The 60948-nt window shown below is 46.2% G+C and overlaps 1 long non-coding RNA gene and 1 pseudogene across 1 annotated transcript in view; one reads left to right on the top strand and one right to left on the bottom strand.

The window, feature by feature from the left end:
• Positions 1-2171: 2171 nt before the first annotated feature.
• LOC137545266 (ubiquitin carboxyl-terminal hydrolase 16-like) lies at positions 2172-42650 on the bottom strand (annotated as a pseudogene).
• A 12583-nt stretch (positions 42651-55233) lies between these two features.
• The window catches only part of LOC137545033 (uncharacterized), an 8648-nt gene continuing 2933 nt past the window's right edge, over positions 55234-60948 (top strand). The window contains exons 1-3 of the long non-coding RNA XR_011025975.1: positions 55234-55457; positions 56690-56713; positions 58351-58413. This is a non-coding gene — a long non-coding RNA (uncharacterized lncRNA). The remainder of the gene's footprint in view (positions 55458-56689; positions 56714-58350; positions 58414-60948) is intronic.

Raw genomic sequence — 60948 nt, 5'->3', positions numbered from 1 at the left:
TTCCTTTTAAAATAATACCAGTTGCCTGGCTGTCCTGCTGATCCTGTGTCTCTAATACTTTTAGCCACAGCCCCTCAACAAGCATGCAGATTAGGTGCTCTGACTGAAATCAGACTGGATTAGCTGCATGCTTGTTTCAGGTGTGTGATTCAGCCACTACTGCAGCTAAAGAGATCAGGAAGGCTGCCAGGCAACTGGTATTATTTTAAAAGGAAAAATCCATTTCCTCCTCAGTTAAGGTTCCAGTTAAAGGAGAACTCCGCAAAGTGTAGATGAATAAGGCATTCACAAAAAATAACTCTCCTTGAGAGTTTACTTTGAAGTGTGTTGCTACCTTTGGTGAAAAATTCACAGGTCCCCTCAGAGGCCTCCATTATAGTAGTAGAGATATTATCTCCTCAGCTGCCTTCCTCACACACTAATTACCGTGTGGCCAGGCACGTGTACAGCAGTTCAGTACCTCCAACAGCAGTTTGGGTGTTTATTACATCCATATAGATTACACACACCTAATTACACAGCAGATGGACAGGTATCCAGGCACTTCATAGGCCGCATGCATTCATTTTTCGGGAAGGTGATGCAGAGGGAACATCTTTACTATTTTGAAGGAAGATGTTTTTAAAGCGAACCTGAACTCTTGCACAGGAGAAGGGAAACACAGAGAAATCTGTGTGCGTTTAAAGAGAAGATCCTGTCTGATTCTCCCTTCTCAGCAAGTAATGAGCTAGTGTAATTTGAGCTGTCGGCTCTCTGCCAACTGTGCTAACACCAGAGGTTAACCCTTTCTGTGCTCCCAGCAAACCAGGAAGCAACCACTCTGCAGAATATCAGTAGGAGTTCTAAGCTGTAACAAGGATATGTTTTTCTGTAAAGTTTATGACGTTGCTGCTTCTTTGTTAGAGCAGAAATTTCTATCTGTAAATTTTCTACCAAAGGTTGTAAAACACTAAGTGGAACCAAAGTTTCCCAACAAAACTAACACCGCAAAGAGACCCTCTCTATTCTGTGTCAAAAAGCCAATAGCATTGATGTTTGAATTCAGCATATTGAATTCAGAACACACAAATACTGCCGACTGCCACACTTCAGCACCATTTCAGTACTTCACTGCTTCCTCCTTCTCAAGCCGGGAGGAGGAAGTATTGGAGTTACATGAAACACATTGTGAAGTGCGAGTAGTATCCTCCCCCTGACCCTGCCTACTTGTTCCTTACTTTAGCAATACTGGAGCATGGTGATCGGCAGTGCTCATGTATTCTGAATTCATTATGTCAAATTTGAACACCAACATTAAAAGCCATTATATATTTTTTACTTGCAGCATAATAGATTTTTTTTTCTTTTGGAAAAAGTTGTAGGAAAAGTTGTGCTTGTTGTCTAGTTTGCAGTCTTTGGCAGCCAGGATTGGACAGGGATGGGGAGGGGCTCCCAGTGCAGGAAGTACACAGGAGAGTGAAGCAATGTGTGTTGTCTACTCTTACACCAGCATTATGGCCAGCTCACACTAGCGGGGGTGCCAAGTAGTGCACACTGCTACGTAAAGCTTTCATACCGCCACTGGCCAGGCTTTCCTATAGAATAAGCACACCCATTCTAAAGCTGAACTGTGGACAGATGCAAATCTCTTACCCTTCATCTGATAACCTAGATTGTTTTAATGACTTTAGAAAAGTCTTAATTTAAAGAGTAACGTAATTAGAAAAACAAGAACAGTTTAACTTACCTGGGGCTTCTTGCAGCCGCCCTGCAGTCATCCTGTGCCCGCGCCATCGTTCCGTAACCCTCCAGCCAGCAGTGGCGACCCCCTCAAAGCTGGTCGATCGCAGCCAGTCGCTGGCTACTGCGCATGCACAGCCCCTGAGCTGCACACACCCTGACTGTGCTGCCGTTGCTGGGAGTGTTCTGCGCATGCTCAGTAGAAATGAGAAGGCGCGTGGCCGGCCAGCTTTGCACAGGTCGCCACTGCTGGCTGGAGGGTTGTGGAAGGCGGTGCATGCACAGGATGTCTGGAGGGGGTTGCAAGAAGCTCCAGGTAAGTTAAACTGCATTTTTTTACTTAAGATTTCCAATATTTTCTATTGCATTGAACTTTCCTACAAATTCTGGAAAAAAGGCAGCTTCTGCCCTTCCCAAGCCACCCTCTTTACAGCATGAAATGACAGGTGCACTTTGGAAGTTTAACGAAAATAAATATTATTCCTTGGCAATGGAGATTGTGGCGGATAGGAGTCTCCTCCAGTTACAGTATCCTCTCATAAAACAGGAGGTAGGCCTGGGCATTGAGGACTTTAGTGACTGGCACGGCTTGTACATGGCTGTCGCTGATGTAGAACCAGTGGCCCTTCATAGGCTCTGAACTCGGTGCTGCAAAGACAGAAAATGTGAATTAATGTGAGTACTGATGGAGTGATGGGAGAGTACATGGAGCTATCGCTGAACTTGTCTCACCCTCGGGAAGCGCTCCCCGCAGCACAAGGTCACACAGACGAGGGTTCGGGACTCGTGACTTCACGTAGGTGGTGTAGTGTCCAGAGCGCATGGTGCCGCTGTGCTCAATCACACCATATAAGGAGTATAGCAAGCTGGACTCTCCATCACAGATGTTCTGCAAGAAGAACAAGGACAAGGATTATCCTGTAAAACTGAACTCTATCTAAACTACTGGGCTTGTTCTTCTACAGGGAAATGACACTTTCAAAAATGTCTGCAGTTCAGTTCTATATATTACAGGGTTAAAAAGTACCACAGGTCAAAATGATAGAGCTTGTCATGATAGAGATGGAGTTAAATACTTACCTGTTCTGGCACCAACCCTTCAAGGCAGGTGGCTGATTTGCCCCTCTTGGAGATGTGGCCCTGGTCATTTTCTTTCACAATTGCTGTAGAGTCTACGGCCACTCCCATCTGCATTATTGCGGCCTGACCCAGCTTGGCAGCCACTGCCTGACTGGTAGCTGCTGAGCTGGGGGTGGGCTGCAGCAACGCAAGCGGAGGTGTCCCTAGAGCTTTGGCAGTCTGCAAAAACATGGCCACGACTGCGTTCCCGTGGAGGAGGGTGGAGAGTCACCTGTGACCTGATGACGTTGGATTAGGTAATTATTTAAACCTGAGAACCCCCCGATGCACCATCATTAACACAGAGCCAAGTCATGACAGGCTCTGTCATTTTTAATTGCAATACGGCAATCCAAACTCAGTTCACACCCACTGGCCTGCCACTCCGCTCATCCCTTCCAGAGGCACCTACAGCAGAGGAGTACCTATTATTGTCACGTTGCATCAGCTAGGAGTAAAATATTGGCTAACCAATTCTAACCTTAATCCTCCCATTAAGGTGGCTAACCTTAAATACCCCCCTTCCCCCCGGTAGTACCTAGCCTAAGCCCCCTCACCTAATGCCTAACCTTAACCCCTCTAAAAAGGTGCCTAACACTAATTAGTGTTGGGCGCCAAAAGTACTGATAGTGGTACAGCCATTAAATTCTATAGTTACATAGTTATTTTGGTTGAAAAAAGACATACGTCCATCGAGTTCAACCAGTTCTATGTAGTAGCCAATAGGCTACTACACACATGGGGCTCCCAAATGACCGGCTAGGCGCCCGATTGCAGATATTTCAGTCCTGGAGCCGAATTGATCCGATTCGCAGGACAGGGCTTGAGGGTAATCTTGGCTCCAACTGGAGGGTGGTGGACCAAGGTAATTCGTGGACCGATAAAACACAAGGGAGACAAAAACCAGAAGCCAATAGTGCAATCTGTAGATACCAGGATATATGAGGTTAAAAGAGTAACTCACAAATTTCTGGTTGCGATGAAACTGCAAGCACCAATTAGGCTTACATATGAATTACCAAACCCACTCAAGCTTGCGAGAGTCCTCAGAGGTGGCACTCCTGGTTAGGTAGGTCATCCTTAGGGCTAAAGCCACGCTAAAAGCTACTACAGCTACACTAAACATGCAACATACCAACAGAGGTGTAGACAATGGTAATTGGTGGATGGAGGAAACCAAAAACATAACATTATTAAAAAACTGTTAAAAAAGAAAAGGAGAGGTATAGTTGACCACTCCCGTAGATTTCAAAATAGCCAATATGACTTGATATAAACTCAAGACTTTAATGCTCACTGTGTGTAATAAACTCTTGAATTGATATTGAGTCATATTGGCTACTTTTAAATCTACAGGGGAGGTAAGCCAACTAAACCTCTCCTTTTTAAATGGTTTTTAATCATTTTATATATTTTTGGAAGAAGCATCCACTGATTTGACTCCTCACATTGATCCGGTATGTCCACGACTGCGTATTGATGTTGGAAGGACTAATTATGTATGCAAACTGTGGCCATTTACTTCTACTACTGCACAATACTGATCCTGTGTTTCCCCCTTGCCACCTTGAGTGTGTCTGGTATGAAGGACAAGTGGATTGTTCCCTCTTTCTCATGCTAATTAGTGTAATTGGAAGTTGATGACAAGTGGTGTTGAAGGTCCCCTCACATTTATTAATGGCAGTTCCAATTGGAACCAGTTATTTTACTAAAAGACCTTAAAGAGGAACTTCAGCCTAAACAAACATACTGTCATTAAGTTACATTAGTTATGTTAATTAAAATAGATAGGTAATATAATCTCTTACCCACCCTGGTTTAAAATAACAGGAAAATGTTTGATTTCATGATGGCAGCCATCTTTTTGGTTGAAAGGAGGTGACAGAGCATGAGACACAGTTCCAACTGTCCTGTGTCCTGAGCAGCTCTCCCAGTTGCTAGGCAACGTGAACAACAACATAGGCAATCCCATCATGCTCTGCACAGTATCAGGGGAAAAAAAGCCCGGGCTTTTTTTTCTTTGATGGGTGGAGCTTTGCTAAAAATGCAGCTAAAAATGATGCTTTGGTAAGAAAAACAAAGTTCTGATGCTGTGAAACTGTTAAAGAAACACCAAACCTTTTCAGTTCTGCTGAGTAGATTTTTAGTCCGGAGGTTCACTTTAACGGCTACTTACCTTACACTTTGCTGTACAGAAGGGAGCCAAGTCTATCACTTCTGGGAACTTTATGTGCTTATTGATCTTGTGAAGACTGAAACCATTCTACAAATGAAAGAAAATAAATATTAACAATAAAGCAACTGAACGTGGGCACTTCAAATTGCGGCACCTGCAGTCTGCCTATAAAAAAAAAAAAGATGGCAGAGCACATTACAGACGGGGTAAACGGAACTCAAAATGGGAATTGGTTAGCAGTGGAGTACCACAAGGGTCAGGACTCGGTCCAATTCTTTTTAATGTATTGTTGAATGATTCAATAAACTAAATACAGAGCGATGTAGCAAACTTTGCAGATGATACAAAATGATGCAGAATTATAAACACCAAGATGGATAGTGAAATGTTACAACAGGATCTTAACAACATGACAGATAAAAATTTAATGCTGATAAATTTAAAGTCATGCCCCTTGGATGTACCAATGGTGAAGCACCATATAAAATAAATGGCATACAGCTAGGAACATCAGACTTGGGAATACTGGTTGATAACAAGTTAAGTAATCATATAAAATTCTAAGCAGTAACAAAAAGCAAATAAAAATCTGGGATGCATAAAATGGGAAATAAAATCTCGAAGTGCTAGTATTCTACTCCCTCTGTATAACTCACTTGTGAGGCCACATCTGCAGTAGGGGATACAGTTTTGGGCACCACACTATAGAAAGGACATTGACCTTCTAAACTCAACGTACCTGTGGCTTCATCCAGCACCTAGAAGTCTATCTAGTCCAGCACTGCAGTTCTGCTGCCCTCCAGTGTGCCGCTAACCTCTCTGAAATATCACGGATCATAGCTGTGGTTGCGGGCTTCTACACATGCTTGCGCCCCTCTTGATCGCACTCCAGTGGCTGGGAGTATTGTGCACCTGCCCAGTTTAAGTCTTTGTGAGCTGTGCAAGCTCAGAACGCTCCCACCAGAGGAGCATGCTCAAGAGAGTTGTGGGTGGGGGCTGACATGACTGTGAAGGTGCGTACACACGCACTACAAGAGGCAACGACGGGTCCACCGGACCTGCCCGCTGGGTGGTCTCTTAGCCGACAGTAGCGCGTGTGCACGTGCTGTCGGCGGACTGATAAGGCTGTTTCTGAACGATCCGCTCAGCGCTGTCGGCTAAAAGACCACCCAGTAGGAGGGTCCGGCGGACCCGTCGTTGCCTCTTGTAGTGCGTGTGTACGCACCTTTACAGTCACTAATCTACTCCTACCATTCTGATTACTGGTGGTGGAGATCACCTGGTTACAAGGCTACAATAGGAGTGACATAGTAGGGAGGAAGTGTGTGTGTGTTCAGAGTGTGTGTGTTGAGTGTGTGTGTTGAGTGTGTCTGTGTGTGTGCTGAGTGTGTGTGTGTGCGCTGAGTGTGTGTGTGGTGTGTGTGCGCTGAGTGTGTGTGTGGTGTGTGTGTGTGTTGAGTGTGTGTTGAGTGTGTGTGTGGTGTGTGTGTGTGTTGAGTGTGTGTGCGTGTGTGTGTGTGTGTGCGTGTGTTGAGTATGTTGAGTGTGTAGGGGGCATTTTGGGATCAGCATGGGGGATTCTGGGTTACATGCAGAGGGGACCCCAGCTACTCTGACAGTCAGCCTACTCTTATTCTTCTTATTTTTAAAGTGCAAGCCTAATCCTAGTGCAAAGAAGAGTGGTACTCTAATCAGAGAGTGGGGTCACATCACATCCCCTCAAAAGTCTGATGGCTAACACGGTACAATACCCTACTGCTACTCAAACTAAGACACCCATAGGCGAGAATGTAGGAAGGTTTGCGGATAGGTCCAGACAGAGCAGACAGAAAAGAAGAGAAAATGCTGATACACAACGCATTAGTAGATGCTGCCGACTCTTTATCATAGTCTTGCAATATACGAAATGCAAGAAAAATATACCTGTTGGAATCTCTTTAAATGGAGAGTCAGGATGGGAGGCGGAGCCGACACCAACATCTGCTTCTTGCCATTAGTGTAGACAAACTTCTTCTCCGCTGAAAACAAAAGGGAGTTTGAAGAATTGTGTGAATCAAAAAGTTAAATGTTGACAGGAATTATAAGTTATTCAATTCCCTCGCTATAAACACTCATACACTACTAGGTTTAAAAGAAGAAAACATGTAAACCGCATTCACCTGGGGATCACATGACGACCTCTGCACTCTTCTCACCCAAACACAACAATCTTCATGCACTCCTAGGGAGGCAAGGGGTCTGGGACACGCCCCTCTCATATGGCTCTGCAAGGCTGAGTGGTAGTCTGGGAAGGCCCCTCTCATAAATCTTCCCAAAAAGCAGGGCATGGTAATTGTTTTATTTTATGCAGGACCCAGCAACAACAACAAATTGTCTACACCAAAGCAGTAAATATAGCTCTTTAGACTTTAGTTGCACACAACTGTGTAACAAAAATGACTGCAGTGACAGATTGCTGTTTCAGCCTCCATAGGTCTTTCTCAAGCTGCAATAGTCAGTAAGGTGCACCTATAAAAGGTTGAAACAGCAGTCTGTCGCTGCTGTCATGTTTGTTTTATTTTCACATTGTACTTTTACAAATAAAGTCTAAAGAGCTATAATTACTGCTTATGGTGACTTCCCTTTGTTGGATCCGTTGCTATATGACCCTAGTGGTACTGGGGTGCGGGTTGTGGCACACATTTCTGGGCGTCATTGGGTGCTCCTTCACGCCAGTTTACATATGAAGATAGGATTTACAGACTTTATGTTACACACAGTAACCCAGAGCTGTACTGAGAGGGTGGATTTAGGGAGCTTTAAAGATCCTGGACACCTGCAGTCAAAACCTATCTCACAGATCATGTGATGACTACCTGACAACAGGGCTATGGAGTCGGTACAAAAATCTTCCGACTCCAACTCCGACTCCTCAGTTTATGAAACCACGACTCCGACTCCAATTCCGACTCCGGGTACCCAAAATGGCTCAGACTCCGACTCCTCGACTCCGACTCCTTAGTCTAATACTTAACAGGGCTGTGGATTTTGTACAAAATCATCCGACTCAGACTCCTGACTCCTCAGTTTATGAAATCAACGACTCCGACTCCAACTCTGACTCCAGGTGCCCAAAATTGCCCCGACTCCTGGACTCCGACTCCAAAGCCCTGTCTGACAACCCAGGGTTGTCCCAAGAGGATTGGGTTCAGATGGCTTTTAAAAATGCTGGACACCTGCAGTTAAAACCTACGCTATAGCCCATGTGATGACTACCTGACAACTGATCATGTGACGGAGCATCAGAACGGTGCAAGATTTCTCTTCTTTTCATTACTGAGAGCTGGGAACATTTATAAATGTGATGCAGGTTTTTAAGGGCGTTCGTCAAAAGAAGATGCAAAAATTCTATCTTTTTAAGTATGAAGATGTTGCGATTATGTAGGGTCGTGATTGGTTAATTTTCTTTTGAGTCTTTACTGGGTCACTTTAACAGGGCAATGGACAGTGGGGCAGTGTCATCATAATCCCTTCCTCTTCTTGTTTTGGAAAAGGTCAGGGCAGTCACTAATCACAGCTTGCACATGAAAACCCAGCTCTAACACTGAAACCTTATGGCATCAAGGTAGGTGTTTTATTAGCCTTACTTACCTTTGTTATTATGTTTCAGCATCTTTGCCTGCCTCTGGGTGCAGGTATTGCACAGTAGCTGATTGTTTCCAACCAGGTTCTCCTTGCGGGTAAACTGATAAAGACAACTAAGGAATCAGAATCAGAATCAGAATCGTTTATTTCGCCAAGCATGATTGCTCATGCCCGGAATTATTTTTGGCACATACATATAGCTCGGGAGAAAGACATATAAAGGGGACATATAATAGAGAAATGGATCGATGTCAGCAACAGCAGAAGCAATCAATTGCATTACATTACATTATATAACATTCTAGTCCGTTAATTGACCCCGAGATGACCAGTGGTTAATCTTGTGGGCTGGGTGGTTCGGTCGATTGTTCGGCCATGGCCCGGCTTGTTCCACCGTTCGTTAGGGCTTGCACCGATGGAAGTATGTGGAGGGAGTTTAAGTAGCTGACCGCCGATGGGAAAAAAGAGTTCCTGTGTCTAACAGTCTTTGCGGGGATGGCTCGAAGTCTCCGGCCTAGCGGAAGCAAGCTGAAGTATCGGTGGCCTGGGTGTGAGGGGTCGTTAGCGATCCTCAGTGCCCTGGATTTCAGTCTTTTGTTGTACAGTAGTGCAAGTGAGGGGAGGGGGCACCCAATGATCCTCTCCGCCGACCTAATGACCCTCTGTAGTTTGAGCTTGTCACTGGCGGTGGCTCTAGCGTACCAGACCAGGATGGAAGAGCAGAGGATTGACTCAGTGGTGGCCGAGTAGAAGCTGGTCAGAATTTCTCGGGTCATGCCGACCTTCCTTAGCTGTCGGAGGAAGTAGAGTCTTTGCTGGGCTTTCCGTTGGATGGCAGTGATATTGGGCTTCCAACTGAGATCACTGGAGATAGTAGTGCCCAGAAGACGGGCACAGGGCACTCTAGCTACCTCAGTGCCATCAATATAGATTGGGGGAGGGGTGGGGGCCGACCTCCTGAAGTCAATTATTAGCTCGACAGTTTTAGCAGTGTTAAGCACCAGCCTGTTCTCCTTGCACCAGTTGCAGATTCTCTCCACCTGCTGACGGTACTCCTGGACGTTATCCTTAGTGACAAGGCCAACAACGGTGGTGTCATCGGCGAACTTGATGACCTTGACTGAGTCTGCCTCCGATCTGCAGTTGTTCGTGTAGAGGGAGAACAGTAGTGGAGACAGCACACAGCCCTGAGGGGCGCCTGTGTTTGTTGTCACTGCTTTGGAGCAGATGTCGCTCAGCCTGACGACTTGGGATCTGTTGGTGAGAAAGTCTGTGATCCAAAGGCGTAAGCTTGAGTGGACACCAAGTGCGGCAAGGTCCTCCTGTAGTATGCGTGGACAGATGGTGTTAAAAGCCGAGCTGAAGTCAAGGAGTAGTATCCTGGCATACGCGTTTGGCCTATCAAGATGGTCATTGATGAGCTCCATGCAGATATTAATTGCGTCATCGGTGGACCTGTTTGCCCTGTAGGCGAACTGGTAGGGGTCTAGGAGGGGCGAAGTGTAGAGCTTGAGGTTGGCTAGGACCGCCCGCTCCAGGGTTTTCATAATGACGGACGTCAGGGCCACGGGCCTAAAGTTGTTAAGGTCTGAGACCCCCTGCTTTTTAGGGACAGGTATGATGGTAGACCTCTTGAAGCAAGTGGGAACCTTGCCTTCCTTCAGTGACTTGGAGAAGATATCAGAGAGGATGGGGGCCAGTTGCCGACAGCCGGTTTTCAAGCAGGCTGGGGATACGCCGTCAGGGCCGGAGGCTTTCCTGACGTTTAGCGTTGATAGAAGGCGCAGGACGTCGGCCTCGCTTACTTCCAAAGGGGAGTGTGGACTCGGGTTGATGTCTGCAGGGCATGGAGAGGGGTTGGGTGATTCCAGACGCCCCTTCTGTGCTTCCTGGTTCTCGAACCTGCAGTAGAATCTGCTCAGATCTTCTGCGAGTTTCAGGCTAGGTGCTGCATGTTGGGGTCGGGGTTTGTAGTTAGTGGCGGCCTTCAGCCCCTTCCATACAGCCCTTGAGTCCATAGATCTCAGGTTTTGTTCCATTTTTGCAGCGTACTCCTTTTTGGCAACTCTCAGCTCCCGATTGAGGTCATTTCTCGCTCTCCTGTAGTCCTCCTGGTTGCCAGACTTATGTGCCGCTTCCTTGCGCCTCCGCAGTTGTCGTACCTTGATAGTGAACCACGGCTTGTTGTTCGGGTACACCTTGAAGGATTTTGTTGGTACGCAGGAGTCCTCACAGAAACGGATGTAAGAGGCGACATTATCTGCCCATTCATCCAGGTTTGTCGCTTCTAGGGACTTCCAGTCAGTGCAGTCGAAACAGGCTTGCAGTTGCAGCTTGGCCTCATCTGACCACACTTTGATAGACAAGTAGCATAGGAGGAGCACCACAGAACTGAGTAGCGATCAGTGTGCCACGGTCTTCGTCCCAGTGTCCCTTGGGACGCACCAACACCAGCTTTTCTCCAAAGAGACCGGCACCACTTGGATAGATTAGTATAAAGCTCTTTTATTGCATATGAAGTGGCAGTACAATGACAGTCGCTGTTTCGGGCCTAGCCCTTTATCAAATTGCTGTAGCCATAGCAAACACCCTTGTGCAAAGTCCTTAAATCTCCCTCCCCCAGTAAAACCACCAATTGGTGTCCTAATGGGCGGAGTTACCGGCGGACCTGATGGGGAACATGTAAAAAAGTACACATGTAAGCACACAAGTCCATTACCTGTATCAAATCTCCATATGTTGCCAAACACCGCTAGACGCCACCTCCATGCGCCCCAGCGAGAGTATACGCGCCAGTAAGTCCCTCCTCTATCCTTCAAAGAGGACCAATGGGGCTGCTGCGCGCTGTAACAACGAGACCGTCCTGTCTCGTAACCACCTGCGTTCCACAGGCCGACATCCTGTCGGCAAACCGGATATGACGCTACGGGACCCGAACGGTCTCCGTAGCAACCACAAACACAGCGCACGGCGCTGTGATAGGCTGAAATCCGTCCCCTTCACCTCCGCAAGCATGCGGAAACAGGGGACACAAGAATACAAATGCACAAATGGAACAATAGGATAGAGTAAAGGAGCCATAAGGCATCCAGTACTCTATACAAGTGTAGGGTAATATCCCACCCAAAACTACTAGCCAACATATGAGAAACCACAGGCAAAAGACTTATATACTTCACCCAATACAGTTCAGCCGAACCACCGTCCAGGAAATCTAAAAACAAGACAAAATAAAAAGCAATTAGGCTTATCTCAAAATATGTAAATACAATATTTGTAACAATCAGACAGTAAAAAAATAGCCGGGACAAAAAAGGGGACAAAAACTGGGAAAAACAGTTTAACGTACATGGACACAGAAACCTAAATCATATTCTCGATTAAGCCCGCCCGGTTCAAGAGTACCGAGCCGCCTAATCCAGAACGCCTCCCTCCTACGTAATTCAGTCTCCCTACTACCACCCCTCCAGTCCGGTGGGACAGAATCAATTACTGTAACTTTTAATTGAGATACGGAGTGTCTGAGAGCTGAGAAATGTTCGGAGACCGATAGGCCCTGCGTTTTATGCCGTATAGCCGATTTATGCGAAGAGATCCGATCCTTGAGCCGTTGCGTCGTCATCCCCACGTATGCCAAGCCACAAGGGCACTTCAGCATATAAACGACATAAGTCGAGTCACATGTATATAAGCGATCGAGGTTAAACGAATTTCCACGTGAAGGATGGGTAAACTTGTTCCCCTTCAAAACCATACCACACATGTGACAACCCAAACAGGGAAACATGCCAACACGTCTACCCTCAAGACGTGGCCGTCTCTTAGGTGTCACCTTGTCACGTATGGTAGGGGCCCTCTTAAAGGCCATCATGGGTGGATATCGAAACTCCAACACCTGCGGAAAGCCATCCGTGAGGACCCGCCAGTGCCTGCGAATCACCCGTGACACCATGTCACTGCAGGCACTGAAGGTCGACACGAATGGCATACGTGGGCCAATCCGGCTCCTTTTTCTTTCACCTGTACGAGGCAATAAAGTATGTGATGGATAGCCCCTCCTCCGAAACTTCTCAGACATCTCTTCTCTCCTAAATCTACGACTGGATTCCTTGCTCACTATTCTATCAATTCTCCCAAACTGGCTTAGGGGAATACTTTCTTTGGTTGACACAGGATGAAAGCTTCCGTAATGTAGCACTGAGTTACGGTCAGTGTCTTTGACATACAAATCAGAAATTAGCACCTCCCCTTCCCTAGTGATCTGCGTATCAAGAAAAGATATGCTATTATGATCACTATGAGATGTCAGCTTTATGTAGGAACAGCAGCCATGTAATTGGGCGATAAATTCCAAAAGGGTCTCCCGTGGCCCCCTCCACATGCAGAAGACGTCATCAATATAACGCCACCAGCACAAAGCGTGCCGGTGGAATAGTGCATTGTTGTAGACAAAGGCCTCTTCATAGAGGCCCATGTACAAATTAGCATAGGAGGGGGCCACGTTAGAACCCATCGCCGTACCACGGCGCTGTACATAAAACTGACCCTTAAATTCAAAATAGTTGCACTTCAAGACTATCTGTAGGAGAGATAAACAAAACTTTCTCTGAGCGACTGACAGATCAGTCCTAGTCAACAAGAACCAATCTACTGCCTCTACACCCCCATCATGCGGGATGGAGGTGTAGAGGCTTTCTACATCCAGAGTAACCAAAAGAACCTCCTCTCCGGGCAGACTAATCCCCTGTAGCTTACTCAGGAACATGGTAGTGTCTTTCAGATAGGATGGAATGGACTGTACAAGAGGCTGTAAGATGGAATCTAGAAACCTAGCCAGGGGTACAAATACAGAACCCACCCCGGCCACAATAGGCCGGCCAGGGGGGTTCTGTAGACACTTGTGTATCTTGGGGAGTGTGTACAGTTTGGGGGTTGAGGGGAATTTCTCCTTAAGAAAGGTCAATAAGCCAGAATCGATCACATTCTCTTTTAAAGCATCAGACAAAACATCCTCTATTTGTCGCTGAACCTCAGGTAATGGGTCTCCAGACAGTAACCCATACACCCCAGAGTCCGACAATTGACGTGATATCTCAGCCTCATACATCAGTGTGTCCATCACCACAACCGCCCCACCTTTGTCTGCAGGGCGGATGGTGATGGAGACATTCTGTTGCAATCCAGCTAAAGCTTCCCTCTCTGCTCTTGTTAAATTATGATGGACAATACGTTCACCCCTTCTATACTCCTCCTCCATTTTTTTGATGTCCTCTTGCACCCTAGCAACAAAGTTCTCGATAATTGGATGACTTGGGGGGAGGAATGCACTGGGGTTCCTAAAACCCAGTTCCTTGAGTCTAAAACATCCGTCATCATCATTTCGTATAGTAGATGGAAATGGAGGTAGACAAGAAAAGAAATGTTTCAGTTTAATGTTCCGAAAAAACCGAAACAGTTCCTGGTCCAATTTGAAAAAATCCGTGGGAAAGGTCGGACAAAAAGACAGTCCCAAATTCAACACCTGAATTTCATCTGAGGAAAGCGTATAGGAGGAAATATTTACCACCAAAGATTCTAACGGTGTTTCCTCTGGCGTAGAACCCGAGGGCTCAATCTCTTCTTGGTGGAGTCCCCTCCTACGGCGCCTCCCCCCCCCGGTGCCCCCTCCTTCTCCACAGTTTGGGGAGTTGTCACGAGAGGAGGCGCTGGAGTCATCCCGAGCCGAACCAGCACCAGAGCCAGCTCCTCCACTAGGTGGCTTCTTCCCTCGTGGTGGTTTCCTCTCCCTTGGATTTGGATTGCGAATCCCAGGTTGACGTTGCCATGGATAAACATATCCAGATATATAATCATATGAATCCCGTGTAAATTTTCCTCTCTTATCCTCTTCCACAGATTTCGTGAATGCCTCCATCTTTTTATTGAGTGTGTCCATGAGTTCAACAAACTTATCACCAGGCAGTGTCTCCTTGAGCTGCTTAGTAAGGACTTCAATCTTAGCTGAGAGAAGTGGCAATTCTTGTTGGATGCGAACGATAGTATGTAACATCGCATCCAGTGAAGCTTTGTTCCAGATGTTTGCCCAGACCTCGCAATACGCTGCATCATTAGGGAACATAGTCGGTACCACATGGGCCCTCATAGACCTAGGAATCTTCTTAGTATGACAATATTCCGCCAACGTCTTAGAATGCAAATCTAAACTAATTTTCCTTTTCATGGTCAATTCAAGGTCCCTCTGTAGAGGCTTAGGGTCTGGGATCTTTAAGAAGGTAGAGCCCCTCTCCACTAAAGCCAGGATTTCTGTCGCTTGTTGGTCATTATAGCAGAATACGCCAGCTACCTTTTCACCCTGTGGGGTAGACATGATGCTTCACTCCTCAGGACACCAACCGTAATAGTCAAGTAGCATAGGAGGAGCACCACAGAACTGAGTAGCGATCAGTGTGCCACGGTCTTCGTCCCAGTGTCCCTTGGGACGCACCAACACCAGCTTTTCTCCAAAGAGACCGGCACCACTTGGATAGATTAGTATAAAGCTCTTTTATTGCATATGAAGTGGCAGTACAATGACAGTCGCTGTTTCGGGCCTAGCCCTTTATCAAATTGCTGTAGCCATAGCAAACACCCTTGTGCAAAGTCCTTAAATCTCCCTCCCCCAGTAAAACCACCAATTGGTGTCCTAATGGGCGGAGTTACCGGCGGACCTGATGGGGAACATGTAAAAAAGTACACATGTAAGCACACAAGTCCATTACCTGTATCAAATCTCCATATGTTGCCAAACACCGCTAGACGCCACCTCCATGCGCCCCAGCGAGAGTATACGCGCCAGTAAGTCCCTCCTCTATCCTTCAAAGAGGACCAATGGGGCTGCTGCGCGCTGTAACAACGAGACCGTCCTGTCTCGTAACCACCTGCGTTCCACAGGCCGACATCCTGTCGGCAAGCCGGATATGACGCTACGGGACCCGTAGCTACAGGGGATTAGTCTGCCCGGAGAGGAGGTTCTTTTGGTTACTCTGGATGTAGAAAGCCTCTACACCTCCATCCCGCATGATGGGGGTGTAGAGGCAGTAGATTGGTTCTTGTTGACTAGGACTGATCTGTCAGTCGCTCAGAGAAAGTTTTGTTTATCTCTCCTACAGATAGTCTTGAAGTGCAACTATTTTGAATTTAAGGGTCAGTTTTATGTACAGCGCCGTGGTACGGCGATGGGTTCTAACGTGGCCCCCTCCTATGCTAATTTGTACATGGGCCTCTATGAAGAGGCCTTTGTCTACAACAATGCACTATTCCACCGGCACGCTTTGTGCTGGTGGCGTTATATTGATGACGTCTTCTGCATGTGGAGGGGGCCACGGGAGACCCTTTTGGAATTTATCGCCCAATTACATGGCTGCTGTTCCTACATAAAGCTGACATCTCATAGTGATCATAATAGCATATCTTTTCTTGATACGCAGATCACTAGGGAAGGGGAGGTGCTAATTTCTGATTTGTATGTCAAAGACACTGACCGTAACTCAGTGCTACATTACGGAAGCTTTCATCCTGTGTCAACCAAAGAAAGTATTCCCCTAAGCCAGTTTGGGAGAATTGATAGAATAGTGAGCAAGGAATCCAGTCGTAGATTTAGGAGAGAAGAGATGTCTGAGAAGTTTCGGAGGAGGGGCTATCCATCACATACTTTATTGCCTCGTACAGGTGAAAGAAAAAGGAGCCGGATTGGCCCACGTATGCCATTCGTGTCGACCTTCAGTGCCTGCAGTGACATGGTGTCACGGGTGATTCGCAGGCACTGGCGGGTCCTCACGGATGGCTTTCCGCAGGTGTTGGAGTTTCGATATCCACCCATGATGGCCTTTAAGAGGGCCCCTACCATACGTGACAAGGTGACACCTAAGAGACGGCCACGTCTTGAGGGTAGACGTGTTGGCATGTTTCCCTGTTTGGGTTGTCACATGTGTGGTATGGTTTTGAAGGCGAACAAGTTTACCCATCCTTCACGTGGAAATTCGTTTAACCTCGATCGCTTATATACATGTGACTCGACTTATGTCGTTTATATGCTGAAGTGCCCTTGTGGCTTGGCATACGTGGGGATGACGACGCAACGGCTCAAGGATCGGATCTCTTCGCATAAATCGGCTATACGGCATAAAACGCAGGGCCTATCGGTCTCCGAACATTTCTCAGCTCTCAGACACTCCGTATCTCAATTAAAAGTTACAGTAATTGATTCTGTCCCACCGGACTGGAGGGGTGGTAGTAGGGAGACTGAATTACGTAGGAGGGAGGCGTTCTGGATTAGGCGGCTCGGTACTCTTGAACCGGGCGGGCTTAATCGAGAATATGATTTAGGTTTCTGTGTCCATGTACGTTAAACTGTTTTTCCCAGTTTTTGTCCCCTTTTTTGTCCCGGCTATTTTTTTACTGTCTGATTGTTACAAATATTGTATTTACATATTTTGAGATAAGCCTAATTGCTTTTTATTTTGTCTTGTTTTTAGATTTCCTGGACGGTGGTTCGGCTGAACTGTATTGGGTGAAGTATATAAGTCTTTTGCCTGTGGTTTCTCATATGTTGGCTAGTAGTTTTGGGTGGGATATTACCCTACACTTGTATAGAGTACTGGATGCCTTATGGCTCCTTTACTCTATCCTATTGTTCCATTTGTGAATTTGTATTCTTGTGTCCCCTGTTTCCGCATGCTTGCGGAGGTGAAGGGGACGGATTTCAGCCTATCACAGCGCCGTGCGCTGTGTTTGTGGTTGCTACGGAGACCGTTCGGGTCCCGTAGCGTCATATCCGGTTTGCCGACAGGATGTCGGCCTGTGGAAACGCAGGTGGTTACGAGACAGGACGGTCTCGTTGTTACAGCGCGCAGCAGCCCCATTGGTCCTCTTTGAAGGATAGAGGAGGGACTTACTGGCGTGTATACTCTCGCTGGGGCGCATGGAGGTGGCGTCTAGCGGTGTTTGGCAACATATGGAGATTTGATACAGGTAATGGACTTGTGTGCTTACATGTGTACTTTTTTACATGTTCCCCATCAGGTCCGCCGGTAACTCCGCCCATTAGGACACCAATTGGTGGTTTTACTGGGGGAGGGAGATTTAAGGACTTTGCACAAGGGTGTTTGCTATGGCTACAGCAATTTGATAAAGGGCTAGGCCCGAAACAGCGACTGTCATTGTACTGCCACTTCATATGCAATAAAAGAGCTTTATACTAATCTATCCAAGTGGTGCCGGTCTCTTTGGAGAAACACACTTTGATAGACTTGAGTGCCGGTTTAGCCGTTTCTAGGTGCCTCTTGTAGGTGGGAATAAGGTGGATGAGGCAGTGGTCAGAGGAGCCGAGGGCTGCCCATGGGACCGCCTTGTATGCTTCCTTCAGTGCTGTGTAGCAGTGGTCGAGTGTGTTTGGGCCTCTGGTAGGGCAGGCTACATGCTGGTAGTAACGTGGCATCTCCTGTCGTAGGTTGGCCTTGTTGAAATCGCCAACGACGATGAACAGTGAGTCCGGGAGGGATGTCTCCCACTGCAAGATGGTCTCATTTAGGTCCAGCAGGGCAGATTTGACGTCGGCATCAGGAGGTATGTACACTCCGGCAAGGACATAAGAGGAGAACTCGCGTGGTGAGTATGGCGGCCTGCAGTTAATTAGTAGGAGTTCCAGGTCTGGGGAGCACTTCCTGTCAAGTACCAAGGGGGTGGCGCACCATGAGGAGCCAATGTAGAAGCAGATGCCCCCTCCTCTTTTCTTCCCAGAGAGGACCGGGTCTCGGTCTGCACGGATGAGGCTGTAGTCCGGGAGAAGGAGGGCGCTCTCGGGGATGTTCTCATGTAACCATGTTTCTGTGAAGCAGAGTGCTGGAGTGTTTCTGCCGAGGTCTCTCCTGTCGCAGAGGAGGCGCAGTTCGTCTAGTTTGTTGGGGAGGGATTGAACATTTGCCAGGAGGACTGAGGGGATGGCTGACCGAAGGCCCTTCTTTCTCAGCCTCACACGGGCCCCAGCTCGGCATCCTCTCCGCCTTCGGCCTGCATGTTGTCTCAGTGCTGGATCCAAGACTTGCCGGATGTGGTTCCAGACCAGGGTAATTAGGAGCTTGGCTTCAGGGGGTGAGGGGCAACGTGGTTCCCACCCTAGTAGCTGTTCTCTGGTGAAGGTCGTGCGTGTGGAGGGGGACGGCGGAGGCGGGCCTGGGCCCCAGGCACGAGGGGTGGATGGGCGCCAGCGTGGGGTGGTGGAGCATGGCATACTGGCATACTTTTCATCCGGTGGGCGCTGATGTAGGACTGATCACTCATCCAGCTGAAGCTCCTTTCTGTCTGAGAGGGCACAAAAGGCAGTTTTGGGGTCTTCGTTCACCACTTCATAGACCTGGTTAGTGGGCACGTCATTTACTATTTCAATCTCAATATCGTTGAGTTTAAGGTTTGAGTTGAGATTGAGTCTGTTCAGGTTTTCCGTTAGTTGATTATCTACATCATCCTCTTCTGCTTGAGGACTCGAAGACATCTCGTCTTGGACCTCAACAATATCCATGTTCACTTCAGGGAGGTTTCCATTCTCTAGAAGAACCTCAGTTGTTTCACTACCGAGTTGAGTTTTGTTGACGATATTTTTATTATTGGATCCAGTTAGTTCTGTAACTCTCTTGTTCAGTTCATGATGATTCTCCTGATCTTCTACTGCTGAATTATGGTTATTTTCAAGACTTGCCTCAGCATTATTTTCCAAGTTTGTCAAACACAAATCTTTGTTGTGTTTAGAACAATCGAGATCTTCCTCGTTCTTCTCCACATCATTGTCACTGGTTAACTCCGGAGACAATGCCTCAGCTGTGGTCTGCTCTTGTGGCTCACAATTGTTGTCCAGCGTGTTGTTGTCAGGGATGGATTCCTCGTCGTCCTGTTGGCTCACATTGAGACCAGTCAACATTAACGTCTTTAAAGTCTTGCCTTGTATTTTCTGCTGTCGCCGTTGAGTCTGTTGGAAGATGACAAATTTTTCAGTGAAAATGACTTAAGTAGATAATAGATCATAACATTTACTTGGCACCTTCCGCCGACTTTTATTGTCTGGATCTTTAAACTAGTACGGATTTACTCAGGTATAAGGCCTAAAGTAAACCCGAGAGGATTGTACTTGTAAAGTTTGTAGCTTCTCTTTTAAAAAAGTAAATAAGTAACTACTGAAGCTACTGAACAAGAAAAGGAACAAACTAGCATATGAAAGAAAAGCAGACGATGTCCACGCAAAGTAGAGGCATTAGACTATGACTATGGTAGGTATTAGATAGTGAGCTCCACTTAAAGGATATCCAACCTGAAAGAAAAAAGGTAAGCCTAACTTACCTGCTTCCCTCCAGTGCACTGCTAGCCTCTCTGAAAGATCCCTGTGGCTGCAAGCTTCTACGCATGTGTGCACCTCTGGTGATCGCACTTCAATGGCTAGGAGTATTCGGCAACTGCCCAGTAAGTCTTTGTGACCTGCGCAAGCGCAGAATGCTCCCTCCACCGGCACGCGATGATAAGAGGTGTGGGGACCTTTTGGAGGGGATTCCAGCGCACTGGAGTGTAGCGGAACTACAGTATTGGACCTGATAGACTACTAGGGAATAGAGGAAGTCAGAGGTAAGTTAAGCTTAGCTTTTTTCTTTCAGCTTGGATATCCTTTAAAGCAGTGTTCCCCAACCCTGTCCTCAAGGCCCACCAACAGTGCATGTTTTGTGGAAAGCCACAGAGGTAGTTAATTAGCTCTGCTGAGGCACTAATTACCTCACATGTGAATGTTTGTGGTCTTATGCAAGACGTACTGTTGGTGGGCCTTGAGGACAGGGTTGGGGAACTATGCTTTAAAGGACAGGTAGTGATAGGACTATGTACGGTACTTCGAAAACTACTTTGAAAGACGTCAGTGATTCATAAATATATAATAATGAAAGTGGAGGTGGCGCCCTGAATGTGACAACAAGAGGTCTTAATGGACCGTCTTCATGAGTTGCTGACCTTGGCTTGTTTTTTGGCTTGCTTTTTTGCTTTCTTTTGAAGGTGTTTACTTGGCCCTGAAGTAACCTCATTTTTCTCCTTCACATAACTGTCATCATTACCATCCTCATCCTTCTTTTCATAGACTGCTTTTGCTGATCTGGGGGTCCCAGTGGCTGCAGCTCTTGAGCGCTTTGAGTCCAACAGGAGAAAAGCGCTATATAAATGTTCGGATTATTATTATTCTTCTTCTTGGCAGGCTGAAATAAAAGCACAATAGTGTATGATACAAACTGCGAGGAAGAGTCTGATATCTCCAGGCAGCCAATAACAGAGACTGACCGGACTACTACGGCAGGTGTTAGAAAATGTTAGTGTACATGAACAGCCTGGTGACAACTTAATGGCCATACTGAGAAGTTAATATACAGTGGAAAGATTGTTAGTCACCCACTGTGCCAAGGGCAACATAGGTTGAATGAAACAACTGCTCATTACTTAAAAAGAATCTGTACTCTAAAATTCGTACAATACAAAGCATACCATTCTATTCATTAAGTTCTCCTGGGCCCCTCTGTGCTGTTTCTGCCACTCCCTGCTGCAATCCTGGCTTGTAATTGCCAGTTTTAGGCAGTGTTTACAAACAAAAAACATGGCTGCTAACCAGCATGTGATAGGCTGAGAGAAGCTCAGTCTGTGACTCATACAGAGCCTGGAGGGGGCGTGGAGAGGGTGTGTATAACTTCTACCTATCACAGCAGAGCAGCACATTCCTGCCTGAGCTGACAAAGCTGACAAAGGAAAGAAGATTAGATTATATAACCGAGATAATACAGCCACTGTGCAACTAGGAAAGGCTGCAGTAAGACAGACCACATTAAAACAGGTATAGGAACTTATAGGATAGAAGAAATAAGGCTGAAAAATGTGTTACAGAGTCTCTTTAAATAAGGTCCCATTTGCAATTAACATAACGTTTTCTTCTGAGTTTTATCCTAGGAGATACGTTTTTACCTTTTTTTTAACCTTCTTAGGACCGGCTGCCTAACCCCCCATAGGGACCAGAGCGGTTTAAATGCTAGGGGGGGGGGGGGGGAGAGGTAAGTGGATGGCGTTTAGAGCTCCCCACTATAGCTAGCTATGCATCGGTGTCCCCAGTATAGCCAGGTGTCCTCGGTATAGCTAGCAGCCATTACTCACTTCCCAGGGTCTTGCAATAAGCAGCTCTAGCAGAGATGCCTGGCAGAGCGGAGGCATGTGACTATCGCCGGGGGAACGTTAGGCAGGCGAGTCCCGTCCCCTTCTTCCCCTCCTACCGCTGCTGCTCAACCATTATCACTACAATTGGCCAGCGATCGTAGTGATCACATGATCAGGAGCCAATCGCCATGGCTCCTGATCACTGAGGGGAGATGTCGGCTGTCTCGGGTGCACACAATTGCGGCTGGAGCGGAAACAGCAGGTGGCGTAAATTCTACGCCGTATCCGTTAGGCAGCCACAAGTGCGGTGTAGGATTTACTTGTGGTGATCCCCAGAAGAGAAAAAAATATATAAATACCTGGGGCTTCCTCCAACCCCCTCTGGCCTGATCTCTCCCTCGACGTCCTCTCCACCACCTCCCCATTTATCTGCAATGAGCACCAGTAAATTGCCCAGTCGGGGTCAGTCAACGCAGGTGCAGAACGTTCCCAGCGACAAGAGCACGATAGGGGCACGAGGCCAGGCCGCACATGCACAGTGGGCCCCAGGCCAGCGGACTTACCAGAGCCGATTGCGGATGAACTGGGAGGAGGCGGAGGACATCGAGGGAGCGATCAGGCTGGAGGAAGCCCCAGGTATGTATACATTCTCTCCTGCCCCAACTCAGGTTTACTTTAAAATAGCTTCCCAGCACTTTGCAATAATAAAAAAAAAATGTTGAGAATTTTTTTTCGAGTGTTTTCCAGCTTGCTGCTGATTTAAAAGGCATTTTATTGACAAGTTGTGAAATATCAGAATAAACCCAAAAAGTGTCTCCTGAAACAGGTATCAAAATTTATTGAAAAATTGTAGAACAGCCATAGAAAATCCCCTTACCCTCTACTGTAAAAATAGTGATACACATCCGTATATATCAAATGTAACCTCAGCTGATGCAGATACAAAAAACAAAACCACATGCACACCAGCAGCTGCCCACACACTTCAAACTGCATAAACTTGCACTAAATGCGGAAATTCATGTAGGCAGACTGGGTAAACAAGGTACCCTACATACAGCGCTGCAGCAGGTAGTTAGTAAGCAATAGCAGGACAATGCATCTGATTTCCAAAGTTCCACAAGACCAGGTGAATCAATGCATATATTAAAAGTTCCACGGTTTGGACAAGCAAGCAGACTGCTCAAAATATCACCAACTTTTGGTGTTTTGATAAAGGTTATGTCCTCGGTCCTATGCAAATAAACTTTTAGCTGCAGGAGTGGCTAGGAAAGAGGGTGGTCTTCAAGGTTTTAATGGGCAGTCTGAAGAGACTGGTCAAATAAAAGTAAGCATTATATGGATGGCCAGAAATTCCTTCTCCATACACACTATTTCACTCAGCCTTGAGACATCAGTTTAAAATTAAAACAGAATTGCATAAAAATGAGAAATAATAAGCTCTCAGGATGCACAGACGTAATTTGGGAGTATTGCGAGATTGGGGTACATTGTTATGACAAGACAGGTTCTCTTTCTAGCAAATTCCTACCTGGAGTCATCCAGGACAGGCAGGGAAAGATCCAGAAAAGGCTCATGGACTAAAGACACCTAAGGGGAGAGACAACATGAGAGACACATTACAAGATGTTCACTTGTGAATGTAAGAATTCATTTACATCATTTCACCAGAATTCATGCATAATATCCAAAACAAACCCCCTGCTTTTTGTTACCCATAGCGACATGATTCCACGTTCTGTGCTTCAGACAGTTATCAAGGGCATGCTTATGACTCAGGCCACAGCTGGTCAAGGTTGGTAAGCTGGAAGCACATATATGCGCCTCAATTCACTAAGCAGTTTAGGACTAGTCTACCGATGTTTTACGTAGAGAAAGAACAGCCAACAGGATACAATAAACAAAAGTTCTTAAAAATGCTTGGGAGGCAGTGGTGGACTTACCTCTTAGAAGCAGACATGATAACTGTCAATTTCGAAAAGACAAATTTATTGTATACTCCCAAAAAGTGCTGCAACACGTTTTGCAGGCATAACCCACTTCATCAGGCAATAAACAGGGGTAGAAACAGTATATAGTCAGTGATGCACTAGCCGCCTCTGTAACAGACTGAGGCGCCTGGCGCATCACTGACTATATGCTGTTTATTGCCTGATGAAGCGGGTTATGCCGGCAAAACACGTTGTAGCACTTTTTGGGAGTATACAATAAATTCATGTCTTTTTGAAATTGACAGTTATCGTGTCTGCTTCTAGGAGAGAAGTCCACCACTGCCTCCCAAGCATTTTTAAGAATTTTAGTTTATTTTATCCTGTTGGCGCCTCTGTTCCTTCTCTACGAATACGGTGTCCACCCCTGGTGGAGGGGCGTTTTACCCCCTTCTTTCTCATCTACAGAGAGCATCTTCTTAATCCTTAGTGAGGACAGGTCTTATCTCCTCACCTGCATTGACAGCGGTTACCTGGAAGGTAACCCTGGTTTGTGAATATATCTTTCTCACACTTTAACATTCACCCTTTTCCAGTACATACTACAACATATTAGGCTCTCAATGTTCCTGTTGTACTGATGGTTTTAGTCTACTGATGCTTTGGTGTAAAGCAGCAATCAGTCGCATCAAAAGGGAATTCACTAATAATTACAGAATGTTTTAAATCTGTTTTTAGACCTGGTCTGAAACATTTGGTAATCAGGTCTAATTACCGTACTAAGTACGGTAATTAGTTTAGCTATGACTGACATCCTTCTCCTCTGACGAGCTCTCCTCTGGATACAATTAAACTCCTGCATAATTAATTCAAAAAGCTCCATCCTCACATCTAAAATACCTCACAAAAGTACTTTACCGACAGAAATTACCGTCAGATAGTCTAATTTCTGTCAGAAAAAGTGGGCGTGGTTTGCCTTTGTGAATTGTGTAATTACAAGGAGTTTTAAATCAGGATGATACCATTTATTGGCTAACTAAAAATGAATAAGAATAAGCAAGCTTTCGGCCTTGCAGCCTTCGTCGGGCTTACATCCTGTTATGGCCCGTACTCACGGGCTGCAGAAGTGGCCTGGCGCCAGCACACGTGAGCGTGTGGGCGACAGGCCGGCGACAGCTCCTCGCCAGGTCCCTCCGCGTACACACGCGGAAGAGGGACCAGCGGCGAGACGGAAGCTGTCGCCGACGTTCCTCCTCCCCCCGCCGGAAGCTCCATTTACCACAATGGAGGTTGCTGTCGCTAGTCCGCGTACTCACGCGGACTAGCGACAGTTGCGGGGGAGGTGCGGCGGCGACTGTCGCCATGCGATTGAAACTTTCAATCGCATGGCGACATGAGCGACAGGCGACAGTTCGGGGTGCGCGCGACGGCCCATACTCACGGGCGACCTGTCGCCGCAACACGCGCGCGCCGCGTGTTGAGGCGACAAAAGTCCCTCGTGAGTATGGGCCATTAGTCTGCAGGCTGGTGGTACAGTCAGCTATATACCTGCAACATCAAAAGGGAAACAGATTTTTTTTTCCCCAAGCATAAATACATGTCATTGAGATGCCTTAAGTAAAACAGAACATCTAGATGGGGTGAGAGGTTGTTAGCTGAGATAAGGATCCTTATCTTAGCTAACAACCTCTCACCCCATCTAGATGTTCTGTTTTACTTAAGGCCTCTTAATGACATGTATTTATGCTTGGAAAAAAAATCTGTTTTCCCTTTTGATGTTGCATGTACAGTGGTGTGAAAAACTATTTGCCCCCTTCCTGATTTCTTATTCTTTTGCATGTTTGTCACACTTAAATGTTTCTGCTCATCAAAAAACGTTAACTATTCGTCAAAGATAACATAAATGAACACAAAATGTAGTTTTAAATGATGGTTTTTATTATTTGGTGAGGAAAAAAAACTCCAAATCTACATGGCCCTGTGTGAAAAAGTGATTGCCCCCCTTGTTAAAAAAATAACTTAACTGTGGTTTATCACACCTGAGTTCAATTTCTGTAGTCACCCCCCAGGCCTGATTACTGCCACACCTGTTTCAATCAAGAAATCAATTAAATAGGAGCTATCTGACACATAGAAGTAGACCAAAAGCACCTCAAAAGCTAGACATCATGCCAAGATCCAAAGAAATTCAGGAACAAATGAAAACAAAAGTACTGTAATTGAGATCTATCAGTCTGGTAAAGGTTATAAAGCCATTTCTACAGCTTTGGGACTCCAGCGAACCACAGTGAGAGCCATTATCCACAAATGGCAAACACATGGAACAGTGATGAAACTTCCCAGGAGTGGCCGGCCGACCAAAATTACTCCAAGAGCGCAGAGAAAACTCATCCGAGAGGCCACAAAAGACCCCAGGACAACATCTAAAGAACTGCAGGCCTCACTTGCCTCAATTGAGGTTAGTGTTCACGACTCCACCACAAGAAAGAGACTGGGCAAAAATGGCCTGCATGGCAGATATCCAAGGCGCAAACCACTTTTAAGTAAAAAGAACATTAAGGCTCGTCTCAATTTTTCTAAAAAAAATCTCAAAAATTGCCAAGACTTTTGGCAAAATACCTTGTGGACCGACGAGACAAAAGTTGAACTTTTTGAAAGGTGCGTGTCCCGTTACATCTGGCGTAGAAGTAACACAGCATTTCAGCAAAAGAACATCATACCAACAGTAAAATATGGTGGTGGTAGTGTGATGGTCTGGGGTTGTTTTGCTGCTTCAGGACCTGGAAGGCTTGCTGTGATAGATGGAACCATGAATTCTACTGTCTACCAAAAAATCCTGAAGAAGAATGTCCGGCCATCTGTTCGTCAACTCAAGCTGAAGCGATCTTGGGTGCTGCAGCAGGACAATGACCCAAAACACACCAGCAAATCCACCTCTGAATGGCTGAAGAAAAACAAAATGAAGACTTTGGAGTGGCCTAGTCAAAGTCCTGACCTGAATCCTATTGAGATGGTTTGGCATGACCTTAAAAATGCGGTTCATGCTAGAAAACCCTCAAAATAAGCTGAATTACAACAATTCTGCAAAGATGAGTGGGCCAAAATTCCTCCAGAGCGCTGTAAAAGACTCGTTGCAAGTTATCGTAAACGCTTGATTGCAGTTATTGCTGCTAAGGGTGGCCCAACCAGTTATTAGGTTCAGGGGGCAATTTCTTTTTCACACAGGGCCATGTAGGTTTTGAGTTTTTTTTCTCACTAAATAATAAAAACCATCATTTTAAAACTGCCTTTTGTGTTCAATTATGTTATCTTTGACTAATAGTTAACGGTTTTTGATGAGCAGAAACATTGAAGTGTGACAAACATGCAAAAGAATAAGAAATCAGGAAGGGGGCAAATAGTTTTTCACACCACTGTATATAGCTGACTGTACCACCAGCCAGCAGAATAACAGGATGTAAGCCCGACAAAGGCTGCAAGGCCGAAAGCTTGCTTAATCTTATTCATTTTTAGTTAGCCAATAAATGGTATCATCCCGATTTAAAACTTCTTGCATTTACTGATGGCTAACACGGTACAATACCCCACTGCTACCACCATGCTTGCGTAATTACTAAATGTTTTAGACCAGGTCTAAAACAGGTCTAAAACATTTGGTAATTATTAATAGTAATTATTAATATTTATTAGTGAATTCCCTTTTGATGCGACTGACTTACACCAAACCATTAGAGATGGGCCGAACCTCTGATTTTAGGTTCGCGAACCGGGTTCGCGAACTTCCGCGGGAGGTTCGGTTCACGGAATTTGCGAACCGCAATAGACTTCAATGGGGAGGCGAACTTTGAAAAATAGAAAAAATTATGCTGGCCACAAAAGTGATGGAAAAGATGTTTCAAGGGGTCTAACACCTGAAGGGGGGCATGGCGGAGTGGGATACATGCCAAAAGTCCCGGGGAAAAGTCCGGATTTGACGCACAGCAGGGTTTTAAGGGCAGAAATCACATTGCATTGCTAAATTGGAGGCCTAAAGTGCTTTAAAACATCTTGTCCCAAGGTAGTTGTCCCTACGCGGGTCTTGCATGTGTATACATCAATAAAGGAGTGTAATTAGAGTAATTAGAGTACTGCTTCACACTGACACACCAAACTCACTGTGTAACGCACCGCAAATAGCTGTTTGTTGTGTGTTGTGACGGCCGTGCTGGACTACTGCGCAACATGGCGAGATTGCTCTTCCTCTTACAGTGATGTCAGGTAATGTATGACTTCCTTCTCAACTTTCCATGGCACGCTTAAAAAGCGTACGTTTTTTTTTTAAATTACATTTTCTACTTGCTGTGTACTTGTTCAGTACCGCTACAATGAGAATCCTATGGAGGCGGGCAAGTCTGACATTGTGACCCCGGGTAAAGGCCAGGGAATGAGGGATGGAATCCGGTGTGGAGCCTGAGCAACGCTACACATCCAAGCACGCACGCCCGCCCCGAGGTAGTGACCAAAAATAACAATACAGGAGGAGGACTTTCGAGGCCCTGCTGTGTATATGAAATGAATGTACTTTAAATCCTTTAACGAGAACCAGTTATGGCGGGCAAAGATGACACCACATTCCTTTCACGAGAATCATATGGAGGCGGGCAAGTCTGCCATTTGTGCTGGCAGTGCCAGTGGGACACACAGTATGAATTAGCAATGCTGTCTAAACAACACAAGTGTATCACACACACAGGTAGTAGTCACTGAATGTGCTGCTGCTGGCAGTGGGACACACAGTATGAATTAGCAATGCTGTCTAAAAAACACAAGTGTCTCACACACACAGGTAGTAGTCACTGAATGTGCTGCTGCTGCTGGCAGTGGGACACACAGTATGAATTAGCAATGCTGTCTAAACAACACAAGTGTGTCAGTTTCAAACACAGAAAAAAAAATTGATCACAGCAGGATGAGGTCTGAAAAGAGCTTTTCTGGGGCGCTATTATAGCAATAAGATTCAGCTAAGCAAGCTAAGAAGGCAAGAGCCTGACTAATCTGTCCCTAGGAGAACAAGTCTGCAGCAGCTGTCCCTATTCTTTCTCTAGCAGGCACACGAGTGAGGCTAATGGCCGCCGGAGCCTGCCTTATATAAGGGGGGTGGGGCTCCAGGGCTTAGTATAGCCGGATTGGCTACAATGAGCCTGCTGACTGTGATGCAGAGGGTCAAAGTTGACCCTCATAGAGCATTATGGGGCGAATCGAACTTCCGGGAAAGTTCGCCTGCGAAGGCGAACCACCCGAAGTTCGCCTGGAACCATTCGCCGGTGCACCGTTCGGCCCACCTCTACAAACCATCAGTAGACTAAAACCATTAGTAGGCTAGTCTAAACTTCTTAGTGAATTGAGGCCATAGTCGGCTTACCATCTGCAGACTTGTATATAGGCTCTGCAGAGCAACACCAGCTGACAGAGGGATAACTGGCCTGACAAACAGTGCTAAAAGAGCTTCAACCATTTCTGGCAGGTCACCATGAAATAGATTTTAGCTCAGGGATGGGAAAACTTTTTTCTGTAATCGGGTCACATTCCTCTTCAACCAGTTGCCGACTGCTCCACGCCAATTGGCGTGAGCAGTGTGGCAGCCCCAGGACCGCTCCACACCGATTGGCGTGAACGGCTGTCTATGGGGCTAGCAGGAGATCGCGCGCACACTGCACGCGCATCTCCTGCTTGGAAGGCGATCGATCGCTCCTCGGTAGACTCTGACGGCATAACCGCCGTCTAATTACTTTGTACAGCTCTGCGATCTGCAGCAGCACTGTACTGGGGACAGCCGTGTGACATGGCTGTCCCCTCCAGTGTCAGCGGTGATCCGCTGTCATAGGCTTCATCACAATGATTGGCTAGCAGGGGGAGGGAGGTAGGGTTTAGGGGGGAGGAGGGGAGGGAGAGAGAGAGAGAGGGAGGAAAAAAACAAAAACAAAAAAAAACAACCACATTTATTTAAAAATAATTAATAAAAATATTTGTGAAAAAAAATAAATAAACATTGTGCGGGGGATCAGACCCCACCAACAGGAAGCTCTGTTGGTGGGCGGAAAAAGAGGGGTGGAATCACTTGTGTGCTGAGTTGTGTGGCCCTGCAGCTTGGCCTTAAAGCTGCAGTGGCCATTTTAACAAAAAATGTCCTGGTCACTAGGAGGTTTGACACTGCGGTCCTCAAGTGGTTAATGCAGTTCAACGCCGCTCCATACGTTTGTGTCTCCCTCCTTTTCTCCCTCACAACTTCTGTGGCCGTGAATGATTGAGTTAAGTTTAACTCACCCAATCGTTTGTTCCAGCAGCAATCTCCATGGGGGAGGTGGCATCATGTGACATGCTGGTACATAATGATGGGAGGTAACATGGATGCCGCCGTTGCCATGGAGATTGTCGCTGGAACAAGCGATTGTGTGAGTTACTTCTTGTATGTGCGCTGCAGTTATTTTTCAGGAATGGCGGGAGGGAGAAGGGGAGCGGAATGCAACTAGGACCATCCTCAGGCTGTGAACCTACCGTGTGACACGTCTCACACATTATAGTGCTCGTCACTCGTCAGCTCACCACCAAATAACCAATCCACGAAATTGGGGATCGCTCTTCTCTTTTCACACTCTAATGAGAGGGAGAGGAAGCCAGAATCAATGTTTTTATCCATCAGTCCAGTTATTTTTTTTTTTTGTAGACTACACTTTAAATTGTCAGCCATGAGTGGAGGCAGCCATGTTGTGGGTGGCGAAAGAGAAGTGATCTGCAATTACCAATTATGTTGAGCGCTAAGGTTAATTCTGTATGTTGTTACACCTGAATTCATGGGGAGCCACCTTTTGGTCTTCAGGTTATACCATACAATACAAATCCACCAGGCATCTTCTTATAACAAATGTATACTTTATTGCCTGCTTTAACACATTACAACCCTACCCCCTGTGACAAAATGCATCCTCATTCACTTAATCTGAGGCAGAATAACTCTGCAGCCATGCTACCTACAGACCCCAGATTTAGAGTGTAGGGAGGGGACCCTCTGAGCCACGCGTACGTTAAAAAGGGGCGCTGGGAAAAAAGGGCGCGGGGTTTTAAACGATAAGCATGGATAACGTTTAAAAATGTATTGTACTGTATTTCGTTTAAAATTAATGTTTTATAAAGTTATAAATCATTTAATAATGTGCATTAAATCGGCAATTGTAAAAACGTTAATCTTTCGTTTAAATAGTGTAATAACGTTTAAAAAATTTTTTACTAAGTAACCCTCCCTGTACCTACCCCTAACCCCTAGACCCCCCTGTTGATGCCTAAACCTAAGACCCCCCCTGTTGGTGCCTAAGTAACCCTCCCTGTACCTACCCCTAACCCCTAGACCCCCCTGTTAGTGCCTAAACCTAAGACCCCCCTGTTGGTGCCTAAACCTAAGACCCCCCTGTTGGTGCCTAAACCTAAGACCCCCTGTTGGTGCCTAAACCTAAGACCCCCCTGTTGGTGCCTAAACCTAAGACCCCCTGTTGGTGCCTAAACCTAAGACCCCCCTGGTGGTGCCTAAACCTAAGACCCCCCTGTTGGTGCCTAAACCTAAGACCCCCCTGTTGGTGCCTAAACCTAAGACCCCCCTGTTGGTGCCTAAACCTAAGACCCCCCTGTTGGTGCCTAAACCTAAGACCCCCTGTTGGTGCCTAAACCTAAGACCCCCCTGTTGGTGCCTAAACCTAAGACCCCCCTGTGATAAGCATTAATAACGTTTCAAAAACATATTGTGCGTTTTTTTCGTTTAAAAATAATGTAAAAAAAAAAAAATTGTACTGTTTTTCGTTTAAAAATAATGTTTGAAAAAAATATTGTACTGTTTTTCGTTTAAAAATAATATTAAAAAATGTATAAATCATTAAATAATGTGTAATCATGAGAAGCAGTAATAAAACATTAAGTCTCCGGGCGCCGCTTTTAAAACGTTATTTTTCTCCGGCGCCCTTTTTTCCTATCGGGCGCCCATTAAACGATATTTATTATGGGAGTGAATGGCGGCGCCCGATTTGTCCACTAGCCTCCTGCGCCCTTTTTTACTGTTACCCTGAGCCACTACCATGCTAGCACAGCTGATTCCCAAGGAATGGCCTATTTGGGTAAAATCGCGCCTATGGCAAACACTAAAATTGCACCCCTCCCCCAAAGCAGAGCCTCATTCTATCATAATAAAAGCAGTATAGGTAGCCCCACATTCATCCCATTGTGCCGCTGCTCCCCCCTCCCTCACTGTGACCCAGATGGTCACCCCCCCACCTTGCTTTTAAATGTATGGCTCCCCACCTTGCAACACCAAAATCCTCTACACTACTGTGAAGATCTTCAGGACAGTATATTGCACTAAAGAGACAGCGGGCGATGCGTCCGTCACTCAGGTAGGCGGTGCGGGATCTACCCATAAGTCCTTTGCGATATACCAGTAGATCACGATCTACCTAATGGGCACCCCTGCGCTACAGTATGCAGTGCTCAGATGTAATGCTTACTCAGAGGTACACACTCCGCTCCTCCAATGAACTTCGCCTGACCGCCCCCCACATCACCCAGTCCCATGCACGCCTCCAGGACTTCTCAAGAGCTGCTCCAACACTATGGAACTTCCTACCTCCACCCATTAGGGCAGCCCCCTCCTTCAACATCTTCAAGAAGGCCCTCAAAACTCACCTTTTCACTCTGGCCTACCACCCCTCACAAGTGCTCTAACCCCGCAGCTGAACTCTGGTCCCCTACCTTTCGTGTCCCTACCTCTCCCTCTAGATTGTAAGCCTTTGGGCAGGGTCCTCCTCCTTGTGTCTCCTACCTGATCATGCACCTCCATCACTGTGCACCCATCCTATGGATCTGAGTGAACTCGACTTGCCTAATCTCCATGCTCCCATCCAGTGACTGACTAAGCATTACCTTGTACTCATACTGTGCTGCGTGATCTGGTTTGCATGTATCCCTGTATTGTCATATTGCTGTATGTCACCCCTAAATATTGTCTGTAACCTAAACTAATGTCCAGTGCTGCGTAATATGTTGGAGCTTTATAAATACAATAAATAAATAAATGCACAGGGCGAGGTTTAGATGTCTCATACACAGTATTAGGCAACTCATTTTAATTTGGGTTTAATGTTTTGGCTGATCAATGTAGAGGACAATCATTGTACCCAGCAGTCTGAATAGAACAGATCAAAATGACTCTCATACATGAATACAAACCTACCTTTGACAACTTTTTTCACCTCCTCCTCTTCATCAATCTTCTCTGAAGTCTCCTGTAATGACTTGGACATTGCCGCACTCACTCTCTAAAATAGAGGAAAATGGCACAGTCATGTGACCGTAGTTATGGGCAACATCCACAGTGAAAAATGTTTAAAGAAGTTCTTTCACGAATGAGGAAAAAAATAAAGAGGGGTTTATGCATAAACTATTAAACATCCTTCTAAAATAGTGTAAAAAGTTTATTTTTAAAAATAAATGGTTTCATAAATACAACATGTAATGTAAATCGTGACGGATGACGGATGGAAGGCTAATCCATTTGTTAGGGGTGGTGGTTTTTTTTGTAATTCTTTTCACAAACATACCTCCTGCCTAAGTAGTTTTCAGTGGTATAACCCACTTCTAGCAGGAATCACCGTTATAGCCCTAAGGCAGGGCCTGGATTAGGGAGTGAAGCGGACTCAGGAGGGCCCCCCATGATAGGGCTAGCCTCCTGTCCAGCAGTGCAGGGGTTAAGTTTTCAGGAGGGAGGGGGCGGAATAGGAGAGTCAGGCGGAGCTGCGGGGGAAGGAAGCTGAGTGTGGGTAGTGAGAGGAAAGGGAGGAGCTAGGTAGCGTGCAGGGAAGAAGGAAAGTGCCCACCCACCATCCCCCTTTTTTCGGATTGGGAAGTCAAGATTATCGTCATTGCAGCTGTTGGCGGGGCAAGGTTGCCGGAGGACGGTGGTTAGGTTTTGACGGAGTTCACGCGTGTGAACTCCTCGCAGTAAAGAGATCGTCTGCAAAGAGTTTTTTATGGGCATGCAGCTGTCCCCGAGTCGGAGTATGCGGCTGGGGGCTGGTTCTTATAGCTGCATTCCCAAGGTTCTTGTTTATAACCTCCGGTTTTCCTTGCTCCAATGTTACTGATTTTACCGTTATTTGGTACAAGTTATGTTTTATATTAAAATGTTGTAAGTTTAAAAAATTTGAATAAAATTGGGCTGCATTGGCCTTTATTCTCCATCGTCAATTGCAGTCCTGGTTTTTTGATTAAACAAGGTGGGGTTTTGGCTTAAGTTTTAATTAAGGGGACAGTAGTAGGAGATGCCATATCATGTAACAAACAGCTTTGCTGTCTTGATTGTGAACAGTGTCCACTGGCTGCTGCACTTATACAGTTTCACCCTATACCGGTAAAATGTACGAGGGAGTCGTCTACGCAGATGTTCTGTTCAGGGGTATAAGCATCTGCAAATGTGGATGACAGGTGGTCTATGAGGGGCCGAATTTTGTGGAGCCAGTCATAAGCTGGGTGGTCTCTTGCATGACTGGTTGTGTTGTCATTAAAATGCAGGAAGCGCAGGATGATCTCAAATCGCGACCTGGACATGGCAGCAGAGAACATGGGCATGTTATGTATTGGGTGTGTAGACCAATAAGAGCGCAATACATTATTGCGGTTACAAATTTTGTGGCATAACGGTTGGTCTCAGCCACAATTAAGTCAAGGAGATCCTGGGTGCGGAACAGTTCAAAAAAGTCTAGGGCCGATCCTAGTTCAACTGTCTCCACCTGGACTCCAGACTGGCTGGTGAAAGGGGGCAGTACGGGTGCGGCGGGATCAGGGGAATGCCAATCAGGATTTGCCAGCACTTCTGGGAAACTAATGGGAGTACGGGCCCGTCTTCTTGGTGGCTGCGAATCGGGTCTAAATGCACGTGCCACCGAACCAGTTTCTACTACCAGGCTGGTGTTCACCACTTCACCAGGGTCTTCTACGGTAGTAATGGTGTTGATAGGTCCAGGAGATGCTGCGCTGCTGGTGCATGCCGCACCAAGAAAAATCAGATCAGCGCTAGCACCACTCTGCTGCCCTTGAGACTGATCCTGCGCCACCTGCAGTCCAGTGACATGGGGTGTGGTACTCCTGGCTCTAGCCGGGACCTCAACCTCGTCATCAGAACTATCGGTCAGAGAGCCACTGCTGTCTACAGGTTCGTACTCTGAACCAGAAGATTCGTCGGATGAGTCGACGCAATCATCTTCATCCAACTAGTCCATGTACCTGTATATCTCTTCATTGGAAAACCTCTTTTTTGCCATGGTGGACTGCTAAATTTAGGAGGTATTCCTCTGAGACTACCCAGGAAAAAGAGCACCTACCTAGCGAAAGGGAGTATTTGGGAGGTAGAAAGCTGTGGTCACTGCGTTTTGATAAAAAAAAAAATCAAAACTGATGTTTACAGTGCCACCGCTAGTGTACAGTGTTTTTTGCAGTGATCAGAAAAAAACATTTCTGTCACTGCGGTGGGGCGGGCTGAACGCAGGTGCGGGCGAACGATCAGGCCTGATCGGGCAAACACTGCGTTTTTTTGTGGATCCTAGTGACCCTAATATAGATCTGACTGTGATCACTAATGATCACTTACAGATACTATATAGTACCAATGCTGATTAGCGACAGTGATGACGCTAATAAGTGACTGTGGTGCAGTGGGCTGAGCACTAACCGACACTAACAACCCTTTTGCCTAGCTAACTGGCCTAACTGTTACCACTAGTGATACTAAAAAAGTGACAGTTTTCACTGCTCACTGTTTTTACATCACTAGGATAGTGACGGTGTGTGTGTGTGTGTGTGTGGGGGGGGGGGGGAGGGGGTTGGGGATCAGAGAACAATAGAGCAATCAGAAATAATCACAATTAATCAAAAACAATCACGAGGCAATCACAGCACAATTACAGCAATCGGCGCAATCAAAGCCAATCACTGAGCAATTGAATCCAAAAACGCGACAATCAAACACCAATTACGTGACAATCGAAGCCAATCACACGACAAGCGATGTTAATCACAGGGCAATTGAGACAATTGAGACACAGGGCACAACAGCCAATCAGAGGGCAATTGGCGCAATCAGAACCAATCACGGGCAATTGAAGACAATCACGCGACAATTGAAAACCAATTACATGACAATCGAAGCCAATCACACGACAATCGATGCCAATCACAGTGCAATTGAGACAATTGTAGCTAAACAAAGCACAATCAAGCCTTACAGACAGGAGATAAGATACACAATGGCAGGGGGGAGAATATACGCAAGCAATGCACTAGGAAGGTGTGGGGAGGATCTGAGTGGGTGGGTGATCAGAAGCCCCTAAGGGGCAGTTGGGGGTCTGATCTGATGGGGGGCAGTGGCAGGTGGTGACAAGGGATGATTGACAGGTGACTGATAGGTGATTGACAGCTGATCAGTGGGCAATTACAGGGAGATAGATAGATGCAGTATACAGGGGGGGGGGGGAGGGGGTCAGGGGGGGGGGAGATCTGAAGGGGTGGGGGGTGATCAGATATCCCTAAGGGGTAGTTGGGGGTCTGATCTGATTGACAGGAGTGACAGGTGGTAACAGGGATTGATTGATGGGTGATATTGGGGGTGGTTAAGTGCAAACTGTGGACTGCAGGGGTGTACAGGGGGGGGGGGGTCTGTGGGGCTCCTAACACGTGTGGTGTGTGACTCACTGTGCCTGCTCTCCTCGCTGGTGGTCGATCGCTAAGTGTGACCACCAGCTGGTCCTCCAGCTACCACTTTGCCGCCGCACATTATAAGCGTGCGGTCGGCAAGTGGTTAAAAGGGGGGGGGGCTCCAGGAGGGAGTGCAGCCTGATTGGCTGCCATGTGTCTGCTGACTGTGATGTAGAGGGTCAAAGTTTAGCCCAATGATGTAGTATAGGGGGCGGGTCAAACTCGCTAAATGTTCGCAGTTCACAAGTTCTCCGGCGAAATGTTTGGGCCATCTCTATCAGTGGGAAATACAACTATTCTGATGTTTATATATTAATTCAGGCCGATATTTAACTACCAGTGATACACTTGGCTTTGTGGGTGGGAACTAGTGTTGGGCGAACAGTGTTCGCCACTGTTCGGGTTCTGCAGAACATCACCCTGTTCGGGTGATGTTCGAGTTCGGCCGAACACCTGACGGTGCTCGGCCAAACCGTTCGGCCATATGGCCGAACTAAGAGCGCATGGCCGAACGTTCGGCTAGCGCTGTGATTGGCCGAACGGGTCACGTGGTTCGGACCCGAACGCGCTCTGATTGGCCGAACTGTCACGTGGTTCGGGTAAATAAATACCCGAACCACGTCATATCTCCGCTATTTGTCTGTGGGTTTAGCTTTGGGTAGGCAGGCAGGGTAGTTCGCGCTCCAGCCACGCTAGCCAGGGTCCCCCCCAGTCATTGTGTGTCACTGCTGGGAACAGTAGTACACCGCTCGTTCAGCCACACTATATAGCATTCTGTGTACTGTTCTGTGTCTGCTGGGAACAGTAGTACACCGCTCGTTCAGCCACACTATATAGCATTCTGTGTACTGTTCTGTGTCTGCTGGGAACAGTAGTACACCGCTCGTTCAGCCACACTATATAGCATTCTGTGTACTGTTCTGTGTCTGCTGGGAATAGTGGTACACCGCTCGTTCAGCCACACTATATAGCATTCTGTGTACTGTTCTGTGTCTGCTGGGAATAGTGGTACACCGCTCGTTCGCCACTGTATAGCATTGTGCTCTGTGTCGCTGCTGGGAATAGTGGTACACCGCTCACCCGTCACTGTATAGCATTGTGCTCTGTGTCGCTGCTGGGAATAGTGGTACACCGCTCACCCGTCACTGTATAGCATTGTGCTCTGTGTCGCTGCTGGGAATAGTGGTACACCGCTCACCCGTCACTGTATAGCATTGTGCTCTGTGTCGCTGCTGGGAATAGTGGTACTGTATAGCATTTCTGTACTGCCACTGTACTGCTGCCAGTCAGCGTGTACTGTAAGGATAAGTGAAATGAGGAAGAAATCCGGTGAAAGAGGGAGGGGCAAGGGAAGAGGTGTTTCCCCTGACGGTTCACGTACAGGCCACAGGGGAGCACCCAAGAAAACCCACTCAATACCGCCCATGTTGTCCAGGACAACAACCCTCACAAATCCAAAAGAACAGGACCAGATAATTACTTGGATGACCTCTCAAGCGTCCAGCAGTGGGTTAAGCAGCACCAGCACATCACGCACGAGGTCCGAGTCCTCAGCCAGTTACAAGGAGCCAGTGGGCACAAAGCTGACACAACCGGCAGCGACACCACGCACACAACTGCCAGATAACCAGTCCGATGAATTACCTCAGGACACAATGGGGTATTCGCAGGAGCTATTCCCAGCCCAACAAACTTCCACCTTTCAAAGGTCAATGGAGGAACAGCCAGAAATGTTGTGCCTGGATTCACAACCGTTAACTGTGGGAAATGCACCGCGCACTGAAATACAAGGCGAGTCCGAAGAGGACTCGGAAACCCAAATCCCAGAGCAATTTGGGCAGGAGGGGTTGCAATTGCAGGAGGTCGGCCGACAAGATCTGGAAGACGACGTTGGAGTGTGCTGCGCAGAGGTTGTTGTGGGGAGCTCTACTCCACGGCGGTGGCCCACAATGACATATGACGAGTTTGAGGAGATGGAAGAGGAGGGTATGGACAATGTGGACAGAGACCCAGATTTTGTTTGTGAACGAGAACATCGCCGTCGTAGCAGCAGCACAGATGAGTCTGTTGAAGAACACACTGCTGCACGAGTTCGCCTTGTGCCACAAGGTAGGCGGCGCGCAATTTCAGGCACCACAAGCGTGGAAGTTCAAGTGAGAGGCAAAAGAGGAGCAAACAGAAATCGCCAGCAAGGAGGCAGGTGCTCCAAAGTCTGGGCTTTCTTTGAAGACTGCACTGAGGATGTTACCATGGCGATTTGCAAGGTGTGCAAGACCCGCCTGAGCAGGGGGAAAAATATTAACAACCTCTCCACCACCAGCATGAGCCGTCACATGCTATCCAAACATCCCACTCTTTGGGCAAACGCGTCAGGACAGGGTACCAGAAACAACACTGCCTCCCTTGGGTTCACCAGACCCGCCTCAGCAGCAGCAGTAGCCCAGCCATTGCGTGGTTCACAACATTCACAAACATCAGACGACGCTGACACTGTCACTTTCCGGAGTAGTGCTCTTGAGGTCTCCCAGTGTTCATCAAACACAACAACCAACAGCCCTTCCGTGTGCAGCGCTACGGTTCAGTTGTCTGTGTCGGAGATGTTTGAGCGCAAGAGGAAATTGCCAGCAAATGACCCCCGGGCCGTGGCAGTAACAGCCAGCATAGCCAAGCTTCTGGCCTGCGAAATGCTGCCATATCGATTGGTGGAGACAAACAGCTTCAAGGGCATGATGTCAGTGGCCATCCCACGTTACGTGGTTCCCAGCCGCTACCACTTTGCACGCTCTGCAGTGCCTGAGTTGCATGAGCACGTGGTCAGCAAAATAACCCGAAGCTTGAAGAATGCCGTTGCCTGCAAGGTTCACCTCACCACTGACACCTGGACGAGTGCGTTCGGCCAGGGTCGATACATCTCCCTTACCGCGCACTGGGTGAACCTTGTGGAGCCTGGCAGCGATTCCTCACCTGCTACGGCACGGGTGTTGCCCACGCCACAAACAGCTGCACCGCCGTCCCTCCCACTGGATAACAGCAGCACCTACCTCTCTGACTCCTTCTCCTCCAACGCATCTCAAAGCTGTACCTCATCCGGAAACGCTAACCCAGCAGCAGTAGGATCGTGGAAGCAGTGCAGCACAGCTGTTGGCATGCGTCAGCAAGCGTTGCTGAAGCTAATCTGCCTTGGGGATAAGCAGCACACAGGGGAGGAAATTTGGAGGGGAATAAAGGAACAGACGGATTTGTGGCTGGCACCGCTGGACCTGAAACCGGGCATGGTTGTGTGTGATAATGGGAGTAATCTCATTCGCGCTTTAAGGTTGGCTAAGCTGACACACATCCCTTGCCTGGCGCACGTGATGAACCTAGTAGTTCAGCGGTTCCTGAGGACATACCCAGGCGTGCCCGATCTGCTGTTGAAGGTGCGTCGAGTGTCCAAACATTGTAGAAATTCCAGTACTGCTTCGGGGGCACTCGCCAAGATGCAGGAGCGCTTCAATCTCCCCCACCATCGCTTGCTGTGTGATGTCCCTACGCGCTGGAATTCTACGCTGCACATGCTAGCCCGCTTTTGCGAGCAGAAGAGTGCAGTGGTCCAGTACATGACGGCGCAGTACCGAGGCGCATCCGGCCAGCTGCCAAGCTTCTGTGGATCCGATTTGGCCAACATGTTGGACCTCTGCCAAGTCCTCCAAAATTTTGAGCAATCCACGTTGCTTGTGAGCAGTGACAACTCTTCAGTCAGCATTACCATACCACTGCTGTGTTTACTGAAGAGGTCGATGTTAAAAATCAAGGAAACAGCTGTCATGATGCAACTGGGGGAATCTGAAGGAGAAAACGATCAGCGTGATGGTACCAACATCAGGCCATCCGCCTCAGGGAACGCTGGCCCCAGCAGCTATGACGAAGAAGAGGAGGAGGAACAGCTGGAGTTGGAGCAGGAATTTCATGCCACCACTGACGAGGGCCAGAGCGGTGCACGTTGGACTTCCACAATTCAACGCGAATGGTCAGCAGAAGCAGACCAGGAGGAAGGTGACGACTATGATGCATCACAACAACTATCACAACGCTCACAAGAGGATGATGAGGATTCTGGTAGGACTCTGGCACACATGGCTCAATTCATGCTAGACTGCATTGAACGTGACCCACGCATTGTGCGCATTCTGGACAACACCAATTACTGGGTTTATACCCTTCTGGATCCACGGTACAAACACAATGTTCCAAAACTGCTTGAAGAAAGAGTCAGACAGGTCAAAATGGAAGAATACCAGCAGCCCCTGTTGGAGACTTTAGAGAGGAGATTGACATCCTCCCCCTCCTCTAGCCAGTTGTACGCAGACAGACTGACTTCCGCAAACCCAGGACGACCAGGAGGGCAGCAAACAACGCAAGCCGCAGCTAGTACCCAAAAGGGAATGGTATCGGCAGTGTCCTTGGAGTGGGAAAATTTTCTGACACCCATGCAGCCGCAGCCCACTGAACAGCAAGCGTGCAGATCCACCTCCAACACCGATCGCCTGGAGAAGATGGTCAAGGACTACATGTCAGATGGCGTAGCTGTGTCGAACCATCCATCTGCACCCTTCAACTATTGGGTATCGAAGCTAGACACCTGGCACGAACTGGCAATGTACGCAATAGAGGTGCTGGCTTGCCCGGCAGCCAGCGTTATGTCGGAACGCTGTTTCAGTGCTGCCGGAGGCATCGTCACAGATCGGCGTATCCGCCTCTCTACAGAAAATGCAGACCGTCTGACTCAAATTAAAATGAATCAATCCTGGATTGGAAATGACTACGCAACACTCCAGGACCCCAACCAAGTAACATGACCAATGAACATCTGGGATGGTGTTGCGTTTCCGGGCCCTGTTTATTGAACCTCTCATCTGTATTACATTTATGACTGCATGGCGGCAAAAAGCATTGCTGCTATATCCGCACGCTTTTTGTCCACATGCAAGGCCTGGGTTGTTGTGTCTCACAAAGCGTGGCCTTCTCCTCCTGCGCCTGCTCCTGTTCCATCACGTCTGCTGCTGCTGGGTTAGCGTTGCCGCGTGGTCCCTGTTTATTGAACCACTTATCTTTATTACATTTATGACTGCATGGCGGTACAAAGCATGCTATCCGCACGCTTCTTGCCCTCATGCAAGGCCTGGGTTGTTGTGTCTCACAAAGCATGGCCTTCTCCTCCTGCGCCTGCTCCTGTTCCATCACGTCTGCTGCTGCTGGGTTAGCGTTGCCGCGTGGTCCCTGTTTATTGAACCACTTATCTTTATTACATTTATGACTGCATGGCGGTACAAAGCATGCTATCCGCACGCTTCTTGCCCTCATGCAAGGCCGGGGTTGTTGTGTCTCACAAAGCGTGGCCTTCTCCTCCTGCGCCACCCTCCTCCTGTTCCATCACGTGTGCTGCTGCTGGGTTAGCGTTACCGGTCCCTTTTCCTGGAACCTCTTATATGTATTACATTTATGACTGCATGCCGACAAAAAACATGTTACCTGTGCAAAGAAAACAGACATTTCCCGCATTTAAAAGACTGTTTTCCCTTTGAAACTTTAAAATCGATTTTCTCAAAAACTATAAGCTCTTTTTGCTAATTTTTTTTTCCTCTTGTACCCACTCCCAAGGTGCACATACCCTGTAAATTTGGGGTATGTAGCATGTAAGGAGGCTTTACAAACCACAAAAGTTCGGGTCCCCATTGACTTCCATTATGTTCGGAGTTCGGGTCGAACACCCGAACATCGCGGCCATGTTCGGCCTGTTCGGCCCGAACCCGAACATCTAGATGTTCGCCCAACACTAGTGGGAACACACTGGGCCATGCGTGAAAGTTAGCGTTTTGCTGCATATGCACTTGTGCGTTTTCAGTGAGTTTGCATTTTGTGTTTTTGTTCCGCACATGCATTGTGCTTGCATTTTAATGTGTTTGTGGTTCACATATATAAATCGTATATGCATTTTGTAGGCATTTTCTATGCATTTTTTCTATGCATTTTATGCTAATCACTAGGAAGTCAACATGAAGCGGAAACACATCATAACAAATGTTTTTTTTTTTAAAGCTTTTAAAACGCAATACCTCTGCGTCACCATTGGCATTCATTATGAGCGTTTTAGATGCATTTTGGAAATATATGCAGCAAGTCCTGCATTTGAAAAAACACACATTGCAGAATGCAAACATACGTGTTTTTCTATGTGGCCCATTGACTTGCATTATGTGCATTCTCTGCTGCGTTTTCCACAACGCTAACGTTTCTGCCTAATGTGTTCCTACATTGAGTGTTTGTTTTATGAGGTACTAGCTGATTGCCCGGCGTTGCCCGGGTATGTATTTGGCTGGTGTTGGCTCCGCCTACTTTTTCTAACCCTAACACACAATTACTCACTGACCAAGTTTGTGAGCTTTGCGGTCTTTGGTATCAATAATCTGCATTGAAATGAAACAAATCTGATTGGGTGTGTGTGGCTCCACCCCCTTTTCTGAATTTGAACCCCAGTCACCCAATAACCAACTGTACCAGGTTTGAGGCCTGTGCCATTAACAGTTAAAGAATGGTAGCAATTAAATATTCCCCTTGAAAAACAACAGGTGAAGTTTGATTCACTTTTGTAGGCTCCACCCACTTTTCTGAATATTAATTTCAGTCACCCAGTGACCAACTGTGCAAAGTTTAAAAACCCTGCCATTAACAGAATGGCTGCAGTTTACATTTTCTCAGTGAAATTTGTATTTGTCTTCACCCACTGATGACCCGGCGTTGCCCGGGTATGTATTTGACTGGTGTTGGCTCCGCCCACTTTCTAACCCTAACGCACAAACACTCAATGACCAAGTTTGTGAGCTTTGGAGTCCTTGGCATCAATAATTTGTATATTCCCATAGAAATTAAACAAATCAGATAGGCTGTTTGTGGCTCCACCCCTCTCCAGCATTTGAACCCCAGTCAACCAATGACCAACTGTAGCAGGTTTGAGGCATCTGATATTAACAGTGTAAAAATGGCAGCAATTTAAATATTCCACTTGAAAATCAACAGGTGAATTTTGATTGGCTACTATAGGCTCCACCCACTTCCCTGAATATTAATCTCAGTCACTCAGTGACCATCTGGGCAAAGATTGGGAACCCTGAAATAAACAGAAGGGCTGCAGTTTACACTTTTCCAGTGAAATTTGTTTTTGGCTCCGCCCACTTTTTGTAACCTGGACACAAAGTCACTACTCAATGCCCAAGTTTGTGAGTTTTGGGGTCCTTGGCATCAATAATTTGTATTTTCCCATTAAATGAAACAAATCTGATTCACTGTTTGTGGCTCTGTCCCCTTTTCTGAATTTGAACCCCAGTGACCCAATGACCAACTGTACCAGGTTTGAGGCTTGTGCCATTAACAGTGCAAAAATGGCAGCAATTTTAATATTCTCCTTGAAAAGTGACATGTGATTTTTGATTGGCATTTTTAGGCTCCACCCACTTTTCTGAATATTAATCCCAGTCACCCGGTAACCAGCTATGCTATGTTTGAGAACCCTGCCATTAACAGTGAAGACAGGCTGCAGTTTACAATTTCCCAGAAAAATCTGTTTTTAACTCCACCCACTTTTTGTAACCTTGACACACAGTCACTACTCAATGACCAAGTTTGTGAGCTTTTGGGTTCCTGGCATCAAAATTGTGCTAATATAAGCAGTTTATCCAGCAAATAAATCTGGCTGTTTTTGGCTCCGCCCCTTTACTGAATTTGAACCCCAAACACTTAAAGGGAACCTGAAGTGAGTAAAATTATTTAAAATAAACACATGACATCGCTGCAAATGAATATTACATACTTACCTCACTGTCAGTTCCTCTCAGAAGCTCACCATTTTCTCCTTACAGTGATCACTTCCAGTTCTGACAATATTTTGTCAGAACTGAAATATACCAGTTGCTGTCAGTTATATATCAGCAGCTGTCAGTTACAACTGAATGTACAAGGTAATGTCCATGTTTCCCTATGGCTCAAGTGAGCGATATTACAGTTTAACAGTGTGATGAGCAGGAAGCTGTTATGGGGTAATGGCCATTTTTATAATGGAGAACGGAGAATTCCATTGATCACAGTGGACAAATGGGACACGGGAGAGGAGAAAGAGATTGGGGAGTAGACTGCACGGGAGGTAAGTATGACCTGTGCATGTTTATTTTGACTTTTTATTTTCAGTTCAGGTTCTCTTTAACGACCGACTGTAGCAGGTTTGAGGCCTCTGCTATTAACAGTGTGAGAATGGCTGCAGTTTCAACATTCCCCTTGAAAATCAATAGGTGAATTTTGATTGGCTCTTGTAGGCTCCACCTACTTTTCCGAATATTAATTCTAGTCACCCAGTGACCAACTGTGTGAAGTTTGAGAACCCTGCCATTAACAGTGTAAGAAAAGCTGCAGTTTACATTTCCCCATGTAAAAAGTTAGTTGTTTTTGGCTCTGCCCACTATTTCTAATCTTGACATACAGTCACTTAATGACCAAGTTTATGAGCTTTGGCATCAATAAGTTGCATTTCACCATTGAAATTAAACAAATCTGATTGGCTGTTTTTGGCCCGCTCCTTTCAGAATTTAATCCCCAGTCTCCCAGTGACTGACTGTAGCAGATGTTAGGCCTCTGCCATTAAGAGTGCATGAATGTCAGCAATGTAAATATTCCCCTTGAAAATCAAAAGGTGAATTTTGATTGGCTGCTGTAGGCTCCACCCACTTTTCTGAATATTAGTCCCAGTCACCCAGTGGCCAACTGTGTCACGTTTGAGAACCCTGCCAATAACAGAATGGCTGAAATCAATCTAACAAATCTGATTGGCTGTTTGTGGCTCCACCCCTATAGTGAATTTGGACCCCAGTCACCCAATGACTGACTGTATCAGGTTTGAGGCCTCTGCCACTAACAGTGTAAGAATGGTAGCAATGTGAATATTCCCCTTGAAAATCAATAGGTTCATTTTGATTGGCTGTTGTAGGCTCCACCCACATTTCTGAATATTCATCCCAGTCACCCAGTGGCCAATTGTGTAAAGTTTGGGAACCCTGCAATGTAAAAAATGAAGTTGTTGGCACTGCCCACTTTTTCTAACCTTGACATACAGTCACTCAATTATCAAGTTTATCAGCTTTGGGGTCCTTGGTATCAATACTTTGTATATTCCCATTGAAAAATAAACAAATCTGGCTGTTTGTGGCTCCGCCCCCTTCCTGAATTTGGACCCTAGTCACCCAGTGTCCAACTGTACCAGGTTTGAGGCATCTGCTTTTACCAGTATAAGAGAATGGTAGCAGATGAAATATTCCCTTTGAAAATCAAAAGGTGAATTTTTATTGGCTGTTGTAGGCTCCACCCACCTTCCAAAATCTTAATCTGTCACCCAATGACCAACTGTGCAAAGTTTGAGAACCCTGCCATTAACGGTGTAAGAATGGTTGCAGTTTATATTTTCCCAGTAAAAGTTGTTTTGGCTCCACCCACTTTTTGTAACCTTGACACACAGTCACTCAATGACCAAGTTTGTGAGCTTTCAGGTTCCTGGCATCAAAAATGTGTGAATGGAAGCAGTTTATCCACTAAGGAAATCTGATTGGCTGTATGTGGCCCCGCCCCTTTAGTGAATTTGGACCCCAGTTACCCAATGACCGACTGTAGGAAGTTTGAAGCCTCTGCCATTAACAGTGTAAGAATAGCAGCAGTTTAAATATTCCCCTTGAAAATCAATAGGTGAATTTTGATTGGCTGTTGTAGGCTCCACCCATTTTCTTGAATCTTAATCGCATTCACCCAGTGACCAAGTGTGGCAAGTTTGAGAACCCTGCGATTAACAGTCTAAGAATGGCTGCAGTTTACATTTTCCCGTTTAAAATGAACGGCTGAAATTTGATTGGCTGTTTTATGCTCCGCCCACTTTTCCTGGATTTGTAACCTCGGTCACCAAGTGACCAACTGTGCCAAGTGTGGGGACTTTGGCTTGATTACTGTGAGAATGGCAGCCTTTTACATTTTTTCCATTGACTTGAATGGGTGGAATCTGATTGGCTGTTTGTAGCTCCGCCCACATGTGCAGGGGGGCCACGAGACCCCCCGAAACATATCATCCCAGGTAGTAAGGGATCTGTGTACCAAGTTTTGTTCAAATCGGTCAAGCGGTTTTCGCGTGATCACGGCACATACACACACACATACACACACACATACACACACACATACATACATACATCCGATTTTATATATATAGATAAGTGGGAAATACAGCTATGGTGGCTAATTTGTGATATTATTCAGGAAATAAACTTGATGTCATGGGGCTTGAATCACTAAACCGTGATAAGTCATATCACGGCCGTTTTGGCACGCATTTTCGTATTTGCGCGTGATCGCAAATTAGCGCTCGCAATCGCAAATTATCGCACAAAAACAATATCGTTTTCACACAGTAATTTGTGATTGTGCATGATAATTTGTGATTGCGTGCGCAAATTCGCCATCGCGCGCAAGCACAAAAATCCGTGCGAAAACGGTCGTGCTATGACTTATCACAGTTTAGTGAATCAAGCCCATAGTGTATAGCAGGGGCGTGAGAATGTTCCAGAACGTGGGTGTGGTCATGTGATGATGTCACAATAGGCTCCCTCCACAGCTGCAGCAACCATTGTGACATCAGCATGTTTATCATATATTGGCTTGTGTTGGCCCTGAGGGCTCATTTCCCGTGAGATTGGCAGGTGAGTAGCTGCTTCTCCCTCATGTCTCCTATTCTAGGATTTCCTCTATTCTTCTATAGGTGTCACTCATATGTGATGTTCCCCACCCTTATATCAGCTGGTCACTGGGGAATCAGCAAAGGGGTTTTCTGGGGATTATACATAATATGATTTATTCTGATGTTTATATAATAATTCAGGCTGATATGTAACTACCAGTGATACACATGGCAGTGAGGGTGGGAACACACTAGGCAATGCGTGATAGTTTGCGTTTTCCTACATATGTATTTGTGCATTTTCAGTGCGTTTTGCAAACATATGCTTTTTGTTCCGTACGTGTGTTTTTCTTGCGTTTTGCGTGCGTTTTCATGCGTTTGTGGTTCATATATATAAATTACATATATACGTTTTGTAGGCATTTTTAATATGCTTTTTATACTAATCACAAGAAAGTCAAAAGGAAGCGGAAATACATCATCAAAATTCTTTTTTTTTTCAACATATTAAAAACGCACAAAAACACAATACCTCTGCGTCACTATTCACATTCACTATGTGCGTTTTAGATGCGTTTTGGAAAAATATGCAGCAAGTCCTACGTTTGAAAAAAACACACATTGCAGAATGCAAACATCTGCTTTTTTCCATGCGGCTTATTAACTTGCATTATGTGCATTCTCTGCTGCGGTTTCAGCAATGCTAGCGTTTCTGCCTAGTGTGTCCCTACCCTGAGTGTTTGTTTTATTGGTTATAAGTGGGAAATACAACTATAGTGGCTAATTTGTGATATTATTCAGGAAATAAGCTTGATTTTATAGTGTATAGCAGGGGTGTGAGAATGTTCCAGAATGTGGGTGTGGTCATGTGATGATGTCACAATAGGCTTCCTCCCTCCACAGCTGCAGCAACCATTGTGACATCAGCATGTTTATCATATATTGGCTTGTGTTGGCCCTGATGTCATGGGGCTTGATTCACTAAACCGTGATAAGTCATATCACGGCCGTTTTGGCACGCATTTGCGTGTGATCACAAATTAGCGCACGCAATCGCGAATTATCGCACAAAAATAATATCGTTTTCACACGGTAATTTGTGCTTGTGCATGATAATTTGCGATTGCATGCGCAAATTCACGATTGCGCGCAAGCACAGAAATCCATGCGAAAACGGCCGTGATATGACTTATCACAGTTTATGATATGTGTTTGTGGTTCACATATATAAATCGTACATATGCATTTTGTAGGCATTTTCTATGCATTTTATGCTTATCACTAGGAAGTCAACATGAAGCAGAAACACATCATAACAATTGTTTTTTTGTTTTTGTTTTTTTAAAAGCTTTCAAAAATGCACTAAAACGCAATACCTCTGCGTCCCCCTTGACATTCATTATGAGCGTTTTAGATGCATTTTGGAAAAATATGCAACAAGTCCTGCAGTGTAAAAAAAACACAGAATACAGCTATGGTGGCTAATTTGTGATATTATTCAGGAAATAAACTTGATGTCATGGGGCTTGATTCACTAAACCATGATAAGTTATATCATGGCAGTTTTGGCGTGCATTTTCACATTTGCACGCGATTGCGAATTATTGCGCGCAATCGCAAATGATCACTCAACATGATATCATTTTCGCGCGATAATTAGTGATTGTGCGTGATAATTCATGATTGCGTGCGCAAATTTGCGGTCTTGTGCAAACGCAAAAATTTGCGCGAAATTGGCCATGATATGACTTATAACGGTTTCGTGAATCAAGCCCATAATGTATAGCAGGGGTGTGAGAATGTTCCAGAACGTGGGTGTGGTCATGTGATGATGTCACAATAGGCTTCCTCCCTCCACAGCTGCAGCAACCATTGTGACATCAGCATGTTTATCATATATTGGCTTGTGTTGGCCCTGAGGGCTCATTTCCCGTGAGATTGACAGGTGAGTAGCTGCTTCTCCCTCATGTCTCCTATTCTAGTATTTCCTCTATTCTTCTATAGGTGTCACTCATATGTGATGTTCCCCACCCTTATATCAGCTGGTCACTGGGGAAACAGCAAAGGGGTTTTCTGGGGATTATACATAATATGATTTATTCTGATGCTTATATAATAATTCAGGCTGATATGTAACTACCGGTGATACACATGGCAGTGAGGGTGGGAACACACTAGGCAATGTGTGAAAGTTTGCGTTTTCCTACATATGTATTTGTGCATTTTGGGATATTTTTCAGGAAATAAACTTGATGTCATGGGGCTTGATTGACTAAACCGTGATAAGTTATATCACGGCCGTTTTGGCGTGCATTTTCACATTTGCACGCGATTGCGATTTATTGCGCACAATCGCTCAAAATGATATCCTTTTTGCGCGATAATTCGTGATTGTGCGTGATAATTCGCAATTACATGTGAAAATTTGCGGTCTCGTGCAAACGCGAAAATCCGTGCGAAAATGGCTATGATGTGACTTATCAGGGTTTAGTGAATCAAGCCCATAGTGTATAGCAGGGGTGTAAGACTGTTCCAGAACGTGGGTGTGGTCAGGTGATGATGTCACAATAGGCTCCCTCCACAGCTGCAGCAACCATTGTGACATCAGCATGTTTATCATATATTGGCTTGTGTTGGCCCTGAGGGCTCATTTCCCGTGAGATTGGCAGGTGAGTAGCTGGTTGTCTCTTATGTCTCCTATTCTAGTATTTCCTCTATTCTTCTATAGGTGTCACTCATATGTGATGTTCCCCACCCTTATATCAGCTGGTCACTGGGGAATCAGCAAAGGGGTTTTCTGGGGATTATACATAATATGATTTATTCTGATGTTTATATAATAATTCAGGCTGATATTTAACTACCGGTGATACACTTGGCAGTGAGGGTGGGAACACACTAGGCCATGCGTGAAAGTTAGTGCTTTGCTGCATATGCACCTGTGCAGCACGGTGTCGTGCAAACGCGAAAATTCGCTCGAAAACGGCCATGATGTGACTTATCACGGTTTAGTGAATCAAGCCCATAGTGTATAGCAGGGGCGTAAGAATGTTCCAGAATGTGGGTGTGGTCATGTGATGATGTCACAATAGGCTCCCTCCACAGCTGCAGCAACCATTGTGACATCAGCATGTTTATCATATATTGGCTTGTGTTGGCCCTGAGGGCTCATTTGCCGTGAGATTGGCAGGTGAGTAGCTGGTTGTCTCTTATGTCCCCTATTCTAGGATTTCCTCTATTCTTCTATAGGTGTAACTCATATGTGATTTTCCCTTATGTCAGCTGATCACTGGGGATACAGCAAAAGGGTTCTCTGAGGGCTGTACATAATATGATTTATTCTGATGTTTATATAATTAGTCTGACATTTCATTGCTGGTGATATACATGGCTGTGAACGTGGGTTGTATTGGTTATAAGTGCAAATACAACTATTTTGGCTGATTTGTGATATGATTCAATAAATAATCTTGGTGTCATAGTGTATAGCAGGGGCGGAAATCGTATTTGAACGGAAAAAAAACGCATTACCTCAACTGCAGTATCACTGAACTCGGAAGCATTGGACCAATCAGAGAATGCAGCGTCAACATGGAAGTACTTGGCCAATTAGGGAATGCAGAAAATAACCAAAACATTTCTTGGCGATAGGCTTTCTGCAGAAATAGCGCATTACCACAACTCCACAATTTTAGCCCAATCACAGAACTCAGAAGCATTGGACCAATCAGAGAATGCAAAGTCAACTCGGAAGAATTTGGCCATTCGGAGAGTGTAAAAAATGTACCAAACAAAGACTCCTCGGAAATCCGTAAATTTGGTAATCGGCATTGGCGCAAATCGGAATTTCCACTAAATCAGCATTTCCAACCATCCCTACTTTTAAACATCATTTGGGAAATGCAGCTCTTTAATTGATTGATCATGAGAAGAAGGCGGTGCTGGCTGTCACATGATCATCGTCCTCACTGCTTCGTACTGCATGAGGCTTTAGAAAGCTAGTGGTGGCGCTGTATTGATAGATGTTCAAACACAAATCTGCTAAAATCTGACTAACACTGAATGATGCACGGCGGTAAAGCTATTGATATTTTTGGGTCTATATCTGATCAGGTAATTATTGATTGTTTACATTATCAGGTACATATCATTCAGTGTATATGCCACCACTCATTGTCATTGCAAACACTCATGTCATTTCTGTCACTTGTGTATGTTTGTATAAAGCAGGTTTAGTTTCAGGTTATAATGCCCCCTTCTTCTTTCTATTTACAGATTATTGGTTGTAACAAACTTTTGGTTTGCCGATCAAGCGAGAAACTATAGTCTCTACAGTTCATAAGCTGTCAGTGAGTATTACCATTTATTACTTTATGCATGTTTGATGTAGGAGAGGTTGTGTGGTCAGTGTGGAGGATGTTTAGGGATGTCCATGCGCATGCATGCACTTTTTCTCTCAACCTGCACACAGATAGAAAGCGTGGGATCAACATCAGATGGGCGGACAGGTATTGTGATCACGTACCAAGCTAGGGCCCGCCATGGCATGTAAAGTACCCCTGATATGGGGTTAAAAAGTTGGATGAGGCCTATGGTGGGCCAGATTACCTCCTCCTGAGTGGTCACAAACTGCTTTTTGTCCTCAGTGTCCCTCCCCTGTCTCATTACCAGTCCTCTAGGCCCTCCCACCTTGTCATGTCCCTTCTATGTATTATACACTAGCTGGATGCTCGGTGTTGCCCGGGTATGTATTTGGCCGGTGTTGGCTCCGCCCACTTTTCCTAACCCTAACACACAAATACTCAATTACTTAATGACCAAGTTTGTGGGCTTTGCGGTCTTTGGCATCAATAATTTGCATTGAAATAAAATAAATCTGATTGGATGTGGCTCCACCCCTTTTCTGAATTTGATCCCCAATCACCCAATGGCCAACTGTACCAGGTACAGGTGATTAACAGTGCAAATAGATTGTGCCATTAACAGTGCAAGAATGGCAGCAATTAAATATACCCCTTGAAAATCAATAGGTGAATTTTGATTGGCTTTTGTAGGCTCCACCCACTTTTCTGAATATTAATCCCAGTGATCTAGTGACCAACTATGCAAAATTTTAGAACCCTACCATTAACAGTGTAAGAATGGCTGCCGTTTTCCCAAGGAAATTCGTATTTGTCTCTACCCACTTTTTGGTTATGAGAATAAATAGTAGCCTATACTCTATTCCAGGTAATGTACTATGTGTGTGCCAAATTTCATTCAAATCTGTTCAGCCATTTTTGCATGATCGAGTAACAAACATCCAAACATCCGAACTTTCCAATTTATTTTATTAGTAGGATTGGCACTTCCTGATGATGTGTCATGTGATTCCTTGTTGCCGTAGCGGGACGACCCTGGAAGCGGGGATCATGTAAGTGTTAACCCTCACTTGTTGCCTGCTCGCCACTCCGCAGGGAGGGAGGAGGGAAAGTATTTTAACAATGTGACCTGGGGTCTACAGCATGCAGTTTGGGCTGCTTAAACTTTACCCATGCCAGCCATAGAGGCTTCCCGGTCCCTTATCCTTGCCCCCGGTCCTCATCCACTGTCCCTTGCTAACTGGTGGAATACACCTTCAGGCTTATAAAGCTTCAGAAGTATCTCCCCTCCCCCAGTATCTCCAGAGACATAGATGTGTACTGTACATGCATGAGTTCCAGCTTGCGCAAGTGCAGTACAAATGCACCCATCTTCTGTAGCACTCGGGGATGAAAGTATTTCCAAGGCCTTCTGAAGAGTTCCCAAGATGTGGAATTACAGACGGGGCCAGTGGTGGACCGAGGGTACGGAGAGAGGATCGGGAAGACTCTATGGGATCCACAGCCTGCCTTCTCCATAGGGAAATATCTTTTTTAAGTCGCTTCGCATTTGCTCTTTTGTGACCATCTCTTGTCATCTCTCTTTGCCTTGACTGGAGAGGTGTCACTATAAGGAGGATCACTGTAGGCAGCAATTCTTAATTTACCTTTATTTTCCTTTCTAGGTATCATGGCACAGAACTGTGAGGTCATGATGGAAGAAATATCCATCGAAGAGTGGTAAGTATGATCAAAAAACCTAATACTAATAATTGAAATCCCCTTTCCCATAATCTAACCATATTCTAACCTAACTTTGAATACATAATACAAGAAAGGTTTGTGTACCTTCAGGGCTGGATTTATACTTTTTTGTGCACCTAGGCCAAGTATCTTGGGGTTCCCCTTTCATGTGCAGCAACGTCTCTCCCATTACATGTGCAACCCCCTCTTCCACATGTTTCTACATATAGCCCTTCTTTTTCATGAACACCTCCCTTGGACATCGGTTTCCCATTTTCATATGTTGGCAAGGGCATAGCAATAGCAATAGCAGCCATTGCAGCTGCTATGGGGCCTTGGAGCAGAGGGGGCCCAGGTGGTACTTGTGTACCTTCACCCTATGATTTTATCTAAGTGCCCATGGACTATATGCAGTGTAGATGGCTGAGAATTTAAATTTCCCAATTAACTTATATCCATAGTGTCAAGGTTTGGCCAGATCGAGAGGGAAGCAGCCTTATTTAAGCTAACACAAGGCTTTCACCCCTCAACAACACTTCACTCTGCCACCACTAGCTGCTGCTAGACACTTCAACAATTCCCACTCTGCTGTCGAGGGGCCTGCACTCAGTCCAGCATTTTCGTATTTAGGTCAGCTTTGTGCTTAGGCATAAATATGGGAACGCCACACACACACACCACACACACCACACACACACACACACACACACCACACACCACACACACCACACACCACACACACACACACACACCACACACCACACACCACACACACACACCACACACACACCACACACACACACCACACACACACCACACACACACCACACACACACACCACACACACCACACACACCACACACACACCACACACACCACACACACCACACACACACCACACACACCACACACACACCTTGGTCGTGGAAGGACACGAATTCTGATCAGATCAGGATCAGCCCTAGCAGAGTGCTACCTTCAGGAGAAGACAAGTTCTGATTTTTCCAGGCTGATTTTTATAGGAAGATTTGTATCCGAGGCCAGAAATAATCCAATTTCCCCAGATTGTGACATCACAGTTTGCAGAGACCTCTGTAAGATCCTTGCTTGCTGTGATATGCAAATTCCAAAGGTTTCCTGTTCCGCTTTGAACCTTCCAGACTCAGTCCAATTGTATATTGGGACAACAGGTGGCTGTATACAGACTTCAAAGCAATGCAAACACGTCAGACTGCAAATGGCTGCTAATTAGCAGCTTCCTTCATCTTAGTAGGCTGTAGTGTCCAAAGGAAACAGAATGCAAATGTAATTTACACTGCCATACTGAAAATCAAATTAGCAACTTCCTTCAGCCTTGTGTCCAGGTGACAATTATACACCAAAGCCAGCTGCCTGACTGGCTTCTAACAGACATACACATAAGAGGTGCATAGCCAACATAAAATGAAAAAAACATGGCTTCCACGAGATAAAGTTTCAAAAGATGGCTGCAATATTATCACACATAGGGTAGAGGCAGATGGCATTTCTCAAGAATGCCTACATCTTTTTTTCCCCAACCACTCTTTTGGCTACCTGTGGTGCAGGGAATTTTTGGCAACCCATGGTGGGGTCAACCCAAGGGGTTCCTCTGGCTACCCTTACTGAAAGAAGGGCTAGTTAATGCTGGGAGGCCCTCTAGTTACCTAAAATTGGTATGTGGAGGGAAGGGGCGCAAAGGTGCCTTGTTATTTTTGGGAAGGGGGCCTCAACTAAAACTTTGTTATGGGGCCCTATGATTTCTAGCTACGCCCCTGTATGTTGCTCCACATTTTCAGCCTCCCTTTCATGTGTAGCAACCCCTCTTTTCTGTTCAGGTGCCCCTTTGGGCTGCAGCCACCCAAAGCCCGGGCCTTTGTGGCCTTTCCAAAAAGCCAGCCCCGTGTACCTTGACAACATTTCTAATATCACAGCACACTGTCATTGTATCATGAGTATATTCATACCCTGGCCAGTAAAAGAGCTCATATGGAGAAGTAATAGCTTGTCATATAATGGATGTTTTCTCTTTTGTATTGGATATCCGGGGATACCATCCTGGATGAACCCAATATAATCTGGATGTAAGTATGTATACAGGTCATTCTCAAAAAATTAGCATATTGTGATAAAGTTCATTATTTTCTGTAATGTACTGATAAACATTAGACTTTCATATATTTTAGATTCATTACACACAACTGAAGTAGTTCAAGTTTTTTATTGTTTTATTATTAATGTTTTTGGCATACAGCTCATTAAAACCCAAAATTCCTATCTAAAAAAATTAGCATATTTCATCCAACCAATAAAAGAAAAGTGTTTTTAAAACAAAAAAAAGTCAGCCTTCAAATAATTATGTTATGCACTCAATACTTGGTCGGGAATCCTTTTGCAGAAATGACTGCTTCAATGCGGCGTGGCATGGAGGCAATCAGCCTGTGGCACTGCTCAGGTGTTATGGAGGCCCAGGATGCTTCGATATCGGCCTTAAGCTCATCCAGAGTGTTGGGTCTTGCGTCTCTCAACTTTCTCTTCACCACAATATCCCACAGATTCTCTATGGGGTTCAGGTCAGGAAAGTTGGCACGCCAATTGAGCACAGTAATACCATGGTCAGTAAACCATTTACCAGTGGTTTTGGCACTGTGAGCAGGTGCCAGGTCGAGCTGAAAAATGAAATCTTCATCTCCCTAAAGCTTTTCAGCAGATGGAAGCCTGAAGTGCTCCAAAATCTCCTGATAGCTAGCTGCATTGACCCTGCCGTGGATAAAACACAGTGGACCAACACCAGCAGCTGACATGGCACCCCAGACCATCACTGACTGTGGGTACTTGACACTGGCATTTTGGCATTTCCCTCTCCCCAGTCTTCCTCCAGACTCTGGCACCTTGATTTCCGAATGACATGCAAAAGTTGCTTTCATCTGAAAAAGTACTTTGGACCACTGAGCAACAGTCCAGTGCTGCTTCTCTGTAGCCCAGGTCAGGTGCTTCTGGAGCCCAGGGAGGTGAGTGAGAGCAGGGGCTGCTGCAGAGACTTTAGCAGCGTGATTTTTTCCCCCTGATTTTAGGGTCTGAAATGTTTTAAAAAGACTCTAAAAATCCTGAAGTAATCATACTGCCAGGGAGGTTAAAGTAACTTTAAATGCATGAAATAACAGATGTTTATGTACATTGATAGCATTTCTAATATCACAGCACTCATTGTATCGTAAGTATATTCATACACTGAGCAAGTAAAACTTCATTAGTGTTTATATAAGGAAGCAACAGTTGGGCATATAACTAATCTTTTCCCTTCTCTTTTGTACAGGTCTCTCCAGTCATTCTATGATATGTAAGTATACATGTAAATGTGTTGTGCACCAGCCCTGCTGTCCAGTGCTTACAATATTTCCCAGCATCACAGCACTCTGTTGTTACATTTATACAAGGACTTGAAGATAAGCAGTTCCAAGCACTGCGCAAACTCTTCACACTCACAGCTGGGAGAAAAAACAAACATTCCTTCCTGTTTTCTATTATTAGATCTGGGGAAAAAAGAGTAAATACAGGCAGGGGCATAACTACAGGGGAGCAGCCTCACAACTGCAGGGGTGCCCCGAGCTGTAAGAAGTCCCCAACTACCAAGGACAGATTTTCCATAAGGCAAAGAAGGCAGGTGCCTAGAGGCGCCTGATGATGAAAAGGCAGCTCACCCCTCTCCCCATGTGTCTCCATCCTGCCTTCCCTATGCAGAATCCCCAGCAGACCGTAAATGAGAGTTTACTCAACCAGCTCTCGGCATTCCTCTAATAAGATCTCCCTTCTGCTGGGGGCATATTTAGCTACCTAACACTTGAGGGCGCCTCTAGCTACATAGTACTAGGTTGCCAGAAGTGCCTTCAATATTAGTGGGCAACTGTGGCTAACTCAGGGGAAGTAGGGAGGGGGTGACAGCTGGGCCAGCTAGCAATAGTTAAGATGTGGTTTTGGCATGGTTTGGTAGTGGGGGGACTGACAGCTGGGCCGGCTGGCATACTTAAGGTGTGATTTTGGCAGGGTTTGGTAGTGGGGGGGGGGGGGGGGGGAGTAACAGTTGGGCCAGCTAGCAATACTTGAGGTATGGTTTTGGCAGGGTTTGGTAGAGAGGGGAGTGAAAGCTGGGCCGGCTGGCATACTTAAGGTGTGATTTTGGCTTGGTTTGGTAGGGGGGGGGGGGGGGGGAGTGAAAGCTGGGCCAGCTGGCATACTTAGGGTGTGATTTTTGATGGGGTTTGTGGGTACATGGATGGTGAAGTCTAGGGTACCAGAACATTTGTACCTACAGGCTCCTATGATGTAAATCCAAGCCTGCCAACTACTTCTTCACTCCCTCCAACAAAAGGGGTCCATCCTTCAGATCAGGTGCTTTTGGGGCTACAGTTGTTATGGATGTGAAGAATACGATGTCCACACTTGTTTTATGACCTTGGCTAGGTGGACCCCCAGGCTGCGGCTATGAGGGGCACCAAGGGTAGGCAAGGGAAAGGGTATGAAACATTAGGGGGACCAATCACATATTTACTGGGGGGCACATGATTTGTAGTTATGCCCCTGAATACAGTTTTCAGAGTGAATAGCTGTGGATAAAACGACTTTTCCCTATTCCATAAAACAATGTTTAGTTTATCCACACATGCCTCAATCTAAGCAGAGACAGAAGGCTTTGAACATTTTGCTTTAACCACATAGTCAAATGAAGAAATCCTAATGCTCAGTTTAGTTACAGAGGACATAATGGGGGAGATTCGCTAAGATTCTCCAGGGTTAGAATACACCGGGGAACATACGGGATCCTGTAACTCTATAGTTTGTTGCTAGTGTTAGGTGGGAAGAGTTTGAGATAAAAATGAATTCTCTTTACTACTAATACAATATAACTTGTGCTTACAATATAAGAGCTGCCTGTATTACATTAAGTAACATTCATTTATTTCTTTTCTCCTTATCTAGGGATAGCCCACTCATTTTACCCTCTCCCTATCCTCCACGTCCGTGGTGGAGACCAAGGATCCAGTAAGTAAATATGTTTCTTGCAATTTCTGCCCCAGTAGCATATTAGCATTTATAATATTGACTTTACATACTTCTCATGTAGGGTCTTTGTGAAGAGGTGGAAGGTTTGCAAACATAATGACATAGTGTGGAAAGCAAGACTTATAAAAAGTCCCCCCAAAAAAAGGCTGAACAAAACTGCATAGCAAGCAAACCTTAACCGCTTCAGTGCCAGCGGTCTCTGGCCCCTTAAGGACCAGATACCATTGGTGCCAAATACCAGGGCCTGCTTACGTCTGGCTGCATGGAATCGCTGCTGCCGCCATTCATGCCGCACACCCGTCACCCCAGCCTCTCTATGATGGCAGAGCTCTGTGAGCCAGTCAGGAGCCAATTTCATGAGATTGGCCGGGATGTTCGTGAGGGAGACTGGCAGACATCACGGGAGGCTCAGTAAGTACTTCAGGGGGGAGGTTTGTGAGGGAGACTGCCAGACATCACGGGAGGCTCAGTAAGTACTTCAGGGGGGAGGTTTGTGAGGGAGACTGCCAGACATCACGGGAGGCTCAGTAAGTACTTCAGGGGGGAGGTTTGTGAGGGAGACTGCCAGACATCACTGGAGGCTCAGTAAGTACTTCAGGGGGGAGGTTTGTGAGGGAGACTGCCAGACATCACGGGAGGCTCAGTAAGTACTTCAGGGGGGAGGTTTGTGAGGGCGACTGCCAGACATCGCGGGAGGCTCAGTAAGTACTTCAGGGGGGAGGTTTGTGAGGGCGGCTGCCAGACATCACAGGAGGCTCAGTAAGTACTTCAGGGGGGAGGTTTGTGAGGGCGATTGCCAGACATCACAGGAGGCTCAGTAAGTACTTCAGGGGGGAGGTTTGTGAGGGAGACTGCCAGACATCACTGGAGGCTCAGTAAGTACTTCAGGGGGGAGGTTTGTGAGGGAGACTGCCAGACATCGCGGCAGGCTCAGTAAGTACTTCAGGGGGGAGGTTTGTGAGGGAGACTGCCAGACATCGCGGCAGGCTCAGTAAGTACTTCAGGGGGGAGGTTTGTGAGGGAGACTGCCAGACATCGCGGGAGGCTCAGTAAGTACTTCAGGGGGGAGGTTTGTGAGGGAGACTGCCAGACATCGCGGGAGGCTCAGTAAGTACTTCAGGAGGGAGGTTTGTGAGGGAGACTGCCAGACATCGCGGGAGGCTCAGTAAGTACTTCAGGAGGGAGGTTTGTGAGGGAGACTGCCAGACATCACTGGAGGCTCAGTAAGTACTTCAGGGGGGAGGTTTGTGAGGGAGACTGCCAGACATCGCGGCAGGCTCAGTAAGTACTTCAGGGGGGAGGTTTGTGAGGGAGACTGCCAGACATCGCGGGAGGCTCAGTAAGTACTTCAGGGGGGAGGTTTGTGAGGGAGACTGCCAGACATCGCGGCAGGCTCAGTAAGTACTTCAGGAGGGAGGTTTGTGAGGGAGACTGCCAGACATCGCGGGAGGCTCAGTAAGTACTTCAGGGGGGAGGTTTGTGAGGGAGACTGCCAGACATCGCGGGAGGCTCAGTAAGTACTTCAGGAGGGAGGTTTGTGAGGGAGACTGCCAGACATCGCGGGAGGCTCAGTAAGTACTTCAGGGGGGAGGTTTGTGAGGGAGACTGCCAGACATCGCGGGAGGCTCAGTAAGTACTTCAGGGGGGAGGTTTGTGAGGGAGACTGCCAGACATCACGGGAGGCTCAGTAAGTACTTCAGGAGGGAGACTGCCAGACATCACGGGAGGCTCAGTAAGTACTTCAGGGGGGGGGGTTGGTGAGGGAGACTGCAAGATATCACGGGAGGCTCAGTAAGTACTTCAGGGGGGAGGTTTGTGAGGGAGACTGCCAGACATCACGGGAGGCTCAGTAAGTATTTCAGGGGGGAGGTTTGTGAGGGAGACTGGCAGACATCACTGGAGGCTCAGTAAGTACTTCAGGGGGGAGGTTTGGGAGGGTGACTGCCAGACATCACGGGAGGCTCAGTAAGTACTTCAGGGGGGAGGTTTGTGCTATTTCAGCCGGTTGCCCAAGCAACCGGCAAGCACATGTATCTGGCATCAGGCGATCCCCGCCGGTACCGGATACTGAGGACTTTGCTCTATCAGAGGTGCTGCTGAGAAGCTTTTATTCTGCAGTTGTTTCCTGCCGGCTGTGTTTGGTAGAGATGATGAGTGTGATGCATATTTCAAGCTGATGCAAATGGCAATAACTTTGTGCAAGAGTATGTCGCTGGGAACCTGACCAGGCAAAATCATCAGCCAGCGATGAGCCAAAATGCCCATATTCTTTTCACTTTTTTTTTTTTTAAAGAGAAAAAAATGACTTCCTATAAAACTTTGCATTTTCGTGCAAAGCACATTTCGAATATTGCGGTTATTTTTGAAAATTGCTATTTTGGTCTAAAATTTGGCACTTGTTTTTTTTTTTTAAATTTGCTATTTAGGTGAAAACGCAGAAAAATTAGCGTACTTTTTTAGGAAGAAACGTGAAAACAAAAATGGCGTTTTCAATGTGAAAAGGACTTTGGTCAT

This window comes from Hyperolius riggenbachi, chromosome 2 (assembly GCF_040937935.1).
Source record: "Hyperolius riggenbachi isolate aHypRig1 chromosome 2, aHypRig1.pri, whole genome shotgun sequence".
Lineage (NCBI taxonomy): Eukaryota > Metazoa > Chordata > Amphibia > Anura > Hyperoliidae > Hyperolius > Hyperolius riggenbachi.
Note: the sequence above shows the minus strand (reverse complement) of the source record. Positions and strands in the feature narration are given on the sequence as shown.